This window comes from Cibotium barometz, chromosome 38, assembly GCF_041138505.1.
Source record: "Cibotium barometz isolate CiBa-2024 chromosome 38, ASM4113850v1, whole genome shotgun sequence".
Taxonomy (NCBI): domain Eukaryota; kingdom Viridiplantae; phylum Streptophyta; class Polypodiopsida; order Cyatheales; family Cibotiaceae; genus Cibotium; species Cibotium barometz.
In genome coordinates, this window is record NC_141083.1 from 21,841,865 (window position 1) to 21,913,953 (window position 72,089).

At 42.4% G+C, this 72,089-nt stretch overlaps 1 protein-coding gene across 1 annotated transcript; it reads right to left on the minus strand.

Moving 5' to 3' along the window:
• Positions 1-14,062: 14,062 nt before the first annotated feature.
• LOC147616480 (zinc finger CCCH domain-containing protein 6-like) lies at positions 14,063-51,280 on the minus strand. Its single transcript, XM_086777545.1, has 5 exons — positions 50,089-51,280; positions 16,565-16,774; positions 16,182-16,306; positions 15,982-16,094; positions 14,063-15,870 (listed from the first exon to the last, which is right to left on the minus strand). Exons 1-5 carry the CDS (start codon positions 50,224-50,226, stop codon positions 14,711-14,713), a joined length of 1,746 nt encoding a protein of 581 aa, XP_086633671.1. The 5' UTR covers positions 50,227-51,280; the 3' UTR covers positions 14,063-14,710.
• Between the last annotated feature and the right edge of the window lie 20,809 nt (positions 51,281-72,089).

Genomic DNA, 72,089 nt, shown 5'->3' on the forward strand with positions numbered 1-72,089 from the left:
TTGAGACCTCCTCTTCCATCTGGGAAGCTACTAGCATGCACCTTTTTCGAAAAAGTATCTTTAAGAGATCGTTCACGTGCATGTAGCGCCTAAGCTAATTAGGGCAAACAGACACTCATTTGACCCAACAAAGAGTATGCTAGGCCTCCTGAGGCTGTAACGGGCTGTGAGAAAATCTAAAAAGAAAAGAAAACACATGTGCTTGCTCATTAAGGAGCAATTGACAGTGTGTCAGACATGGCAACGATACAGGGACTACGTGGGCCGACACTCTCACTAAACCCAATGGCGAACATCTTCAAGCCATTGAGATCCATGCCATAAATGCACCTCTCAATACCATTCGCCATGCAAACAACAAGAGTTTCATTGATTTTTTCACCCCTTGTCACTTCAATCCCACCCCGGACTTTGATCCTTTACCTAACATTCCACAAATCCTATAGGTACCAACCCTTTCCAACCCATGGATGCACACACCTTGGACATATTGACTAGTCTAGGAAGGGGGGTTGCCCAAGGACTAAGTGAGTCCCTACCCACAGGAGCACTCACATACGGCCTTAGTGGCTCATACAAAAACACGGGCTGTACAAATTTCAAAAATCATGGGCAAATATGACAGAACAATTGATATTGTTCAATTCATTTAAATGTTTGAACAGAAATGTGAAGCGTTTGGAAATCCAAACTGCCCCACCAAGGTACATGCGTTGAATCTATGCTTAGTGGGAAAGGCTAGTTGATGGTTCATCACATTGATGTCGATGATCAAGACAAACTTCAGAACCTTGAAGTTAGCCTTTATCCATGGCTTTTCAAGACAAGGTGATTGGTGGAGTGTAGCAAAAGAACTTTATTCAATTGAGTGTAGACCAAACGAAACCATTAGAGACTTTATCCTTTGGATAAAACTCTTAGACTCATGATGTGAGTCATGGGAAAAATTAAACGATTCTTTTCATGATGGGCTTAAGAAAAATAGCTTACCTAATTTGATCATTGTATCCAATCCAGAAACATTTAATCAATGTTGTAAAGAATCAATACGTTTAGATGACAACATGATGGAAGATGATCATGGTACAAGATGTTCCTCATCTAAACCAAGTGAAGCAATGGCTAAAGAACGATCGATCTCGGAATTCTCATTCTCCGAATTCTATGCAGCCTTGCTTAAAAGCTTTCAATCGACATCTCTAAAAAGAGAGGATGAGATCCTTCAAAACTAAATATCCTTAATGTCTCTCCGAGTGATGAGTGAAATGCCTTGTGTTAAGTACAAACACTACGACCATCCCAATCCCCATTGTGCGTACAAGGCACTTGTTTTTATGTACTGTATATATTGCAAAACCTTAGGTCATAATAGTACCCAGTGTCCCAATTCATCAATAATTATCTCAAAACCTCCATCTCCCATGCACCAAACAGAAACAGTCCAAAGGGTAAAAACTACTCAAGAAGCAGTTAATCAAACACTTCAATGTTTTTATTGTCATGGACCACACAAGGTGGTAGATTGCACAGTTTGGAATACTTTCGTGCCCACAATCACTGACACTTTGCAACCCCTGTGTGGTGGACACTATGGCGTCGATCGACCACATGTTCCAAGATTGCCTAAGGTGAGTCACTTCATTGCAACCTGTCTCACAAAATACAACTCTAAACATCTTAAGTGGGCAAAAATGGGCAATTGTCCATGGTACCCTTGAATGTGCTTACACGATTGCAAGCCAAGGCACGAGAAATGATAAAAAATAATGCAAAAGACAATACTTCGAAATGGGTAGAAGAACATGCTTTAAAGAAAAAACCAAAAGAGAAAGCAAAACCTTCTAAACCCAAGAAAAATAAGGGACAACAAACTATCGAAACCAAAGTTGAAATAAAGGACATGAATGAAGAGCCTTTGGAAAACATAACCCCAAAAGATCCAAAAGCTACACATGATGCAGAAGCATCCACCTCAAAGACTACCACACAAACCACAACACCCATATGTGCGACACAGAATACAAAAGCCCAAAAGAAAATTCAGTCATTGCAATATAATGAAAACCTGATGATCCAAAGAAAGTCAGCAGATGAAACAAGTTCTAGTATGTCAATTAGTGAGAAAGAAACAAGTTCTAATTCGTCACTCAGTGCACTTAATAGACCAATCAAAAAATTAGAACCTACCCAACCACCCCAAATTGAAAATCATGATCATATGACATCTGCAGAACATAAAAAGCATGCTTAGCATTGTTAAGTATTATATAGGATCACTGATTGTGATTGAACCTAATAATACCAATCCTAAAAAAACAACCACAAAATACAAGAACCAAAGGAGTATCGCTTCCCCTTTCAAGAGGAAGACATACTCTCTATAGAAGAGTCAATAGAGGCAGATTGCACGAATTATGCGGTTGAAAATGCACATGAGGAATTCGATAAATCCCTTATGAAATTAAAGCAATCTCTCAAAACCTCATTTGGAGGAATGCTCTTCTGTCATGGTGAAGCCAGCATAGTATCAACACTTGCACCTTTAAAGGCTAAACATGAGTTATACCAAGACATAAGGAGCTCCATAGAATAGGATTGTGAGGATTCACAAGTTTCCAAACAAATCTTAGTTAGAATTGTCAGAGGATTGAGTGTACAATTGTACACATTGGGAACTCTTGAAAAAGCTGAGAGCCAAAACGAGAATGGAAGTGAATGTGAATATGAAACCAAAATGGGATCTGAAGCTGAAATAAAAGCTGAAACATCCATGGTTCCTCTTGAAGATTCTATCATGATATGGTTAGATTTCCCTACAGGAAATGATGTTAAGTACAAACGCGCGATGATTAGTCCTCGAGCTAGTCATAACTTAATGCAATAGACACTTGGGTGTCATTGGGGTAACCTAAACTTATCCCTAAAGACAATGGTCTTGCAAGACGAGCCAATGGACAAACATTGAAGTTTCAGGTTACTTTAGCTATGCTACTCAAACAATTGATGGAGATGTGAAATTTAGATTCCATGTTACAACAGATCCCCTTGAGTATGATGTCATCCTTGGTGGAACTTGGATATGTGACTCGTTGTATTCACTTGATGAATCTATGCAAACAGTTACCTTGAACACTTCCGCAGGCATTGTGCAATTGCTATTATGGGAGGAAGAGACCTTGGAGGAACTGAAACTTTCAACATACCTTAGAATTATGGTTGGATTGGAAATTTTCAAAATGAAATCACCACAATCCAAGCACAGCTTTATCCAACTCGAGAACACAATCTTATGACCCTCGAGTTATGGGATTTGTTAGGTCAACCAACACTTATTGCTCATTCTCAAAGAATTCCATTTACACAAGACTTGAACATGCCATGTTTGGGGTACTTTGAACATATAATGTCTATTGAAACTAGCCCCCTTACTTTCAAGTTTTTTGTGGTTGAGTATGTGTTGGAAGTAGATTTCATCTTAGGGCATAAATGGACAATTGTTATCCAAGCACCATTGTGCTTTGAATATATAAGATATATTGAAACTAACCCCCTTACTCGTAAGTTTTTTGTGGTTGAGTATGTGTTGGAAGAAGATTTGATCTTGGGGCATAAATGGACTATTGTTGTCCAAGCACCACTGTTCTTTGCTAGCAATAGGGTCATCATGACGGTCAACGACACAGAGTTGACAATACCATACTGTATCATACTGCACAGAAGAGGACCTAACCCTAATAGATTTCTATGATGCTGAATACTTTAATTGACCTAAGCCCTAGTGTGAACAATGTTCCAACACAAAGGGATTCTAACTACTTTAATTGACCTAAGCCCTAGTGTGAGCAATGTTCCAACACAAGGGATTCTAGCTACTTTAATTGATCTAAACCCTAGTGTGAACAATGTCCAAACACAAGGGATTCTAACTACTTAGACTCACTAACCCTAGTGTAAACTATGTTGAAACACAAGGGTCTCAATCTACCTAAATTGCCTAATTTAATAGTTCTAACTAAATTAGATTTTTTTTCTTACCACAAGTGGCAAGAGGCAAATTCCTTTTGCAAGAACCCGAGGAATTGTACAATGACAATGGGGCCCATAAGCAAGCTTATATAGCTAATAGTAATTGTTTCGATATAATTGAATTCAAACGAAAGGCATACGATAGAATATCTTTCGATCCTATGACATTCGATCAAATACCATATGATCGATTTACTGGGACTAAAACGTTAAGTCGACTAATGTTCGACGTGGCATGGAATAATACGATCGTATTTTAAGTGTATTTGACTAAATATGCCCTTATTTGTGTATAACGTATAACTCATATAACATATAATGCAACTTAGGTATCTACCTTTGACTGCTTGATGTAAGATAATGGTGGTAGCTCTTGCTAACTCTAGGAATGGGTTAACATTTCCCCCTTCCTGATGGCGATTGTGTCCTCGTGATCGTGTTGTGAAGATCTTTGTGTGGGGAGAATTGACATGCTTGTAGATGGCTTTGATGTTGATTGACGTTCAATGGTATGTTGTTCCTCCACCAGAAAGGAATAAGAAAGGTTAGTAAATGAAAAGGTTAGTGGTTTTTTGGGAATTCCTAATGGGTGGGTGGGTGGGTGGAGTTTTTTTGTGAATGATTGCATTTTTATATTTGTGTGCGCATTTTCTTTTGCTCACTTTATTTTTGACAATCATAAGCAAGGTTACATGTGATTTATGTTAGTGGGGACACTAAGAGATGTTAATGATGGGAGAGAAGCGGGAAGGATCCGGAGGAACGTAGACATAATCATCAGAATGAGATGATGATTGTCAATTCCTCATTTGATTCATTGAAGTGACATTCATCATTTGAAGAAAATTGCCTTCGATGATGTCCCTTTGTGTGACAAGATTCTTGGCAAATGTTGTTGAGTAGGACCTATTCCTGCTTACTTCTTCCCATGTGCTTTTTATACTTTTATGTATATTTAAGTGCTCCAATGAAGCAAATATTCATGAAGTACAAGAATTGAGTCATACAGACTTGTATTGAACTACTCTGTGTTGAAGTAGCCACGTGTTGGCGAGGATTGAAAGAATAACATCGACTTCTGAGGCTAATATAGATATCTTTACTAAGGATTGGAGATTATTGATTTGTGAAGATGGTAGCGTCATTTGGAGAGGTTTGCAATTTGAAAGAAAGTTCCAGGTGATGGGTTGTACCATTGACCAAACTTTCATCCACCATGGCTGCCCCATCCAGAGATGTACCTGTAAGCTGTCAGTGGTGGTGAGGCTTTGGTGCAAATGTCCCTCCAGTGCATGAGTCTGGATATGTACTCATGGAGCAGCCGACGACATTAACATAGCCACAAGAATAGTAAGCTATAAGGTTGAGAAAATATAATGGCTATTGAAGATCTTTGGGAGTTTCCATATGTGTTACTCCCTTGTTTTTGTGTTTTTTTTTTGCGACCACCTTGCGAGAGTAATAGGTTCTTATGGCTACGTTCCTTTTTGAGAGAATAGGTTCTTATGTCTGGTCGCGTAGCTTCTGCACTTACACTTCACATCCAGAGGGGTATGAAAAGAGCATTGTGAGTGTTTTTGATACGCTCATAAGTTTTCGTAGATGTGGGAATTGATTTTTGAATTTTTGGCTCAAATGTTGTCAAGGAGGCAGTAGGTAAGACTGTTGGTTGGTTACCATTGGGGTTGCTTGAACACATAAGCTCTTGTGTAGATGCTGAATGCATGAGAGTGGTTGAGTGACTTTCTTGGTGTTGCTTGGGCCTCCATTCTTGTCAAACTTTAGGTGAAGTTGTTGGGGTTAAAGTCAATAGCAAGACTGTCTTCATTTTGTTTGATTTCGAGACCATATGATGGGATTACCATCATAGTATTTTTTGATGTTGAAGCACGTGCACAGGCACCCATCTTTGATGAACATTATAAATTGGTGTGGCTGATGTCTTTGGTGCTGAGATTTGTTTCTTTGAACATGCTTAGGGGACTTTTTGATGCACTTGGGAATCCAAGCTTTGGTATTACTTTTGGTAGTACCCTTGTGCTTGCAGTAATTTTTTTGGTACCCACACTTGTTGACTTGGTGGAGTTCTTTGAGGAACTCACATAGGCTTTTGTGGACTATGTTGTGGAGTACTTTTATTTTTCCTTGGCCTCTGAGTGCTATGTTGAGTAAGAGGATTTGATGATCGAGGCACCCAAATTGGATTGGTGCCTTCGTAGTAGCCTTGGGCTACAAGTAGCTTCTTCTCCACCCACCTTTTGATACCATTAAGATACCTAGATTTTGGTTGTCTTGGTGGATTTTTCTTTCTAATTGAAGTGGAAGGTTTGGGACCCTCCATCACATTGGTTTACACTGAGGTTACATGTTTGAGACTCATGGGTGTTGTTGTTGGCGGCGACGATGAGGCTAGAGTTTCTTGTGGAGTGGCTTTCAATGATGAGACTTTTGAGCATATTGCCATCACTTTTGGTGAGGTTTGTCGATGAATAGGCATTGGTTTTGGGGCTTTCCCTTTGAGTTCCTTGTTAAAGATAGATGGTTGTGCATGGGGAACTTTTTCAGGAATAGCTATAGATTGCGAGGTTTTGGCATCAAACTTTGTTGGTGAGGATGGAGTTGAAGGAGTAGATGCTTTGTTGATGCAGATGGTAGGTCATTGTTGTGAGGAGGAGGGGCTTCTCTGGAAGAGGCTTGTATCCCTTGTGTTGGAACACGGTTCACACTAGAGTTTAGGTTAACTAAAGGAGCTAGAATCCCCTGTGTTGGAACATCGTTCACATTAGGGTTTAGGTAACTTAAAGGAGCTATAATCCCCTGTGCTGGAACATAGTTCACACTGGGGTATAGGTTATTAAATTGCAAAAGCTAGAATCCCTTGTGTTCGAACATAGTTCACACTCGGGTCTAAGGGGTGGGACATTGTTGATAGACAGTGTTAGAAGCTAGCTTCATAAATGGCATTGGGGTAGTAGGATTCAATAAGCGTGGATATTTGTTGGTATTTGTATTTGCTTCTTTGTTTGTGTATAAAATTATTTTTCAATATGAATTCAAAATTAGAAATAGAAATTTTAAAGTATAGAATGCATAATGGTAGATGTGTAGGTTATTTTATGGCATCAATGATCATTTATTGATGTAAAGTTGCTCATGAGTCATTTTGTGCTTTAAACAGCTTAAGATTACGATGGGTGGATCCTGAGGGCTTGAGTGGGACTATGTAGAAGAGTTGAAGCATGGTAGATACACATCTCATGTTAAGTGTAAGTCTTGTGGCCACGAATTTCATGGTAGTGCAACAAGGGTTAAGAACCATCTATTCAGAGTCGGTGTTAATGTTGCAGCTTGTTCTAATTCGTCACCTAATGTTAGCACTAAGTTATATAAGTATGCTACAAAACTTAAAACCAGGGCAGTATATCCATGGCAACCAAAGGTAACAAATATCGCCACATATTACAGGAATCATGCTCTCAAGGATGCATTGGTTAGATTGAGGATACGGTATGTCCACAAGTGAATGCATCAGTAGCATCAGAGAATGCATCAGTTCAGCAAGAGAATGCGTCAGCTTAGCAAGAGAATGCTCCTTCGCAAATTGGGAACCCTCTAACATGCACTCGATGCCTCCTATGTGCACTTCTGCCTCAAGATGAAGTAATGGTGTGAGCAAACAGTCTAGTCCACTATATTCTGCCTTTGATCAAACTATAACATTGGAGATGCATTTGAAGTGGACACAAGCGTTTGTTGCTTGTGGGATATCATTTAATGTCATGTGTAACCCTGTATTCTAAGATGCGTTGTTTTGCAGCACAGCAAAAGCAGGATCAAAATTTACTATTCCACCTTACAATAAAATGCGCACAGAGTACTTGGATAAAGTAAAGCATACAATGGAGCAAAGCCTTGCATATGTACAATGCTTGATTTTGTGCTAAGCTTTAGATGTACTATTGCGCTGGATGGATGGATAAGTTGTAAAAAAAAACCATTAATTAACATTATGTGTATATGTCCAAGGGGCACAGTTTTCCTAGACGTAATTGATACTTCACTTAAAGAGAAGGCAAGCTTTATCTTGCTAAAATGTATGAAAGGGCTATTGCCCGTGTGGATGGTCCAAAATATGTAACTGCAATACGCACTGATAATGCGTCAAACTTCAAAAATGCCGACCATTTGATTCAGGAGAAATATCCTAAGATTACATGGGTGCCATGTGCTCCGCATACATTGAATTTGTTGTTAAAAGATATTGGAAAGATGAGTTTTGTTTAGCCAACTCTTGTAGAAGCTAACCATATTGTGAAATTCATTCGCGAACATCAGTTTACTTATGCACTCTTTCATACTAAGAGTGCTTGCAAATATTCTGTGCCATAAGATTCGTGAGACAAGCTATTATGTGTTAGAAAGGCTTCTATTGGTTCGAGTTGCTCTACATGAAACTGTGGCAGATCGACGTTTTTAGGCGTGGACAAGCAAGCATGCCACCCATACTGTGGCTGCCACAAGATGTGTCAACTTAGCGACCTCGACTTCTTTTTGGAGTAAGGTACAAAAATTTTAAAGTGTGGCTAAACCATTTGTGGAGTTGCTACGCATTGTTGACACCGATAAATTTGTCATGAGCAAGGTGTACTGGCTGATGTCTCAAGCTATCAAAACTATTGAATCTCATGAAAAAATTACAAAACAAGAGAGTGAAAGGAGATTTCTTTTTGCGCTACAGAGAGATGGACTATGATGCATACTCCACTTCATGGTTGTACGAAAACTCCAATTGACAAGGGACAAACGTCACGAACTTATAATGGCAATTGGGAATGTTTTGAGTGTTAAACCTGAAGCGGAGATAGATCGGCTCCTCCAGACAACTGACTACAATCTGCAAGAGATTTCTGGTATGGTGGCGGCGGCATGGAAGGCCTTGATAGAGTATGATCCCTCCCTTAAGCTACACGTGCATTTACTTAAAGATGGGGAAATTAGGAAGGAATGCTTAAGGTGCATAGGAGAAATCTCTCGCTACATTGGTCACTTTCCTGCTCAGAAAAGATCAAATCCGACCTTTCAAAGCAAAGCTATAGTATATAGAGGCCATATGGAGAAATAGAAGCATAGCAAAACGGGCAAGAGAAAGCAACACGAAACTCCAACTCCAAGTCAAGGGTCACAGCCGCTACCACAGGTACCGCGACTCCAAGCGTAGAGATCATTTCATGGAGCTGCAATGTCCGGAACTCCTACAGTATTTATCTTCCGAGACGAAATCAAATAGAGTTTGATGTCCTTTCACCACCACGACTGGGGGAGGGAACCTTTGTGTACGCTACCAAATGCAAGGTTCATGACAATAACTTTCCCGAACAATGGTATGTTTGCAAGGTAATCAAGATTGATGAAGTGAATGTAGGAAGAGATCATGCAGCAGCAATTGTCGAGGCCACTGTAGTGGACGTCATTCATCGAGGCAAAGTTAATCCTCTTGGACTATGCCTCGATGAAAAAGAACCCATGATCATTTTCAAGCACTGGAATGGCAGTAACCTCCGCAAAATTGGATGTGGGTATGCACCGTAGATGGCAAAAGAGATCCCCCCAAGAATTTTGCGAGTTTAGCCAGGGATCCCAATGACAAGCCGCGCTTCCAAACCCTTAGGCAGTTGCTCTGGCACTTGCTCTGACGCTTGCACAAACGCTTGCGTAGGTGCTTGCTCTGGTTGGCGCTTGCACAAGCGCTTGCGTAGGTGCTTGCTCTGGCTCTGAAAAGCTCATGGTGGCTGAATCCAGGTATACCTATAATCCTATCGAGATGAAAATGGACAATTTATAACAATACATAGATGGAGACATTCACATTAGTGCGTACGTGTGTGCATTAATATTTATGCGATAATGCTTATATAACCAATTTGACTACAATAACAAACAAAAGATAAACATTAATACATGTGTGTGTGTGTGTGTGTGTGTGCATTAGTGCTTAGATATTTCGGTTCTGTGTTTTGTTTTACCTTTGTGACGGGGTGAAATGTTTCATACCAAAACTCTGCGTTTTGACATGAAACGTTTCACGGGGGTGACGCTGGTGTATCCACATTAATACATGAAGACAATAACACACAAAGGACAAACATTAATACATGTGTGTATGTGTGTGCATTAGTACTTAGACATAAGCATGTATATGTGCTAATATATGTGTATACGCATAACCAAGACAAGACTCAAGAGATGAAGTAAAATGGGTAGAATAGTCAATGGATATGTGCTATAGATAGTCAATGGGTGGAATGCTGATTCCACCATGGATATACCTAAGCTATATAGTCATGAGATAAAGAAAACTATGGATATGCCTAGTTTCAAAGCTATAAACCTAAATCTAAAGCATGATATAATCATGAATGTTGATTTCACCATTGCATGACTATGCAAAAGCTTATCATAATGAATGGAGTGAAAGAGAGTATCAAGCTAGCTAAACTTCGATATACCACCCGTAAACAGTGGCATTGACGTTCTCGACTATCTCAACACTGCCTCCCCCTACCATTCCTCGGGAACATAAGTGCTCAAAGTGCCACCCGAATCAGTGGCATTGAGTACAAATGCTTGGAGTGTTCTAGAAACTAATCTATATTCTAGAACCTACGATATGGAAACCTGGAAGTACAACAATGCCACTCGAACCAATGACAAAGTTATACACAGGTGGTGCCTAAAGAGAAGAAGGAAAGACCTAGAAGTGATACATTGCCACCCGAAAACAGTGACAGAGTACTCACACGTGTGAATACAAACAAAAACTTGGAAGTGCACAATGCCACCCGAAACAGTGGCACAATGCACACAGGTAGTAAACAAACAAACCTACAATCACCACCCATCGCATCACTTAGCAGTGGTGAAGTAGGCTGCAGTAATCACAACAACGTCCGATTCAACATTGCAGTGACATTGCAATGCAAATGAAGATAATTTTTTTAAAATTTATGCTTTACACACAAATTGTTGTCCCACAGCGGTATTCGTAACAATAGTGAGGTGGGACAACATATGCAATACAAATGAGAACAATGCATTTAAAAAAAATTTAAAACAAAATCTAATTTGAAAACACTTTTAAAAATTCTAATTAAAAAAATATAAATTTAAATTTTTACACGTAAATTGTTGTCCCACAGCGGTATTTGTAACAATAGCCAAGTGGGACAACATATGCAATACAAATGAGAACAATGCATTTTTAAAAAGTTTAAAACAAGTTCTAATTTAAAAATTCTAATTAAAAAAATCTAAAATTTAAATTTTTTTTGCTTTTTTTACCTATGCAAATGGTGTGTGTGTGAGAGAGAGAGAGAGAGAGAGAGAGAGAGAGAGAGAGAGAGAGAGAGAGAATGGTGAAAATGGGGGGTGATTTCGCGTTTTTTATTTCGGCGCTTTTTATTCGATCGAATGGCTTTCATTCGAATATCTTTTGATCGAATCAAATGCTTTAAAAAAACGTTAATCCATACATTTATTCATGTATTTCCTCGTATTTTTCGATACAATATCATTATGAGACGTATAATGCAACTTAGATACACCAAAAGGTCACCACACATTCAAGATATGAAGCAAGGGTGTCCAAATCTACAACTTGGATAGGCACCCGTAATGGTGTGATGAAATACTTAGGCGATTCCCACTTCAAGAGCGTATGGTAGCAAGTTAAGATGAAGTCCCAAGCGATATATCATGAGAGTAGTCATTGTAATAGCATTAAGCCTCTTATGAGCCTAAAGTGTCCAACCAACCACAATTTAAGTGAGTGTGAACACTTATGGCCATGTATATAAGTAAATATCTCTCATAATATAAGATACTCTCCTATTGTGCAATTGAGTCTTGCTCTTGCTAATCTCTCTTTCTAATGCATACTAATGTATGTGTGAGTAATGTGAGGTGAGAGGAGGGACGAGTACTCGTAGTGCAACGCGACGACGGTGACAACGCTCGTATAAGAGACGTAGTGGAATTGCTTCTCAAGGAGTTATAGAGCTTGGAGACCTCAAGGTTACGAGCTCCACCATTGAAAAGATCTTCACGACAATTACGGTTCACCAGATAATCTCTTGTTGGATGTGTTTCAAGGGAGGTTAGGATGAGCCATAACAATTTGTAACATGTCAATATATGACATTAAGCTTAAGCATTTTGTTCAAGGATGTTAAAACAAATAATATACACTTTCCTTATTTTGTACTTTTAGCCTGAAATCATTTTATATAATGTTTAAGTTAAATGTATTACAAGATCTTCTTTGTTTTATATATAGGTCATCCTATTGTCTTCAACCTTATTACCATGGTCAAACCAATCCTTAAATTGGACATGTACTTTTACATATATTTAACCCAATGAAAGACAAATATATGACTATCATCTCTCTCTCTCTCTCTCTCTCTCTCTCTCTCTCTCTCTCTCTCTCTCTCTTATAGCTACACCGCCACAAAGATCAGCTATGCTAAGAGGCGCTGAGAGAAACCCCAAATACCTTACAACCCACCATCAGAAGTTTCTTTCATATAAACCTAAGATGGAGACCCTCGTTGATGACCATAAGATAGCCTTGATCCAAATGACCCCACTTGCGCACCACACAACACACTGACAATAGCACATGCACCACCTTGCCTCATGAGTATTTCCTTAGATAAAGTGATCAAGTTGCCAACAATCAAGACCCGCTAGTCCAAGGAGATGCTCCTCCCAATACCTTTAGATCCGAGCAATTCTCCAAAGACACAAGAGTGCTCTTCCAGAGGTAGTGGAGGCAGATAGTGTCTATAGTCATAGATGGTGAGGACCTAATTCGATCCCTTCACATCGTATCATTGTGGCATTGTATTACTGTGATTTTTCTTTCAACCCTAGTTGGGTTTTTTATTATGTTTTTTTCATGATTATGTCACTTCATGCACACATCATAACACTTTCTCATCGACCCTTTGGTCTTTTATCATTCATGGACACATTGTAGCACTTCTAGTCTCATAGACCCTTAAAATCTTTTGTAGACATTAATAGAACTCTCTCTCTCTCTCTCTCTCTCTCTCTCTAGGTGAGCCGACATGGCGACAAGTCCCACAATACCTGGACTCCCTAACTAGAGTAGATTGTCACTGTCACGCCTAGAGAAATTTACGATACTAGGCCTCCAGCTCATAGAATCACACACACACATACACATATACACACACACAATTTAAGCATACAAATGATAGTGTGGTACAATTGTTATCGACATTCTTGACTTTCTCTTTTCAAATCTTAGTGGCAATTTGATCAATTGTTGAGAGATGGTGCACCATAGCATCTCTCACTTGTCATCTTTAAGGAAAGAAAACTACAAACTATATGCACAATGATTCAAGTCTAATGTAACACTTCAAAAAATATATTCACCAGATCCTCACAAATCGATTACACTTGGTAAAAAGACATTAAACCAAATGTTTGTGATCATCTATTTAGGATCCTTCCCAAGTAGATGTAAAAAAGAGCCTTGGTAACACATGGCATACACGAAAGAATGCAAATGATTTGAAATAGAAGTGAAAGAACCATTCATGGCTTTTATTATTCTCCTGATACACAACATAATCCACAACACATTCAACATGTGCTATATAACTCAATGAACATGACATGACATGTGACACCATATAACATTGATTTTTTAAATTCTATTAGAGAAAGAACACAACTTCCACCCATGATCTGTGTCTTGTTAGACATCCTATTTTATATATCCATACTGGTTGGCAATTGTGCGACTACATGACATTGCAACCTACACCACATCCAATGCTCTCTATATATCACGCAAAACATATGACATCACTCTTTAGAGTAACTCTTGCCCACTTTCGAGGGATTAATCTAATAATTCATTTATCTTTATGGTTCATAAAAACATATACCTTGTAGCACATGGCATATGGCATGTAATCACACCCAAAAAAAAAAAAAGAGAGGATTTAATGGTTCAAGCTAGGTATCCATTGTTCATTGATTCAAAGCTCGCTTTCTGTTACCATGCAATTTGATATCATTTCTAGATACACATTGTAGGTTTTGATCCTAACTTTCTTAATTTGACTTAGTAAAGGGCTTGGTTTTGTTTTATGATTGAGAGCTCCATATCAAAGTCTCTTCCAAATTCATGTTGTTTCCTTGAACCAAGAAAATTGACACATCCATCCAAATATTGGTATGATGGCCTAAAAAACTCTAAGCTTCGGTCTAACAGCCAATCCACGTCACTTTATGCAGCACACTCTCACCACAAAGTTGGTGATCCGTTTGATATAGTTGCCACTTCCGACTCTTAACACTTTACACCTTGTCACCATCTTAACACTTTACACCTTGTCACCAGAGCTTTTAGTTGCTTATGAAACAACTTTACAGGGAAAGAGAAAGGGAGGGAGCAAGGATCCTTAAGATCATCGCCAGCATATTAGACCACATATGATCGCAGTAAAGTGAATGGATAGGAGTAAAACCCAGTATCTCTAGGTTAGGAGCCCTCTACATAAACGAGAGAGAGAGAGAGAGAGAGAGAGAGATTCTAATTTTCAAGTGCTCATCCCACTGACAAAAAACTCGAGAAAAGAACCCCTTACTATGTGTTGACAGTGTCTATTTTTTTCTTTTTCACCTGTTGGGGCTGAGAAATGTCCATTTTTGTTCTCTTAGACGTCTTTTCAGAAGCAGTCTCATGCATGAAGTAGCAGTTCAAGCCATTGCGGCAGCCCCTTGGTGTATTGAAATAGAGGCATGGCTTTCTAGATTTTGTGCGTGGTACTTCCACATCAATCCTCTCATGCAAAGAAGCGTCATTCCTCGGGTAAACAGCTGGGGCAGTCTGATTATTTCCCATCCACGATTGCCCCCGTGATCCCGGACCAAATCCTCCATACCTATCTACATCAACACCTAGTTTCCCACCACCAAAAGCAGCTGGCATATTATGCCTTTGCTGTGCTGCACCCTCATCACTCTTTTCAGTGCCATGTCGTTGAATCAATTCTTTCAAAACATCCTCCCGAGGAGGAAACAATGGACTCGGGTTGACAGGCACCCCAAAAGTTCCCTGCCCTGAAATTCCTATCATCCCATTATTAGACTGCTCTTGAGATGCAGAGACAAGAAAATGCCTACCCTGAGGAGCAATCCCGGAACCACCACCTGCATCCCAAGCCTGCGTTCTTGAAGCACCTTGTAGCCCTTGGTTGACCTTGGCTTCAAATGGTTTTTTCCTTACTTGCATGTCTGGCAAGGTAACCAATTGAGATCCCAGATTGCCTTCAGTATTATTTGAAACTTTCCCCGGTAAACCATCAGCTATGTTGAAACCGGTCTCACCACTTGCCTCCCAGTTTACAGCCATGTTTGGCAAATCTCCATAGTAAGTTTTCTTTTTGGCATCAGAGGCCTTCAAACTTTCCATCAAACCAGGATTGTTCAAAATTTTGATGAGGAGTTCATGATCTATCAAGCCACTCTCCTTAGCTTTCAAGACTGCGTATGCTGCAGCAGCTGCAGCAGCCACATTTGCATCTGAAGTTTTGGAATTTGAGGTACTTAGCCCAGAATTGGGCTCGGCCGCCTTGGGAATCAGGTTTGATGCCACTGCAGAACCCGACAATAAGCCTCCCGGTTTCCCACCAGACGATGAATTCTGCACACAGGCAGTCATCTCAAGGAACTGATTTGGAGAGAGAACCACCCCTGATTTGATGGTGGTGGGCACGGTGTTGACATGCTCAATGGCCTCGGCACCTGCCAATTTACAAGAACACTTTCAGGGCATGCAAATAGCAGCACACTCAGATCATCTTTGTATTTAACTACAAGGTATACAGTTCAAAGACAACCATAGCTACACTTCACCTAGTGAACCCTCCTCCTCCATCCCTTGGTCTTCATCTTCAAAAGGTATCAAAGGTATTTTAGGAATCAGATCATCCTTCACATCTGCATACGATTCTTGTGCCTCTGCTGGACTGGAAAAAAAAAACATCCTTAATAAGTAAATTTTGAAGACTTTCTCCCACATGAAGATACTTTCTGGTACCAACACACAAGCAAACCTAGGTGGAATTGCGGAGGGGCGAGGATAGATGGCCTCGAGCATCCTCACTTCTCGCTGCTGCTGTGCAGACACTTCCAAACTATCTGTTCCCGCAGCAACTTGCCATGTCAGGTCATATATAACCTAATAAACAAATTCCTTAAAAGTCAGTAAAGATCCCTGCACAATGTTGTCCCTACATAATTCAGGCTGGGTGCAGAAAAATTCTCCCAGGGCCCCACATTCGCTGCCTGTCAAGGATGGGTTGTCCCCAGCCTGAGAAAGATTTCTTTGAATACATCAAAATGCTTCACAGTACAAATTACAACCTAAAATATAGATTACTCTTGCTTATGAATCCATGATACTGTAACTAAGCTTGTAATGCTCGCCCAAATTTACCTTTTTGGGACATTGCCAAGCTACTTGTGCAACCATTGCTTGAATATCTTTTGAATCAAGTTGGGTGCCGTTAGCCTCGAATCCCAGAGGCAATTCATTATCAGAGACGGGAATTAGTGCATGCATGAAGCCGCTTCTCTTTGCCTGTAAGAGATCCTGAAGGACTGTTCCCGATAAAGATGGAGCATCGTCCGCCGCAAATAATCGAACCTAGACCCAAGAACCATCAACATTGAGTAAACAAAGCATTTATTTCATATTATAAACCTCAAGAGTTAGTGCTCCAAGTGCAGAGAAATTCAAATCTTTAGTCTTAACCTAAAGTTCTCAATTTTCACTTTCTCGTGATGTTATGAGACCAAATACAAAATTTGATCCAACATCAGCAAACTTGACAACTAATTCTTCTGATGCATTTGGCTCATCCTTGTTTTTTAAAGGGGTAATGCAGGAGAAAGCACCACAATTTATCCCATGCCACTACCCCACCATGTGCTTCCTTATGAGGGTTAAACAGCTGTACCTGACCTGGAATGCTTACAATTGGATCAAAGACAAGAAATTCAAGGTGGCTTGGGATGAGTTTAAAAGAGTTCGTTGACACTTCATGCTAATCATGTGCCAAAGTTGATGAAGCGCCACTGCAACAATTGCTGAATGTACACATTGGTAGGGGCATTGATTTGTACACGGGCTGATTGATGACCATCAAATTGGAACTGAAAAGAGAAAATTAATATTTTTTCAAGATGTTTTGGTGAACTAGTTGGAGGCATAGTCACAAAAAATTGTGTTTTCGTCGTTTCGAAACCTCTGAAGAAACCATTCGAAAAGAATTAAAACCTCAAAACTTCTTGGCCAGTGACGTTTCATTTTGATTTTTTTAATAAAAATATCCTAGGACACACGAAGGAGGTAAGACCTTCCTTTTTTCATTTTGTTTCCTTGAGTAGATCCTTATGTAGTAGCAACTTGAGTGCCCATGGGACCTCTCCTTCTCCTCCTCTTCCTCTCCTTTCTTTTGCAAGAGAAGATCCTTCCATTAGCTCGATGACAAAACCAGCCGAGAGGCTGCATACAACCCTGTTGAGGAGTCAAAAGTACGAATGATGGGAGAGCTCCCACCATGGCTGGCCACTCTCAGAGGGAGGCTACATTGGGCCGCGGGGGGGGGGGGGGGGGGGGGGGGGGGGGGGTGTTTGTTGTGCTGTAATGTGCCATGCAACACCACCTCCCTTCCTCGAAAGAGAGGATCTGGGGGTCCAGGCACTCCATGCACAAGAGATGAAGAGCCGGCTCAGAATCTTTGCAATGGGCTGCCTTCAGTCAATTTCGTCATGGGCTGAGTACAAGGGACATAAGGCATGCCAAATGGCCTATGTATGGCATGTTCTGGGGCTATATGGCCTGCTACAGGCTCTGTGCAGCCTGCTCATCACCTGTACAAACCCCTGCCATGCAAGACCTCTGCTGAGGATGCACTCTGTGCATCACCTGTCTGCTGCTGTCGGTGCCCTAGTTCAAAGCAAATCCAGCCCTAGATAGTCGCCTGCTGCATACTCCATGGAACCTGCATATGCTTGCTCTGAACTAGGGCTGGATGTGCCCTAGTTCAGGGCACATCCAGCCCTAGACAGCCGCCTGCTGCATACTCCATGGAACCTGCATATGATTGCTTTTCTACACACGCCTGGCTGCAGCCCATTCATAAGTACTTGCCCCATGCTAAGACAACTCTTGTAGAGAGCAAAACGCAACTGTAGCCACAGCCTCTCCCCAAAGTGATCTTCCTCCGTTTGTAGATACCGTTCTCCACTCCGCCTTCCCATACAACCTGGCCTGTTTCTCTATTTTGTAGAGCAACAGAATGCACCTCAAACTCCTCCTAGTCATCCAAGAACAAGTTGGAATCCCGTCATCAAGTTTAGAAGAGGGGGATGTCATGTGCATGCTTGCCCATGGACATTTCCTGGAGCTAGTCCAGAAGGGGCAGCCAGGAAAAGATCAATAGAACCAAGATTTGGAGCATAGAGTGTGCAGATATGGCAGTAGTGGACTAGGAGAAGGACATGAAGAGGATGCTGTCGTGCATGAAGGAAATAAACATGTCCTGTTGGCTGTACCAAAGGGGCTGTCGGCTGCCCACAGGAGGTTCGGTTGTACCAGGGATGCTATCGGCTGCAAGAGCATCAATATTTACGATTTAATGTCCAATCAACTGGCCAACCAGCAGTCGGCCAGTTCTCCTTGTGTCCAAAGGGGCCTATACAAAGGCATGAAAGCTCATTGTTAGGATCATTCAACTCCTTATGAGTTGGGTCCTTAGAGTAGGACAGATTTTGATGTGTTACACCTTTTTTTTACAAGGCAACCTAGGGCTGTAGATTGAGTACCTTTTTGTACCATATAAATATACTGAATTTCCAGCATCTCTCTGTTGGGTGTTGGACTCGCACACTCACACACACAAACCTGCACATTAGGGTTAGGTGCAGGGTAGAAAAGCTCACACACAGAAATGAGAGAGAGAGAGAGAGGAAGAGCCAAAAGTGTGGTATCCACAAAATGCAAGTCAACCCTTGCATGTGTGCCACATCCATATAATATAGAAGTACAAAATATTATATGTTAAAGAGTGTCCTTTCACACTTGATGTCCAAGGGGAAAAACCACATGGGAAAAAGCACCCTTGGTTAAGCCCTGTTCACACATAGCACTACCATAAGTGAGCATATGCCTACAAATCCCCCCCTGTAGTGGAAGCGTGAACCTGTACAAGGTAGCAGATCACTCTCTGTATGAGAGTAAGCCCAAAGCTTTGCGGAAAGCTTCAAACTTTTCTCGAGGTAAAGCCTTTGTGAATAGATCTGCAACATTATCCTGTGTAGGGCAGTGAGATAAACTGATCTCCCCTGCATGTAGCCTCTCTCTGACATAGTGATAATGAATCTCAATGTGCTTGGTACGTGCATGAAATACTGGATTTCGTGCCACGGCCATAGCACTCTGGCTATCAGTGAGAATGGTGGTGGGTGTCTGCTGACACTCACGAAGATCAGCCAATAGTCTCCTCAACCATACACAATCTACTGTAGCTGTAAAGACTGCCCTGTACTCAGCCTCACAAGTAGATGTGGCAATAGTGGGTTGCTTTTTACTCAACCAAGATATGCATGAACTACCAAGAAAAAAACAATTCCCACTGGTGGATTGCTTGGTATCATAATCACCAGCCCAATCTGAATCACTGTATGCATAAAGCTGCAAGCTGCCCCCCCGGGATAGAACAAACCAAGATCCAGGGTACCCTTAAGATAACGAAAAATGCGTTTGACTGCTTGCCAATGCTTTGTGCCTGGGCTGTGCATGAATTTGCTCAACAAAGACACCCCAAAAGATATGTCTGGCCTCGTGTTACACAAGTAAATGAGACATCCCACTGCCTAGCTGTAAATGCCGGCCTCAAAAGGCTCTCCAATATCATGCATAGTAAGCCGTACACCTGGTTCTACCGAAGTAGAAATGGGCTTACATTCATCCATGTGAAACCTTTTTAGCAAACTTTTTATGTACTTAGTTTGCTGCATAACAATGCCATCATCTGTATGCATAAACTGTATGCCAAGATAGTAGCGTAAAGGCCCCAAATCTGACATATCAAATTTAGCTTTCAAATCAGCTTTGAAATCTGAAATTTGTGCTTTGCTAGTACCTGTAATGAGCATGTCATCTATATACAAGATGACTATGAGAATATCGGCATCGGTTTTTTTCACATACAATGTGCTTTCAGTTGGATTATTCACATAACCTTGGCTGGTTAGATGAGCATGTATCTTATCATACCAAGCTCTTGGAGCTTGCTTTAACCCATACAATGCTTTGTGTAACCTGCATACTTTATGTTTCTCACCAGGAACTACAAAACCAATGGGCTGATTTACATATACTTCCTCCTGTAAATCCCCATTTAAGAATGCAGTTTTGATGTCCAATTGATGCACTTTCCATCCTTTATGTGCAGCCAATGCAATCACTGATCTTATTGTGGTCATTCTCGAAGTAGGAGCAAAAGTCTCTTCATAATCTATTCCCTTTTTCTGGGAGTAGCCTTTAGCCACAAGTCTTGCTTTGTACCTATCAATAGTACCATCAGACTTTCTTTTGACTTTGTACACCCACTTTGTTCCAATGACATGCTTGCCTTTAGGCAATTCCACAAGATCCCATGCATTGTTCTTCAAGATAGAAGAAATTTCAGCTTGCATAGCTTGCAACCAATGCTCATGAGAATGTGCTTCTTCATAAGAAGAAGGCTCTTCTGAATCAAAGAGACCACCCATTGCTAATGCAGACTCCCCACGATGCATATTCAAAGCATGGCTGGAACTAGCCCTTGTTCTACCTGTGAGTGGAGCTGCAAGTTTGCTTTCTTGCAAAGTTTTCAGCAACCATCTTGGCACTGACTTGGCTGTGTCTATGGCTGTTTGCTCTTCCCTGACAAGATCTTCCACTTCTTCCATAGAAGGGGGCTGAATGGTTGGCTGTTCCACATGTTCTACATGAGGATTTTCTTGTGTTAGGGCTCGCTGATCTGAATCCCCCCTAATTGCAATGGGTAAAAGTCCATCAAACATGTCCTGTATGCCTGTATCATTGCTTTTATACAAGCTGTACATGGGCTGTTCTGAATTTTCAGCAAATACCACATCTCTACTGACAAAAATCCTTCGTGTAGTTGGATTATAAAGACGGTATCCTTTGCTTTCATTGCTGTAGTCCACAAAAATGCATTTAATTGCTTTGTCATCTAGCTTTGTTCGGAGTTGTTCTGGCACATGTGCATATGCCAAACACCCAAATGTACGCATATAATCCACTGTTGGCTTTCGGCTATACCAAGCCTCAAATGGTGTTATGGTTTTCAAAGCTTTTGTTGGACACCTGTTCAACACATGAGTTGCACACATTATAGCTTCCATCCAAAATTTGTGAGGCAACTTTTGTGCTTTCACCATGCATCTTGCCATCTCCATGAGAGATCTATTTTTCCTTTCAGCTACACCATTCTGCTGCGGTGTATAAGGCACAGTACATTGGTGTTTGATGCCCTTTTGAAGCATATAATCCTTGAATGCATTTGACATGTATTCTCCACCTCTATCTGAGTGGAGTGTTTGGACTTTACATCCACACATATTTTCAGCCATTGCTACAAAGTGTCGAAAGCATGTAAACACATCTGCTTTCGCTTTCAAAGGGTAAGCCCAAGCAAACCTGGAGTAGTCATCAATGAATGTGACGAAGTAAAGATGCCCCCCTATGGATGGTGTCCGCATTGGACCACATACATCACTATGTACGACCTGTAATTTACTTTCAGCTCTAACAGCTCCATCTTTGGGGAATGGTTTTCGTTGCATCTTTCCCAAAATACACCCCTCACATACATGTCTTGGTGGAGACTCAAGAGGCGGCATATTATCAACCATATGATGCTTCTGCAAAAGCATCAAACTCTGAAAATTTACATGCCCAAAACGAGCATATTGTCAATTCCCTTTATTGGATATGTGGTATGATCTGCACATGATACGGTGCGGCCATTTGAAGCATAAACCAAGTGCTGAAATACATCTTTGCATGAAGTGATGTGGCTCGAAGCACCACTATCAAAATACCATGATGCATTCTGTCTGTCAGATGCAATGCAAGACATATCAGTGTCTGAAGCACTTGGTGTGCCACTAGTGCATGTGACCAAAAAAGTGTACTCTTCCTGGATTACATTAGCTGATTGCTGTGCTTTGTCATCTGAAGAGTCTGCTACTGCATTGCCTGCTTCTTTCCTTTTCTCTTTTGCAATCCGCTTCCTACATTCACTGATGTAGTGTCCAGGCTTATGGCAGTAGTGACATTTGCCCTTCTTTTTGGGCTTGTTTGCATCCCCTTTGTCAGACTTTTCACCACCAGAAGAGGGCTGTCCATGACCAGCCTTGCTAGACTGTTGTCCCCTATGCCTAAAGTTCTTTGCTTTACCCTTATCCTTGGCTGTAAATGCCTTGTCTCCACCACGGTTGCTCGATAAGTTTGCTCTTGTTTGCTCTTCCTGCAAGAGTAAACCCACGAGCTCTTCAAAAGTGACGGGATCACCACCTCCTCTCATTGAGAGGTTGAGAGAGGTGTGAAAGCCCAAGTAGGAAGGCGGTAAAGAATGAAGAGTGTTGGTGACCATCTGTCTGTCTGGGATAACCTCATCAATGTTGAGCAATTGTTCCTGCAAATCTTTCACTTTGGTGAGATGATCTGCCATGGAGTCACCCTCATCCATAGAAAGAAGATCCAATTGCCTCTTCAAGCGACTCGCTGGGCTCTAGAAGCGCCAATGCGGCTAGGCGGTGGCGATGAGCAGAGGACCTGAACCGGCGGAGCTAGGCGGCGGCGGCGGCGAAAACCAGTGAACGCCCCAAAGCTCAGAAATGGACGGATTTTCGCCGGGTTCACTGCAGATTATCGACAAGCAGAATTCCAGGGCCAGCTCCCAGCTCTGATACCGATTGTTGGGTGTTGGACTCACACACTCACACACACAAACCTGCACATTATGGTTAGGTGCAGGGTAGAAAAGCTCACACACAGAAATGAGAGAGAGAGAGGGAGAGCCAAAAGTGTGGTATCCACAAAATGCAAGTCAACCCTTGCATGTGTGCCACATCCATATAATATAGAAGTACAAAATATTATATGTTAGCGTGTCCTTTCACACTTGATGTCCAAGGGGAAAAACCACATGGGAAAAAGTGCCCTTGGTTAAGCCCTGTTCACACATAGCACTACCATAAGTGAGCATACTCCTACACTCTCTCTCTCTCTCTCTCTCTCTACTCTCCCTTCTATCTGCGTTCTCAGATCAGCATGCATGCTTGCCCATGGACATTTCCTGGAGCTAGTCCAGAAGGGGCAGCCAGAAAAAGATCAATATAACCAAGATTTGGAGCATAGAGTGCAGATATGGCAGTAGTGGACTAGGAGAAGGACATGAAGAGGATGCTGTCGTGCATGAAGGGGATAAAGATGCCTGTCAGCTGTACCAAAGGGGCTGTCGGCTACCCACAGGAGGTTTGGTTGTACCAAGGATGCTATCGGCTGCAAGCGCATCAATATTTACGATTTAATGTCTAGTCAACTGGCCGACCAGCAGTCGGCCAGTTCTCCTTGTGTCCAAAGGGGCCTATATAGAGGCATGAAAGCTCATTGTTAGGATCATTCAACTCCTTATAAGTTGGGTCCTTAGAATAGGACAGATTTTGGTGTGTTACACCTTTTTTTTACAAGGCAACCTAGGGCTGTAGACTGAGTACCTTTTTGTACCATATGAATATGCTGAATTTCCAGCCATCTCTCTCTCTCTCTCTACTCTCCCTTCTGTCTGCGTTTTTGCATCAGCATGCATGCTTGCCCATGGACATTTCCTGGAGCTAGTCCAGAGGGGGCAGCCAGAAAAAGATCATTAGAACCAGGATTTGGAGCATAGAGTGCAGATATGGCAGTAGTGGACTAGGAGAAGGACATGAAGAGGATGTTGTCGTGCATGAAGGGGATAAAGATGTCCTATCGGCTGTACCAAAGGGGCTGTTGCCTGCCCACAGTAGGTTCCGTTGTACCAGGGATGCTATCGGCTGCAAGCGCATCAATATTTACGATTTACTGGCCAACTGCTTAACTGGCCAACCAGCAGTTGGCCAGCTCTCCTTGTGTCCAAAGGGGCCTATATAAAGGCATGAAAGCTCAACTCCTTATGAGTTGGGTCCTTAGAGTAGGACAGATTTTGGTGTGTTACACTTTTTTTTTACAACGCACCCTAGGGCTGTAGATTGAGTACCTTTTTGTACCGTATGAATATATGGAATTTCCAGCCATATCTCTCTCTCTCTCTACTCTCCCTTCTGTCTGCGTTTTTGCATCAGCATGTTCTCAATAGTGTTTAGGGCTGAAAGAAGACTCCCAAAGCTTCCGCGTGTTACATTGGTATCAAAGCATCACGCTCAGCAAAGCTAAACATTGATTCAGTCCCATATGATGGTGTACAGGTCCAAGGTACAAGAAAGTACACGGGTACGAAGCCCAAGGCAAGGAACACACGAACAGAAAGAAGACTCCCAGAGCTTCCGCGTGTTTCAGTTACACTAGCTTCTCTCTCTCTTTCATCTGTGTATTGCTCTCTACAACAATTGTCTTCATTTCCGCTGTGCATTCTGACATAGTACCAGAGCCCCAGGTGGCTTGAAGCTTGGAGACAGTGGGACATCAAGGGTTTGTTGATTTAGGTACTAATTGGAGATTGTTTTGGGCTGTACGGGACTTGGAGATCGGATAGAAGGAGGCCATCACCGTTGGACAGCCACCTTGCATTCTATTTGCAGCCTCTTCTTCTTCTTTTTCCCACCCACCCTCCCTTCACAAGACCTTGTGAACCCTTGAGATGGTTGAAAAGCACGTGAAGATCCCAACACTCCCCACGTTCTTGTGGCCTGCTAGTTGGACGGGAACAACTACAGCATATGGAAGGTAATGATGGAATCTGTTTTGGAGTCCTCATTGTTGTTGGGATTCCACGGCCGGAGTTGGAAGAAGGGGAATTACCCTCTATTCGGAAGGAACGAGAGGCATAGGCACAATTATGGGATCGTGTTAATGCCCAAGTCTGTTCTTTCATCTTCCTCAATTGCACACTACAAGTGATCAATCACATATAAAGCATATGACGTTGACCAAAGGGATTTGGCAGCATTTGGCTTCTCTCTACAACAGGGTATCACCCATGAAGAGAATCTCCTTGGAAGTTCAGATGTGGGTGATGAATCCTACAAAGTCGTCGACAATGCGGGAGCACATCAACAAGCTGTAGGTTCTTCGGCAAGAAGTTCTCCAGGCCGGAAAAGAGATATCGTCAAAGGATATGGCCATAACGTTGTTTTCACATTTGCCCTCTTAGTACTCCGCTTTTTACTCCTCTTTGATCACCAGTGGCAGGCTCAGCACCATCACATAGGAGAAGCTTGTGCCCATGGTCTTGGACAAGGACGAGCAATTCACGAAACCCTCCACAGGGCGGAGGTTCTGAGGCCTTGACTGGCCAACGGTCGAAAGGTCATAACAACAACAACGGCAAAGGTAAGTCTTCATTGGAGAAGTGTTTTGAGAAGAAGCCCGATTCAGACCAAGAGAAACTGAAGGCCGAGAGGACCTGCAATGATTGTGGCGAGAAAGGCCACTATTGGACGAAGTGTCCCAAGTGGACTGGGAAGAGTGCTGATTCTTCAGCTTCAGCTGCAAAGACTCCCGCCTTTGTGCACTTGGAGATATTGGACACCGATGCTTCATCTTCTTCGAGCGAGGAGGCAGTTGGCTTCACTGCCAAGGATACTCGGGAATGGATTCTTGAGTGGTGCTTCGAGGCACATGACTCCTTCCCGTGACTTCTTTCAGGATCTAAAACGGCAGGCAGGTCGCATTTTCATTGGTGACAACTCCACCATACCGATTCACAGTGCATCATTCCCAATGGCAAAGGGAGGAAGCATTTCTCTCGTGTTCTTTACGTCCTTGCACTTGGTTTTCATCTGTTGTCAGTGCATGAGGTGTGCAAGACTGGCTTCCAGGTGGTGTTTGAGGAGCATTTTGTTGCTCTACGGGACCACAGAACTAGCCAGGTTGTTTGGGAAGGCGGCGTGGAGAATGGTATATACAAACTCTCCGCACTCTCCTCTTTGACAGGTTCTTAGATTGGTGATCTGTGGCACTTTCGGTTTGGCCACTTGAATGTGGATGCATTGCGGCGAGCTTTCCAGGACTAGATGGTGATTGGCGTGAGATGTTGGCAGCAAGCAAGGACACTGTAGTTCTTGCATTCGTGGTAAGCAGCACATGAAATCTTTTCCGAAGCAAGCTTCCACGTGGGCTTCGAATCCTTTGGAGTTGGTACACACTGACCTGTGTGGACTTATGCAAACAGCATCCTTGGGAGGTTCTTTGTATTTTATGCTGCTTGTTGATGATTGTAGCACATTCACATGGGTTTATTTCCTTTCATAGAAGGACCAAGCTTTTTCTCGGTTCAAGGAGTGGCATGTGATGGTGGAGAAAGAGTCTGGCTTGCAAATAATGACTCTTAGGGCTGAGAAAGGAGGAGAATTTTCTTCCAATGCTTTCGTGCGGTTTTGTGCGGAACATGGCATCAAGCGGGAGCTAGCCAATACAAGTTCACCGTCAGAGAATGGAGTAGTTGAGACTCGAGAGTAAGAACAAGACTCTGGTGGAGATGGTGAGGACGATGCTGGAGCATCGTGATCTTCCTCGTCCACTTTGGGGAGAGGCTATGGCTACGGTTGTCCATATACTCAACGTTCTCCGACGACTTCAGTACCGAACATAACTCCCTTTGAGGCGTATTGTAACACGCGGAAGCTCTGGGGGTCCTCTTTCAGCCCTAAACACCACTGGCAACATGCTGATGCAAAATGCAAACATGAAGAGAGAGTAGAGAGAGAGAGAGATATGCTGGAAATTCAGTATATTAATATAGTACAAAAAGGTACTCCTAATCTACAACCCTTGGCTGCCCTCTTGGAAAAGGTGAACATCACCAAAATCTGTCCCTAACTGGGACCCTAAGGATCCACTCCATAAAGGGGTGAATGAATCTACACAATGAGCACCTTGGCCTTTTATACCCTCTTGGACTTCTTGGAGTGCTAGCCGACTAGCAGTTGAACAGCCTATTGGACAAAAATAATCATAAAATCTATAAACATAGATATGCCTGCAGCCGCCGACAGCTCTTGGAGTCTTATCTAGATCAGCCGACAGCTCTGCTATGCATCCTTGTCCTTCTCCCAATCCATACTAGCTAATCTGCACTCTGTGCTCCATAAATCCTGGTTCTATCTGGTTCTCATACTCTTTATCTGGCTGCCTCTTCTGGACCAGCATCCGAGAATGTCCATGGCATCTTTCATGCACATGACATCCCCCTCTGCTAAACTTGATGACGGTATTCCAACCTATTCTTGGATAACTGTCGTCATCCCAATCTTTTCCCGAAGTCCCTCTATCATCCATCCATCCCTGGCAACCCTTTTCTCTGAAAGCCCGGCCCGGTCTCCAAAACCACTCTATCTCATATTAAGATCTATGCATATGTTTCCATCTAGTCTACAATCCATTCCTGCCTTGACTCTGAACATTGTCTTGGTCTTCATTCCTGAGAAATGAGTCTGGCACTCTCACATCATCCCTTGGAGGATAATCCTCCCTTGGGACCGTTGCCCGAGAACCTATCTGGCTCACAGGACTGCCATCCCCTCTGGCTTTCTGGAATACCACCAACAAACCTCCTGGGAGCTCTTCCCGATTTTGTGTTCCTTGCCTTGGGCTTCGCATCCGTGTACTTTCCTGTACCTTGGACCTGTACACCGTCATATGGGACTGAATCAGTGTTTAGCTTTGCTGAGCCTAATGCTCTGATGCCAATGTAACACGCGAAAGCTCTGGGGGTCTTCTTTCAGCCCTAAACACCACTGGCAACATGCTGATGCAAAACGCAAACATGAAGAGAGAGAGAGAGAGAGAGAGAGAGAGAGAGAGAGAAAGAAAGAAAGAAAGAAAGAAAGATTTTATTAACGTCTTCCAAAAGACCGAACTCGGCCTATGAGACAAATCGGAGTACATGTATGGGGTATCCTCTGTCATCCCAACAAAATGAAAAAGTACTGAATAAAAAAGCTGAATTTGGGTGTGTAGGGGATGGAGCTCTATTACTAGGAGAATGCAAAGCTATATGCATGGAGTATACAATCATGATATGCAACCTAGCTAGCTCCATCCTGTACCATACTGGGGGTATAAAATGGTATACATCAGTGAAGGGGGTGTCCACAGCTCCCTGAAGAACATGCCTGGGTGTGCTCTGAAGCGAGCCAGTCGCTCCTCACCCTCTCTGTGAAACTGAGCTCTGATCTCTGTCATCTCTCTCTGGTATAGGCGTGGTGTCCGAAAGCCAGGTGTCCTCTGTCTCCTGCGGGCTCTAAGTGTCTCTGCTCTCTGGAGAGTAATTCCCTGCCGTGTAGGGGCTGGGAGGGGTATGGATCTCTGAAAAAATGTAGTAATCTGTGTCTGTCGCCCCCCCTCTGGAGCTGTCTGAGCCTGTAATAATGTCTCTCTGTGGCGCTGTATGTCTAGAATGTATCTCCCCAGTATGCGCTGGTCTGCTGCCTCAAAGATCTGGCGTAGGGAATGTGGCTCTCTGAATAAAATGGGATATCTCTCTCTGATGGCTGTATATGCTCTGCATCTGCATACATAATGCTCCTCACTCTCCACCTCCTCTCTGCACAATCTGCATACCCTCTCCTCTCGGGGGATCCGTGCTGCTCTGCCAGTCTCAATCTCCAATCGGTGTGATGAAACTCTGAGCTGACCAATAGCCACTCGGGAGCCGTGTGGTAAAAAGTCCTCCATGTATCTAGGCCTCTCTATAAATCCATCATCAGTGATACTCATGAAGTGATCTCTGTAGTATAGCATCTTCGGTGGAAGAGGCTGTGTAGGCGATATCCATGTCTCTCGTGTATAGAGCTGCCATAGATCCTGTCTCAATACTCTGTTCCTCTCACTATGAGAGAGACGGATATGTGGTGCATCCCTGTCATACTGGAATGGTGGTAGATGATCCATGTCTAGGCCATGCTGTGAGAACCAATGTGTGGCCTGTGCATACCATGATCCTCTGTCTCCTGCCTCAGCCAACTGTCTAGATGCCTGAAAAGCTCTGTATGATAATCTGTCCTGTGGCATCTCTCTGAATCTGTCTAGCAGGCATATAGTCTGAAATATGGCCTCTACCATCATAGGAGGCGCAGCAAACTCTGCTCGGATAATGTCATGAGGTACTGACGGTTTGCTGCGTATCATGCGTGCCATCATGAGGGCCTGTGGTCTCTCTATCTGTGTCCACCAATGGGTGGTAGCAAGGCCTGGCGCCCATACTGCTGCTCCATACATCAATGCCGGTGTGACTAATGTGTCAAATAGCCACCCCTTCGTCCGGGGCTCCTGAAAATGCGCCTGGTGGCACTGTCTCTCTAGCATAGCCAATGCTGCATATCCCCGTGTCAATCTAGCTCTGGCTGCTGAACCCATGGTAAAGCGTGTGGCTGCTGCAGAGAAGGTAACCCCTAGGTACACGTATGATGTCACCACCTCCACCTGGCATCCTGCGAGAGTGAATGTCAGCTGACTCCTGCCCTGTCTCGATGTATGAAAGACCATAACCTTGGTTTTCCCAAGGTTCATAGTAAGACCCCTCTGTGTGCAGAAATCATGGAGTGCATGTAGATGCTGCTGTAGACCACCGGGGGACTCAGACACTAATACAATATCATCAGCATAGAGCATAATATGTACTGAGGTACCTGCTAAATCAACTCCATCTCCGCCTCCCCGTGTAATGAAGTCAGCCACCTCATCAATGTATAACCCAAATAGCGTGGGGGAAAGTGGGCATCCTTGCTTCACACCAATGGTGCTAGCAATAGTCTCGGACATACCTCCTGGACATCTGACTCGCCCAAAAACCTGCTCATATAATGCATAGATGCCCCATGTCATATCTGCTGGTATGCCAAGAGACTGCAGGCGTTGAAAGAGCCTCTCTCGTGGTACTGTGTCAAATGCCTTGCGGAAATCCACAAAGCAGCAATAGAGCTTTCTCTTCCTCACTCTGGCCTGATCAATCATACATCTCAAAGTGAATACATGGTTAGTGGTAGAGAAAGCTCTCCTGAAGCCTGCCTGCCCTGATGAGCGTAAACCTGCTCGCTCAGCATATAAGCTAAGCTCCTGCTCCAGCACTGCACCATAGAGTTTGGCCAGCACGTGGCCAACCATAACCGTCCTGTAGTTGCTCGGATCGAGCATATCCCCTGTTTTGTGAATCGGCACAATGGTGTGCATCGTCCACTCCGCAGGCAAACCCTCTGCTAGTGCCCTGTTAAACAGGTGTGCAAGAAAAGGAGCTAAAGAATCTACTGCATATATGAGATGCTCACCCTGCAGGCCCATATGGTCGGCGGCCCGTCCATGCTGTAGGCGGCGGATAGCTTCCTGTACTATCGAGTGGGTAAAGAAGCTAGCTGTGGTAGGTCGAGGCTCTTGTGGCTGAGGTATAGGTGGCTGCTGTGGGGCATGGTATAGACCCTCTGCATATGTGTGCCATGTCTGTGGGTCTGCAATAGGTGTCGGGGTCCGGGGCTCTCTGAAGTGCCGCCATGAGACAGGGCTATCTCTACTCATGAAGAAATGAAAGATCTCTAGCTCCTGTATCTCTGCGAAGGCCCGCCTTTTGCGGCGAGTAAGTCTCCTCATCTCTCTCCTCGACTCCTGCTCTGTGATGGCTCCCAAGGCTCTCTGTATGCGGAGTCGTGAGTATAGGGCTCTGCACTCGTCATCATACCATCTGTTCTGGGGCATAGTCCCAGGTCTCGCAGGCTCTCCTGAGTGTACATGATGTGGGAAGCTCTGTAATGCAGCCGTGTGTAGGAGTGATGCGAGCTGGGCTGTAATGGTATCCATAGATGCCAGGGGATCCATGAGTAGGAGCCCATCCTCTACTCTGCCAGTGTATATGTCTGCCATGTCATGTGTGAAGTAGATGGTAGTGTGTGGCGTCGGTATGTGGGGGGCTGGTGATACTGGTGATCCGGCTAGTGAAAATGCCAAGTATGTATGATCTGCCCCAATAGGACGAGGTGGAATGGAGAATGAGGTGACAAGCTGTGATGCCTCCAAAGACCCCATAATGTAGTCTACCACCGTGCCTCCGGTCCGTGTATGACCCCCATGTGGGAAGCATGTCAGCCCTCCTGATCCCGGCCACCGTAGCATCCCGTTATAAATAACGAGACGATGCCTGGCTCCCAACTCTAGTAAGTGGTCCCCATAATGTCCTCTGTCTGGTCCAGTGTCCTCTGATGCCCGACTAGCCCCTATCTCCTCTGGATCCACAGGGTGGAGGATCTCCATGTCATCATAGTCATACACCTCACACTGTCTGCTCTGTGTGTGGGCATTGAAGTCGCCCGTAAGAAATACTTCCCCTAGTGTAGAATAATGCATAATCTCCTCTGACAGACAAGTGTATGGCGAGGCTCCTATCTCCTCCTCCTGTGGCATGTCCTCTGTAATGACATAGGAGGATCCTGATGGAGAAAAGTAACATAGAGCTATGTATATAACCCTGTCCTGTGAGAGCTGTAAGCTGATCCACATGTATCTGGCCTCTGGATCCTGTGCTACCACTCTCAGTCTCCCCTGTAGCTCTCGTCTGAATAGGACTGCTACTCCCCCCGACCCTCTCGAGGTACCCTGGCGTGTGGTCCTCCTGTATGCTGACTCCCACTGGAATCCCTCTACTCGAGGTAGCCCTCTCTCTGGGCTCTGATGTGTCTCTGTCAGAAGTATGATGTCTCTCCCCACCATAACATGCTCCAGTCGTCCAGGCTGCACCCATAGTGAACCATTACAGTTCCATACTGCTATGTGTATCTCTGTCAGTGGCCTGGTCTGTGTCCCATAGGCCCCAAACCGCTAATCCATGGGCCGGCCATCAATGATGACCCGACCATCTCGATAGAAGGCCTTCTTGCCTTCTCTCCTCGCGTGTAAGACTCGTGGCATGCAAGTTCTCCTATGCTCAAGCTGCATCCTCGTGAGATCATCATCCAAGAAAATAGGAGCTCCCTCTAAACCCCGTAGTATAACCCTCTTCCTCATGAAGGTGACCCTCTCCGTCTCTCCTGCAAACTGTAGGATGAGGGCTCGCTTGCGTGTTGAGTCTTTCCCGGCTCTCCATGCTTTGGTGAAGGGGAGAGGGTGCTCTTCCTTGTAGCCGAGCTTCATGCATAGAAGCTGTCCATCTTTCTCGGGAGTGGAGTCGGGTGTCTCGGCTATACCTGTGACTCGAATGTTGAGGCGGCGGGCATGCCTCATCTTCTCCTCCTCAATGGTGGTGTGAATGATTTGGTTTTCTTCCCTTTGAGTTTCCTCTCTCACTTCTTTACGGATGTTCTTCTTCACCACCTCGACCCATCCTGACTGCTTGGCTTCGAGCTTTCCCTCCATGTCCTTTGTGATCTCCTTGGAGATCTCTTCTTTGATGGCCGTGAGAGTGTTGTCATTGATCTCCCCTTCTTCCTTCTCAGCATTCTTGATGGCTACCATTTCCACTTTCAATGCACTCACCTCCTCCTTGAGTGCCGTGTTCTCTTGTTCGAGGTTCGTGACCCGTGCTTCGAGAGCTATGATGTGCTTGTGTAGTTTGTTTTCCACCTCATTGAGGTTGGAATCGGATGTCTTCTTGTTCTCCTTGATTAATGCCTTCATTGCCATCTCGAGGGCCTCGAGTTTCTCTTGGAGAGAGAGAGAGAGAGATGCTAGAAATTCAATATATTAATATAGTACAAAAAGATACTCCTAATCTGCAGCCCTTGGCTGCCCTCTTGGAAAAGGTGAATATCACCAAAATCTGTCCCTAACTGGGACCCTAAGGATCAATTCCATAAAGGGGTGAATGAATCTACACAATGAGCACCTTGACCTTTTATACCTTTGGCCATAAGCTACTTGAAAAGGTGTCATTCCAATAGCTGAATGATAAGAATTATTATAAGCAAATTCCACCAAAGGTAAATACTCTTCCCATGAAGCTAATCGAGATTGAACATAATGACACAGCATTTCTTCCAGAATCTGATTAACTCGTTCCGTTTGTCCATCTGTTTGTGGATGATAAGCAGAGCTAAAGAGTAAATTCGTACCAAGAGACTTGAATATCGAAGTCCAAAAATGTCCTGTAAACTTTGAATCTCGATCAAAAACTATAATGTATGAACAGTATTGCAATATCCGAAGCCTGAGCTGCTTTCTTGCACGGAATGAAATGTGCCATATTAGAAAATCTGTCAACCACCACAAGAATCTGTGTATTGCCTTTAGAAGAACATGGCAATGAAGTGATAAAATCTAGACTAATACTTTCCCAACGTTCATTGGGAACTGGAAGTGGTTGAAGAAGACCAGCTCGAACTTGTCTGCTAGCTTTCATACGTTGGCACGAAAGACATGCTGTGACAAACTTAATACATCTTGCTTCATTTGAGGCCAATAGTATGTAGCCGTCAAAAGACGATACGTCTTGTTGATGCCTGGGTGTGCAGCATAAGTGACCTCGTGATGTTCTTTCACCAAGACTCTTCGAGCATGAGTATCATGAGGTACACAAATACGACCCTGATAATATAGTAAACCATCCACTAATGTATATGCTGCATAAATCTTCAATTCGGAAGGAGTTGTATTCTCAGAATTGAGAATTCGAAATGCATTTCCAAAATCACGATCCTTTGAATAAGGATCCTTGAAACTTTGAGTATATCCATTTCAATTATAGAAATAGCCAAGACCGAAGCTGGCAGCATACAACTGAGAGCATCCGCAACCACATTGTTAAAACCAGAAACATACTCAATTGTCATATGAAAATTGGCTAAGAATTCGACCCAACGCGCTTGCCTAGCATTCATAACTGGCTGCGTGAAGATGTATTTCAAAGAATGATGATCTGTTTTCACCACTAAATCCGCACCAAGGAGATAATGTTTCCATGCATGATAGGCATGAATAATAGCCAAAAATTCCTTGTCATATACTAGGTATCTTACTTGAATTGCAAAGTGCTTATGACTGTCAAATGCAATAGCATATCCTTGTTGCGTCAAGCCGGCACCAATGGCCATATCGGAAGCATCTGTATAAACATCAAAAGGGAGAGTAGGTTCAAGAATAGCCATAACAAGAGTTGTGGTCAAAGCTGTCTTTAAACTTTCAAAAGCTTGAGTTGCGGCTTCAGTCCACTTGAATGCAGGAGCGGACTTTAAAAGTTCTGTGAGAGGAGCAGTTATTTCTAAAAATCGATGAACCTTTGTGTGATAGAAGTTGGCAAGTCCCAAGAAAGAACAAACATCATGGATGTTTGTGGGAGTTGGCCAATTGACAATAACCTGTATTTTCTTCGGATCCACAGAAATACCATCTACTAAAACAACATGTCCAAGGTACTCCAAGGATGTCTTGAAGAATTCACTTTTGCCTGGATTAATGTAAAGAGCATTGTCACGAAGCACCTGGAAAACGATCTTAAGATGTGCCTTGTGTTCTTCCATATTACAACTAAACACCAAGATGTCATCAAGATAGATAATAACAAACTTGTCTAAAAAAAGACGAAAAAGATCATTCATCAGACTCATAAATGTTGCAGGGGCATTGGTTAACCCAAATGGCATGACCAGATACTCATAATGACTATATTTTGTGCAAAAAGCTGTCTCATATTCATCACCTTCGTAAATGCGAATCTGATGATATCCAGACTTAGATCAATTTTGGAGAAGACCTTTGCATGGAGCAATTGATCAAACAATTCATCAATGCACGGAAGAGAAACTTATTCTTGATAGTCAACTTATTAAGGACACGATAGTCGATGCAAAGGCGCATAGACTTATCTTTCTTTTTTACCAAAAGTACTGGAGCTCCAAAAGGGCTTTTGCTTGGTCGAATATGTCCTTTCTCCAAAAGTTCAGTAAGTTGTCATTGTATCTCCTGAGATTCCGTAAAAGAAACTCAATATGGAGCACGAGTAGGGGGAGCACTGCCAGGAAGGAGATCAATAGCATGGTCAGTTGGTCGTCGAGGTGGGAGAACTGCGGGAAGCTCCTGAGAAAAAAGATCCAAGTATGGAACAAAGAAAGGTTGCTTGAGGTACATCATCTTCGTATCCATGTCCTCGGGAGGATCTTTGGCCGAATAGACCATTAAAAGTGCTGAGGAACAACCACTCTTGTGGACCCACCGTTTTGCTTAAAGAGCTGAAAGGGTTGGTGTAGAGGGTTGGTCTCTGATGCCTTCGAGTGCCACAAGCTTATCATTTTGAGCAAATTGTATGGAATGGTTCTGGAAACTGATGAGGGGATCATATTGGTACAACCATTCTTGACCAAGAATCATATCATAATGTGCCAAAGACATGACTTGGAAATCCAATTTGTCACAATAGTGCTGAATTCGAAAGGAGAGGCGTTTGGCAACGGTGTTACACAAGGATGTGGAACCATCGGCAAGCTCTACTTTATAAATAACAGCACTTTGAGAAGTCCGAATCTTCAATCTCTGGGTCAAGGTGGTTCCCACAAAGTTATGAGAACACCCACTGTCTATGAGCACATGAATGGGGTGATTGGAAATAGAACCTTGAAGAACCAAAACCTGAGTAGACCGCTGGGGTAATGATGAAGAGGCAGATTGAGCTGTGGCGGTAGCGGTGATCACCGAAGCATGTGCAACAACATGGTGATTAACCACACGCTTTCTTTTGTCAGCAACTCAGGGTTTCTCCTCGGAAGTGGAGGGTTCAGCATTAGAATTCTATTGATGGGTTGGTCTTTTGGGACACTTAAACCAACGATGAGGTCCATTGCAAATTGTGCACAATCCTGTTTTTTGTTGATCCCATACAGAAGAAACAATGGAAGAACAAGGATTGCAAGATTGGTCACGTCCTTGGTCCCGTCCATGATCCGAATTGCATGGTTAGAAGGACTGAGGACGTTGGGACTGAAAAGTGGACGATCCTTCTGGTCGACAAGGTTGTTGAGAATTATTCCATTGGGAATTAGGCCGGAAGGTAGAAGTGCCAAAAGATTCTCTTTCACTATCTCGGTTCATACGAGACCCATTGGCTTTTTGAAAGGCATTAGCTCGACCAAAAGAGGCCGAATTTCGAGAATTAATGTCTGCAAAGCGCTTGGCGTAACGTATGGCATCAGCAAGATCGACAAGATTATATTTCTGAACATCGGCACGCAATGTGATCATTTAGCAGTTAATCAATTTATTCATCAATTTACTGCTCATTTTCCATTAGCTAGGATTACAGATCCTCGAGACAGAGTCCACGTAGCGGCTCCCCACCTTACGGGTGAGTTTCTCCCGGGGCAGATGAGTTTTATAGAGTCGAACAGGATGGGTCACTAGTGCTTCAGTTTTCAGAAAAGGTAATAACTTTAGCACAACAGTTAGGGTTATCTGAGCAAGCCAAGATAGATCAATTCATTCGTGGATTAGATCCCAACATCTGGTTCACAATTCGCAACTTTGAACCCAATACATATGACTAGGCTTTGACTCTTGCTCAAAATGAAGAAATGAAGATGAACGGAGGCAAGCCCAAGCAGTCGTCACAATCCAGTACCAAACCGCAACAGCAGCAAACTGCTGCACAACCAGGTAAAGGTAATGCATCTTCTAAAGATGCTACAAAGGACGACAGTAATAGCTCTAATTTAGGGGGTAAGAAGAATAAGGAATCCAATCCTAAGAAAACCCCTGAGGAAAAGGCTAAAGCAAGCATCACTGGAGCCTGGAGGTTATCTTCCTCCAAAGGAGCAAAGGAAATACCAGTCAGAAAACAGATGCTTTTTCTGTCATACCATAGGGCATGGTAAGAAGGATTGCCACAAATGGCAAGTGGAGCAAGCCTCCAAAGCTCCTTCTGCCACAGTTGCCACAGCATCTCCAACTCCTCCAGCCCCGCCTACTACCACAAATGCAGTTTAGCTTTTACCTTCTATACATCCTATGCCATCCGTGGTATTTGATGCTAAGTAGGAGGGTGAGAGCAATGCTGCGCAAAAAAGCCTCATCCGAGCTTATGGCTGTCAAATCCCCATAGGATCTCCTCGTGGAACGCTCCTGGTACGAGACTCGAAACCTGCAAACAAACAAACAACAAGGGGGTGCAGGCCTGACTCACCTCCCAACCATGACAGCCGTGGGCAAGCCCACAGTCTTGGCTGTCCCCACCGAGCTACGAGCTGAGCTAACTAGGTTGACGTACCGTCCAATCTCCTCCTCGCGACGTCCCATACCACCATGAAGCTACCCTCGCGGGCCTCGAGATTGTTGCCGGCCTCGGCTGCGTAAAGCAGGTGCACGTCTGCACTAGATCCAGGCTCCAAACCATAAAGCTCTCACAAATCACGCGAGACTCTATATGACTAATGACTAACCTTGGCCACCCTTTTATAGGCTCTTGGCCGGCCATTGCGCGTCCATACTTGGACGCCCGCCCATCCATACTTGGGTGCCCGCCCGTTAGTCTATCCCTAACTCAGCTCGCCAATCAGCCTGCCTAGCTCCAAGCTTCCCCAAACCTTGAAGCTAGTCTTGCATGCGTGTAGCACACGGTAGATACACACTGTGCACATGACATACTCCCCTTCCTCTAAGAGCTCACTAAAAAGCCAAGGTAATCTCTCTGAAGAGTAGTCAATGTCTCCCATGTAGCATCCTCCTCAACACGATCCTTCCACTTGATCTTGTATTCCGTGATAAGCGTATTACGCAATATTCTTTCACGAAATCCAAGAATCTTTTCAGATTCGTGCAGAACAAATGTCATGTCCTCGACATCTATAATTTCTTGAAGAGTAACTAACTGGTCTGTTCCACCCAGTACTTCCTTAAGTCTACTGACATGAAATACAGGATGAACTTTCACATGAGAAGGCAAATCCAATTCATATGCAACTGAACTAATCCTTCGTGTAATACGAAATGGTCCACAATATCTAGGGGATAATTTCGGAGATCGACATGTCCGTAAAGTCTCGGAATCTTTCGGAACTCGCAAATATACCATCATTCCTTTAGAGAACTCTCTGGGTAAACGATGTCTATTAGAATAAAATCTGTCTCGGTCTTGAGCACTTCTAATAGATTCCTTCGCAACTTGTAACATTTCCTGCATATGTTGCAAAAAATTACGTGCTACATCATGCTGAAGTCCTGAGAATCCTACTGTAACAGGTGATCTAGGTTGAAAACCATACATAAGCATGAAAGGACTAAAACCTGTACTCGTATGCTTAGTACTGTTATATGCAAATTCTAACATAGGAAAATAATCCTCCCATGAACTCTCGCTTTTGGATACATATGCTCGAAGCATATCCTCCAAAATCTGATTCACTCTTTCAGTCTGACCATCAGATTGAGGATGATCTGAGGAACTCAAATTCAAAGTTGTTTCCAACTTCTCAAAAACAAGTTTCCAAAAATCACTCGTAAACTTAAGAGTCCCTATCACTGACTATGTCCTGCGGTAACCCGTATAGTCTTAAACAATTGCTCGATAAACTGCCGTGCTAATTGCGTAGCTGTAATCGTCTTCCGGATCGGTAAAAATCTAGCCATTTTTGTCAAGCGATCTACCACAACCCAAATAGAATCGTGGCCTTGATGTGTTCTTGGCAATCCGATAATAAAATCCATGGAAATACTTTCCCATTTATTACCTGGGATTTGCAAAGAATGCAACAACCTAGCCTGTCTAAAGCGTTCAGCTTTATTTGCCTGACAAATTTGACACTTGAGAACATAATCTTTTACATACCCTTTCATCTTTGGTCAATAAAAAGTGTGTTTCACTAACGATAGTGTCCTGTGTATCCCAGGGTGTCCAGCAAAAGGGGCGTCGTGACACTCTTTAAGAATCTTGGACCTAATGTCCGGGATCTATGGTACACAAATTTTGTCATTACAGAATAGTAAACCATTCCGAATCATCCACTGGCCTCCTGCAGCCTGAATGGTAGACTGCTCAATCATTGAGTCTTGGTCAATCAATGAGCTCCCGTCCTGGATCTTCTGCCAAAATGGACCAAAATAACTATCAGTCCTGCAAAGCCCTATCAATGACTGAAATAAGTCAGTAGAAATCTCGGTGAACGACAAAGTATTCACCTCTCTAATTCGACTAAGCGCATCTGCAACACTATTCATGGACCCTTTCCGATAATGGATCTCAAAATCAAAATCTTGCATTAACTCAGCCCAACGAGCTTTCCTTCCTCTCAAAATCATCCGCATCACACACATACTTGATTGACTGATGATCAGTCAATACCACAAACTTGGAGCCATATAAATAATGTCTCCAAACCTTGAGAGCATGAATCACAGCATAAAGCTCCTTCTCAAGGGTTGGCCACCGAGATGGAGTGTCGTCTAGCTTTTTACTTTCAAAAGCAACCGGTCTACCATCTTGAAATAGAGCAGCCCCGATGGCATAGTCACTGGCATCAGTTTCAAGAACATAAGGCCGACTAGGATCGAGTAATGCTAAGATAGGTGCTTCCTTGACTTTATCTTTCAAAAGTCTGAAGGCCACATCCAAATCGTTATTCCAAGTGATAGGCTGATTTAACTTACATCCACGACCTTTCAATAAGTCGGTCATCCGTAGTGTGAGCTGAGAGTACTCCCGCACAGATTTCCGAAGAAAAACAACAAAACCGAGAAAAGAACGAAGTTGTTTCACTATTCGCGGTATAGGCCAGTCCAGAACCTTCTGAACTCGGTCATAGTCAATGCTCAATCCATCTCTAGTGATCTTGTGTCCCAAGTAAATGATGTATGTCATAAAAAACTCACATTTACTTAACTTAGCATATAGTCGATTCTGTCTTAAAATAGATAAGACAATCGTGAGGTGTCTAACATGATCCTCAAGAGTACGACTATATATCAAAATATCATCCAGGAATACCACCACAAATTTCCCCAAATGTTCACGAAAAAGATCGTTCATCATTTGCTGGAAAGTGGCTGGAGCATTGGTTAACCCAAAAGGTAATACGAGAAACTCATAATGGCCATACCTAGTCCGAAAGGCGGTTCTTTCGATATGCCTTTCATAAATACGTATCTGGTGATAACCAGTACGTAAATCGATCGTCGTAAAATATTTCGCTCCTGCTAACCGGTCAATCAGGTCATCTGATCTAGGGAGAGGATAACCGTTCTTAATTGTCAACTTGTTCAATCTCTTGTAATCTATACACATTCTCTAGGTGTTGTCCTTCTTTCTCCTAAGCAACACAGGTGCACCCCAAGGTGATTTACTTGGACGGATCTGACCCATCCTCAAATAATCTTCGAGTTATTTAGCCAACTCATCTTCCTCAGCTTGGCTCATCCTGTAAGGTTAAATACTCACAGGATGGGCACCAAGAATCAAGTCAATACGATGATCTACTATCCTTTTAGGTGGTAAACCTAATGACAATTCCTTAGGAAATACATCTTGAAACGAATCAAGTATCTTCTGTAATTCTTTGCTTTCAAACACACTTAATTCATTTACATCCATGAAAGGAATGAGAAAGGAAGAAAGTGGAATCAATACACAATGGAAAGCGGTATACAAAGAAGAATCCATTATATTTCCAAAATCAACTGTATTTACAAGAGGTCCCTGAGAGGGATGAATACAATCACCTAAAATACTATACTGGATGTCTCTATGCTGAAAAGAAAAAATATGACTAGACCAATCTATCTGGACTTGAAGAGTCTTAAACCACTCAATCCCTAATAACAAGTCTACATTTTCTAGGTGCATAACATAGCATTCCAGAGTATCTTTGTAGTCTTGAATCTGGATTGGAAGCATCTCCACCTTTCGATCCCATACTTGCCTTCCCGCAGGTAGGCGTACCTCATAGGTATCATCGCTGGGTGTCGTATCAAGACTCAATTTCTGCACAAGTTTGTAGTTAACAAAGTTGTGTGAGCTGCCAGGGTCTAGAAGAATGTGAATTTTATGGCCATTCACTTCTCCATAAACTCGGAGAAGATCATGCAAGCCAAATACTTTAGAGTTGAACAGACGATCAGAACATGCACTAGAGCAAGAAAGTACAATAACTGACGTACCTGTCAAAGACAACTGATTAGCTGTCTTTGGCTTGGGTCCTACGTTGGTCTTTCCATCCATTTGCTTTGGGCACTTGTTATGCATGTGTCAAATCCCCACCAGATCTCCTCGTGGAACGCTCCTGGTACGAGACTCGAAACCTGCAAACAAACAAACAACAAGGGAGTGCAGGCCTGACTCACCTCCCAACCATGACAGCCGTAGGCAAGCCCATAGTCTTGGCTGTCCCCACCGAGCCACGAGCTGAGCTAACTAGGTTGACGTACCATCCAATCTCCTTCTCGCGACGCCCCATACCGCCACAAAGCTACCCTCGTGGGTCTCGAGATTGCTGCCAGCCTCAGCTGCGTAAAGCAGGTGCACGTCTGCACTAGATCCAGGCTCCAGACCATAGAGCTCTCACAAATCACGCGAGACTCTATATGACTAATGACTAACCTTGGCCACCCTTTTATAGGCTCTTGGCCGATCATCGGGCGTCCATACTTGGGCGCCCGCCCGCTCGTCCATACTTGGGTGCCCGCCCGTTAGTCTATCCCTAACTCAGCTCGCCAATCAGCCTGCCTAGCTCCAAGCTTCCCCAAACCTCGAAGCTAGTCTTGCGTGCGTGTAGCACACAGTAGATACACACTGTGCACATGACAATGGCTCTGCCAAGGGCTGGCAATTTGTAGTCCTGTTTCACATGGGAAGTTCTGAGGATGCCATCTCTCCCAGTTGGCTAACAAGATGAGCTCCACATTAGTGCCGTATCATTTGGATGTGGACGGGTTCACACCTGGTCTCCGCACCCACATATCTCAAAAGGCACAGCAGTTTACCTTTGAAGTTCAAAAGGCCTCATTCCAATGATATTTCATTGTCTCGCCTCTTCTGGGGTGTGACATGATCTTAGAAATCCAGTGGTTTCGTCAATATGAGCCTATTCTTGATTGGGGACAGGACACTTTTACTATCTGTAAAGATTTTCCTGAGCCCGTCATGATTCGTGGGGATAGAAGCATTCTTGGCATCCCATTGATTTCGCCCTCCAAGCCCGACGAGCTATCCGCAAGGGAGTGGAAGGGGCACTACTTTATGTACGTGCTCGGAGAGCCTCTACCTCATCGGTAGCACCTATCTCATCTTCAGTCCCACAGTTAGTAGACCTCCTGTCCAGACATCAGGACATTATGCTTAGGGACGATCTTCCGCCCAGTCTCCCTCCATCACGTCCTGAGGACCACCATATCGATTTGGTCCCTGGATCAGAACCTCCTAGCAGGTTCTCCTATCGTCTTTTCCAGACTTTAGAGGACGAGCCAGAAAGATAGTTATCTGAGCTCCTCCGAGCCGGATTCGTTCGGCCTTCTTCCTCACCATTTGTTTCACCCATCCTATTTATCCAAAAGAAGAACAATGCCCTATTTGTAGACTACAAGGCATTGAATAAACTCACCATTTCCTATGCCAAGGATTGAGTACATTTTGGAGCGTTTAGACGGTGCAAAATTTTTCACTAAGATCGACGTCGAGAGTGGTTACCATCAAGTCCGCATTTTTGAAGCTGACATTCCAAAAACAGCTTTCTCGACAGAGCGTGGTCATTACGAGTTCGTAGTCATGCCTTTTGGGCTTACAAATGCACCCGCAACCTTCAATAAAATGATGTCCAAGATTTTCGCAGTCCTCATTGGTAAGTGTGTCTTCATCTTTCTTGATGACATACTTATATTCTCAGCCATTGCGGAGCAGCATGAGAAAGATGTGGAGAAAGTCTTGCAACTTTTGCGAGATAATGGGCTCTACATAAACGCCAAAAAGTCTATCTTCGGCGTTAAAGAGGTTCAATACTTGAGCTATATCATCGGTTCCGATGGGATTCGATTGGGCCCCTCAAAGGTTCAAGAGATCTTGGATTGGGACATCCCTCAACCACCCAAGAGATCCGTTCTTTCGTAGGTCTTTGTCAAGCCTAAAACACCCATGTTCACCAATTTTCCAACCTTACAGCACCTCTCACCGGCTTGCTCAAGGGGGTGAAGACTCGTAGACAAAAAGTCTCAGTCACAGGCAAGGCGCCTGATGCATTCCGTGCACTCCAGAAAGCTGCCTCAGAAGCGCCTGTTTTGAAGTTACCATCTTGGGATGAACCTTTTGAGGTCATTACTGATGCAAGTAATGTAGCCATAGGTGCAGTTCTCCAGCAGGACAATAGACCCGTGGCCTACTACAATTGAAAGTTGGATGTCGCCGAAAAGAATTATTCGGTTTATCACAAAGAGCTTTTGGGTGTGATCACAACGCTCAAACATTGAAAGCCTTTCCTTTATAGACAGATTTTCACAGTCAAAACAGACCACCAAGCACTTAAGTGGCTTCAAACCATGACAAGTGCCTCGTGGAGTGATCGGCAAGCCAGATGGAGTCTAACTCTTCCAACAATTTGGAGGAATGATGAAGTACATCCCTGGTAAGCCTTCCATTGGTCCAAGTCATCTTGAACGATACTCATTCATCGAGTGTCGGACGGACTCCGTATGAAGTAGCTTTGGTCGCCGTTTCTCTTCTCTTTTCACGAGATTGGTGTCTCCATCTCTTGAGGCTAATAAAACTACGAAAGTATTTTTCGAAATCATTGAGTCAATTAAGGACCACTTAACCAAAGCACAGAAAGCTTATAGCAGACAAGCAAATAAGTCAACGCTACAGAGCACCTAGCGTTTTCAGCATTCATACAGTTTTCAGCATCCTTGTTTGCATCGTTTTGCTACAGCCACTTAGTGAAGGTAAAACTCAGCATTCATATTCATTTTCAGCATTCATACATAGCCTAGAACAGTCCCAATCAGCTCCTTCTCTCAACCTCAAATTTGTAGCCTTCCTACATCCATTGGGAAGAGTGCATAAGCTCGAGATTGGTCATCATTGGTGCTTCTATAGCCATGTTCAGTTCAGCCCGACTCTTGGTCCTCAGAGATCTTGCGTTTGTCTTATCGTCAGTCCACCGTCAGTCTCTTCAAAGCAATAAGAGCAAATACTATTCCGGTAACGGGATAGGGGGGCCCTTCAGTGGGTAGTTCGGGACCCCATACGGTGTTCAGTTTCTATCTCTCTCTCTCTCTCTCTCAAATCTCTTAAAGTTTGAAGTCATAAAGTGGATTGCTAAACTCGCGAAACTGAGGATACAGAAGACGGTGTGAGCATTTGTGTGACAGGATCCTCAATTATGAATACTTCCGCTCCATGTAACAGTGTAAGCACGACACCCAAAGACACGGAGATGGAAAACAATTTCTTTTTTGACCATAAAATGCCTCAAACGGGGTCCTGTGAGGGACGACGACTGTGGGACAACGGTTCAAAAGTTACACCATAGTGTTGCTTGATTCTGACCAAAGGCCTTTAGGCAGCTTAGATGCAAAGAGCATGGAGTGTGCCATATCCATAACGGTTCGGTTCTTGTGAGGGGGAGTTGGTGGAGGCGAGCTAGCATTGAATGCCCTCCTCTTGCAAGAACTCGGTAAATTGATGGGAGATAAACTCACCACCATTGTCATTACAAGCAATCCCAATTGAGACACCCATTTGGTTAGTGACTAATCAAACCCACGTGGTAAAGTATTGGAAGGCATCTGATTTATGCTTCATGAAATACACCCACGTGTACCTTGAATAGTCATGTACAATCAACATGTAGTAGAGAGACCCATTCAAGGAGGGGGTTGGGGATTGCCCACTCAAGTCGAAGTAAATCAACTTGAGGATACCTTGAGCACGATGAGTAGCATCATGTGGGAACAGTGTACGATGCTCCTTACCCATTTGACATGGCTGGCAGACATCCTTTGTCAGTTTGAGGTGGAGTGTGCCTTCAACCAACTGGTCTCTAGACAACTCATAGAGTGTGTCATAGGGCAGACGACCATAGCAATAGTGTCATAGTCGTTCAATGTCCGAAGGAGCTCTGTCACATAGACACGAACCCAATGAAACTCAGAATCCTTGGAGGATGGCTGAGATAAAAAAAGTAGAGATCCCATATAAAGCCATCCTTCTGTGCTTAACCTTCGGGCAACAAGACCGGTAGTCTCATCAATCACCTCGACAACTCTCTTGTTGAAGTAAACTCCACAATCGAGTTGGGTCAGCCGGGATACAGAAAGTAAGTTGAGGCCCTAGTCAAGAACAAGATAGACATTGTCCAAGGTTGCCGGGTTGGGACCTATGTTTGTGTCAAATAAGACAGTGCCAACAGATTTGATGGGCATCAATGTGTTGTTGCCTCATCGAACTTTACTCTTAGCAAGACGCTGAGAGATGAAAATGTCGGCATTGCGTGCCATATATTGTGTAGCCCCATTGTCAACTATCCAAGTGACCGGATGGCCACAAGGACGAGTTGGATGGGCTTCGATGATGGACATTGAAGGATCATCAAGTAACTGTTAGATCTGAACAAGGGCAAAAGCTTCCACACGCTAACTACCTCATCTAGGCCGTTGTTTCTTCTGCCTTTCGAAAGAGTGGCCAGAGTCAACCTCAGATGTGACTTGAGCGACATTGGCCGAGGAGTCGGGATGTGGTGTAAGTGATGACCAATCAGACATCTCTTCTAAGGTGGCAAAGGAAACTGACTGGGGAGTGGACCTTGAGCGACCTAACCAGTGGTTCGCCACTGGTGTTGGTTCCCTAGTGGGGAACCCTGCAAAGTAGGTGTTGGATTATTACCCTCTCTCGACCGCCAATTTGGGGCATTGCTGCCACCTTTGTTGTTTGGCGATTCGAGGTGTTGGTGTTGGGGTGGTTACCTCGATTTTCCCTGGCTTTAATGCCACACTCATCATCATGTCCAGACATTTGGCAATGAGTGCAGAATCTATTCTTTTTGGGAATATTGTGCCAGTAGGGAGTGGGTGTCAAGGCGGGGTTTTTGGGATTACTGTTGTTCCCTTGGGGTTTGCCTTGATTACCTGAGTTGTTGTTCTCCTTCCCTTGCTGCCCTTTTTGAGAAGAGGTGGTATTGGACACAAGGACCCCCTCTTGAGTAGAGGAGGAAGAAGATGACTTCTTGGGGTGAAACTGGTGATGCGGCTGAGCGAAGTGCAAGAGTTGGCACTCACACTCATATAGGTTAGGCATAGGTTCTAAACTAATGGTCTGTGTGACAAAAGTAAAGAAACTAGGTGGCAACTTGTTTAGTAATGTGATGACTTGGTCTTCCTGAGACTTGGCGGAGCCAATGGTGGCGTACTGCACGTTAAGGCGCCGGTACTCAACAACCTTGACGTTCAAGTCATCCCCCTCTTTGATAGAGAATATTTGGATTTGATGCTTGAGATCAATGCGATGCGTGCGATCACGTGCTACATCTCTCTCTGCAAGGTGTGCCCATCTGTCAAAGACATAGGGGAACTGCTGAAGTTGTGAATGAAACTCTGGCAACAAACCTTGCATGAGCTCCACCATGGGAGTGGCATTTCTAGCTTCCCAATAGCGGATGACTTCATGAGGTGCTAGTGAGGGGTGGGGTTTCGGTACAAATTCCTTCACCAAGTTCCAAGAACCTTGAGAAGTGAAAACCTATTCCATAAGGTTAGCCCAAGTGGTGTAATTAGACTCATTGAAACGAGTCTTTTTTGTGAAAACATTTTTGAAAATAGAGACATGAAAGGAAGGAGGTGGTGGGGTCTAGGATGGCTGGTACCCATATCTGGAGTGTAAGGATTAGGTGAAACTCCAAAATATCCACTAATACCTGACATAGGTGTAGGACCTCGCGAGGGTACTCCATAAGATGGGATATAAGGCTGGGTACTCGTCACAGTTGGAATACTTGGCTAAGGCACAAATCCTTGACTAGGCACATAAGCTGGAACTGGGGTAGTGCCTGAGATGGGTTGGTAAACTACTTAATACCCCGGAATGCTGGGTGGCGACACAGTACCAAGAGACAAAGTGCCGAGAGATCCCCATGTTGGATATGCACATCCTTGTGGTGGTGCGGACGATAATGGCTGCATGCCAACTCCAACAGGAAGAAACATGGGTTGGCTGGGAGGGGTTTGTGCTTGTGGTTGTGCAATATTCCAAAACACACATTAGGAGCAGAAATAGAAGGTGAACCAGAAGAGAAAACAATGTTACCTCCTTGTACACCAGTACTTTGGGAGCGTACTCTGCTCCTAGACCCTCCTCTATTCAGGTTCACATTACTCCAAGGATCGAGGGTAGTAGTTGGTACCATATATTGATCCTTTGCTATAGAAGAAAACACCTAGGTAGTGTTAGGCACATAAGCACTCAAAGGTACATACGAACCTGACACGGTCTCCGGCTGAGTTGATGATAATGGATCTCTGGACGACTATGGTGGTACCTGCCCTCCCTAAGAGAGAACCAAACAGAAGTCCAGGCTGTTGGCTAGATTGTGCAGCAAGACTCTCCAAATGAGGCTGGATACTAGGTCCAGTACTGGCACACTGGCTAAAGGCATGTATCCCCCTCTGGAAGCAAAGTCTAATAAGCTCAGAGAGAAAGGACGAGATGCCAAAGGTGTAGAGGATGAGTAGGTGTAGATATGCCGGTCGTCTCCCAATGTAATACCTCAAACAGGGCCCTCCAATGAGTAAGAAGTCCCATCCTCTTGTGTGGTCCAGATCTAAGTAAGGAGAATCAACATCTCGTGACAAAGGTTGGTCCTCCGGAATCATGAGTAGACGATCCATGCTATGTACTCTCGAGGTCTTCAATCCCTTTGCTCACGATAGCTCTGATACCATGTGAGGGCAAAAGGACGAATGGACCAGTTGTGCGAGAGATCAAAGCAAATCAACACAGCATGAAATGGATGAATGAGTGAATGTATAATGGTGAATGAAATCCAGTTCAAGAGGCCCTCTGAAGTGAGGTGACTATGGATAGTAGACCATCATAGAAGCAAAGATGAGGTCAGAGCTGAAGCATGGTCGATGACGAAGGCTCGCGTCGAGGTGAGGCGAAGGCTCTCCGAAGGTGAGGTGATGCAGACAAACGCAAATCTACAGATGAGTGGACTGCAGGAGAAACGCAGATATGAGGAGTAGAGAGGGCTGCTGTCCTGGGCAGATGGTGTGCTGCCATCACGAGGTAGGTGTCAGATGAGGTGAGCAAAGATGGGCTGCTGTAGATGTCATCAAAGTGATGAGCAGAGAATGGGCTGTTGTCCCAAATAGGTGGCTGTCAGACTGAGCAGACAGGGCTGCTGTCCCGAGGTATGAGGCTGACAGGTACAGGTCTGCAGGTACAGCAGATCTGGGTGCTGCAGGGACAGGTGAGGTATGGACGCTGCAGATCAGGTCACAGGGCGCTGCAGGTACACAGACCAGGGTGCTGCTGCAGGGAGATGGAGCGCCGCCATACAGGATCAAACAGGGTGCTGTGGTATACTGAGGGCGCTGCCTGAAGATGAAGCCGCCCACGGGTCCTGCCGCTGAAGAAAGATGATGATGATTCAGTTTGTTGCGGAGGAAGCACCGGCAGCAGAAGTCGACTTGTATTGATTATATGTTGTGTGTGTTGCTGTATTGTTGAAGCGATGCTTATATATTTGATTGGGCTGCTGGTCAGCCCAGAGAGGGCTGTCGGCCAGCAGCAAGACAAATAATACCAAAAAAAAAAACCATTTTTGGGCTAGGTAAAATACCATGTTTGGGCATATTTTCACGCAGGCGATGCTAATAGCTTGAGTGCCTATGATGTACTTCAGCACCCGCATCCCAGTTTTACATGGTTGTTTAGGGGCTTGTTAGAGAACTTGTTGAGGGCCAAAATAGAATCTGAGGTGTTTGAAAAAAGGATGAGATGCCATCGCTTGCGCAGGGGGAGATTTGAACCCAACACCTAGGGACTCTCAAACTCCTTTCTTACCACTGCACTAACTCACAATGGCATTTAGTGTGTGTGTGAGTAGTGTACTTTCAAATTTCAAGCCAAGCCCCTTCTATTTTTTTTTAAAAAAAATCTTTAATGATGAGACTCCCCATTTCAGTATATCGCCAAACAGCCCCAAGTCCACCTTCACTCACGTGTAAAACTATCAAAAACCCAAGGAAGGAAACCTTTGCTTTTTTCAGGTCACACAATAAACTTTGTGCACTGTTTTTAGTGTCAAGCTAACCATACTCATGAGACACTAACCATACCATAACCATAAACTGTCCCAAAGCCAAGCTAATCATACCCATGTAAACCATGCCTCATAAGGTCATGTTTATCCAAGGGTGGTCACTTCATGAGCTCCAGATAAATTTTGATAGCCATCCTACATTGACCTACCTACATCTAGCTTTTAAAATTCAAAAACCACCAGCACATCGTTAAATATCTTGAATTTTTCTATATATTCTTAACAGACCAAGATGTCATCAGCTGGTATGGCTTCCATGCGAGGTACATTCCATAAATTATCATGGTAGGTGCAAAAGTACATCGACGTAAAGTATGATATTTGCATTTCTTTAGGTATGATAAGGTTTGAATTGCATAGGATGTGAAATAGGTTAACTTAAAACATCATGAACAACACTTTCCTTCAAGACCCAATAAAATATATATTTAAAAAAACGTCCCCTGCATTGCAAAATACTAATATGGAAGGGGTTAGACCAACCTGACATAGCTTATCTTCTGTTGCCCAAGTCACATTTTTCAGTTTGGTCTTGAATTGCCGCTTTTCTGCTGCACTTTGATGGTGGGTGACCTGAGCCAGGGGAGAGATGGTACTCGGGATCGCTGCCATGGTAGCCATTACGGTGGCGGGATCTTATCTTATAAGAAGCTCTCACACTGCTAACTGCTACCCTTAATGCTTTTGTTAATGACCCCAAAGTAAGCGCCCAAAACTCATTGCTGTATCTTCTTGTGACTCAGTTCTTGCTGCATTTGTATTGTAGACACTGTCTTAAAGAGGCCAACACTGTGATGCTGTGAAAGGATTGGTGGGTTTTAAGGCTAACAACTGCGAAACATTAATGATCTTGACATGGGTTGACATGGGTTATTATAGCTTTGACATCTTGATATGGGTCCTTCTGGCTTTGATCTTGGGTTCTTATGATGCTGGTGTGGCTTAGACAAGGGTTCTTACGATTCAGTCATAGGTTCCATGTTTAAACATCAAAAAACATCCGTCATCGATCCGCAGAGCCTCTGACCTGCTTGAGCAGAAGCATAACTACCATTCCTTGTTGGGCTTTCTACATGACTTCTATTCCTTTTTGAGCTGCTACGCATGGCTTCCTTCTTTTAGTGTTAGAATGGAATTTCATTTAGGTTCTGAATGCAAAAGTGATGAAATGACCCTTGTGGTTTAAAAAAGATTAACAGCCAAGGCCAAGGGTCTCGGAGGATATTGCAAAGCTCAAATTAGGGCTTCTAAGCCTCCAACATCTCCAAGGTTTCCACTACTTGAGCAGATCTTTACTGACTCAAAAAGCCCACATCAGGATTTGCTTTGCTCTTGTTGAACTGTTATTTTCTGTGGGTGCAGGACTCCATGGCATGTGAAGGGCACAGCTTAAAAACACACCTTTAGAGCTTTAAAAAAAGGCGAAAAAGCAAAGAAACAAAGGGTAAGGACGAAGGAAAAGCACATAAGAACCTGGGCGAGAAGCAAAAGGATAATGAAAAGCTGAGCCACAAGGCCCCTTGGCAGATGATCATAGGCCTCACAAAGATTCTCTCACGCTCAGCAGCAGAGGGTTGATCCAAAAACCAAGCAACCCACTACACTGACACAAGGGTTTTTAAAAATAGCATATAAGAAGGCATGCAAAAACCGATTGAACCCTCACTTTACAAAAGAGTTTTAATTTTTTACTTCAATAGGAAGGAGTGCCACGTGCCCTTTGCTTTTATGATGGAGCACACCCCCCACCTGTCACCGGCTCCCTTTTTGATAATTTAGGCCTTCATAATTCTTTTTTTTATAGTTTTTCTTTTGTACATTCGAGGAGAGGTTTTTTTTTTCCCTTTATAGATTTTACAAATTTTGGTTTTTTTTAATTGTAAGAGGTTCGTCTCTTTATCGCACACATGATGGTGCGAGGGCAGGGGCGGGGGGGGTTTGTGTTCAACGCTCTATCACTGTGTAAAACCAATTGGTGTGTATATATTGACCCCCCTATACGCGCCCCTTGCCAACTCCCTCTAGACCCTTCCTGGATAGGTGTTCCTGGATAGGTGGTGCACGTAGCCCCCCCCCAACCCCTCACAAGTTGCTCTGAGTGTTGGATTATAATTTTGTGGCCTCCGTCAAAGGTTTTTCCCTTAAATTACTATGAATATATCCTTCTTCTTACACTACATGTTTCTTTATATACTTTTAAGAAAATGGAGGGATGGGACATGGTGGAGCATGTCATCTCTGCATGTCCTTCCTATTGGATATTGGGAGAAGTGTGTGAAAAGGAAAGGTGGGGTTGGGATTTGGAAAGTGAGATCCATACATTACTTGAAATATTCTCTTTGTGTAAAGGAATAAGTGAGTTTAAACGTTGAATGTATAAGAAAGGTTGCAAGCCAAAGTTCACAAGTTTTTTTGGGGACAAATCAAAAAGGTGACATTTTTTATAAAGGGGACAAAAATATATAATAGATATTAAATTGAAACCTAAAATAGCATATTGTTAAAAGAGATGTTATCAAATTTGGTATAACTTTACAAGATTTCAAGATTTGTAAAGGTTATTGCTCATTTGTACTTTCTCCTTTATACTTACTGAGAGCTTCATCTCTCTCCCCTTTGAGCTAGCCATTCTCTCTCACACTCTACACCTTGTGTACTTCTCATCCAGCATTGTGTGTGTGAGTTCAGCTCCATTGTGAGCTAATAGTGGTATCAGAGTAAGATTCCATCTCCAACACATAGGTTTTCTTGTGTAGCAATGGTGTTTCTTACTTCCTGCTCTGGAGCTCTTTGGTTGTTGGTAGTCCACTACTTCCTTTTAAAGCCAAAAAGGAAAGCAAAACAAGCTAGCTTCTATAATTTTGAGGCAGTTCAGGTCCACTTCGATTAGCGATTGAATCTAGCTAGATTCACAATCATGCGATTCACATTCAGTTCGATTCACGTCCAATTCGACTCAGTTCGATTTGGTGTTCCAACTTTTATGTAATCACTCGATTCTTGCATAAATCATGGGATTCAATATGATTAATCCCAGCAATCTAACTTTTATAATCTCCTGGTTCCTGCATAAATCGTGAAATTTAGTATGATTAATCATGCGATTCAAAACCAATTCAAGTGACAATCCAACTTTTACAATTGCTCGATTCCTACATTGGGATTCAACACGATTTAATCATTATGCAGTTCATTCATCTTTATCAATCGACCAATTGATCTTCTTGATCATTTGATTCAATCTTTCGATTGACAATTCAACTTTTTCGATTGATACGATTGGATCGATGATTTAACTTCTTTGATTAGTTTCGACTAATCACCTGATTCTATTGCAGTAGTTCGATCACTTGATTCTACTTCAATAATTGTCTGATCTAGGACTTAAATCATTCGATTCTATTGCAGTGTTTGATCGCTCGATTCTGCTTCAACAATCGTCTGATCTATGACTTCAAATATCCAATTCTATTATAGTTTGATCGCTCGATTCTATTTCACCAAATCGCCTGAATTCAAGACTTCAAGCGCCCAATTCTATTGCAGTTTGATCGCTCGATTCTACTTCAATAATCGTCTAATCAAGAACTTCAATCATGTCTGATTTAATTGCAGATTTCAATCGTTTGATTCAATCGTTTGATTCAATTGAAGATTTTTAGCAAACTACTGATAGATCGATCTCATCAGCATCTAGTGACTTCATTTCAAGCTATTTTCAGCATCTCTCTTTCTCACATTCAATAGTAGTCAGGTATTGCCACCAACACATCCAATGATATATTTGGTATTCTTTTAAAAGAAGATAAGTTACGCGAGTCAAAATACTCTCTCTAGGGTTTCATGGTCAGAAATGTCCTTCTTGCCAAGGGTTTATAGGGTCTTATTTTAGTGATGAACCATGCCCTAGCACAATTACACTTGCCACTCCTCAACGAGGTCAAGGCCAATAGACCTAGACATATACCCCTTGAATTACTGCTGATCAAAGAAGATGGGATTGAGTCTTTTGAAGAGGCTGAAGAGGATCCAAATCCGGTGCTAAAATCATCTCTTCTACAAATATTGCTAAGTTTTCATTCCTTAGTTCTCTATATGATGTAGATTTCAAAATGTTCGAGATATGCAGGAATGTTCAAAAGAGCAAGTAGTTTGTGGAAAAGAAGGAGGATCTGGATATTCCTTTTTTAAAATGTTTGAGATAAGGAGGAATGTTCAAAACAGAAAGCAGCTATGGAAAAGAAGGAGGATCCAAATATTCCTTTGGGAGGAAAAGTGTAGGCTGGTAGCATGGCTAGAGAAAATTGGTTTAAAAATGTTCATAGAGCTACCATGGCAGGAGCTATTTGATGATCTATTTGCAGAAAGCCACATTCACGCAATTAAGCGGTTCCATCACCAACATTGCTACTAGCCACCGACAGGATGAGATCATACCAGAGATATTGACTAAAGTTTTTTTAATAGTTAAGACTATCTGACAATGACCATCCACGCGCCGAAAATCCAACCATCCAAATCTCCAACGGAATGACCATTTGGCTGACGACCATCCAACTTTTCCAATGCAATAAGAGAGACAAGTAAATGCATGAAAGGAGATAGACAAGCTAGTATAAGCCTATATTCCTATTCCACATACAAAAAAGAAATCTCTCAATAGCTCCAACAAGCCAACTAATAAAAATAGGGCAAACTCTATCTTAAGGACACATGGATAGCCAAGCAAATCTCCAACTAGGAGGATTGTAGGATGACATTCTAGCCTCTAGCAAAGAAGTAAAACAACAGTCAATAAATCATGTTGTTCACTAAGTTAGTAAAGGAAGTGGATCAACAATCCAACACCCCATAGAAGCCTAAAAGAGCATGTGAAACAAAGAGAAAAAGAGTAGACAACAACATGATTAATCAACTACAACATTGAAACCAACAAGAAGTGTTAATAGAACCAACACAACAAACCATAGGGATACTGACAAACATATGATGCCCTTGCTCATCAATGCTCCATCTGACAAGGTCAAATTATAGTTGAAAAAAAAAGCAGTGAGTGTCGTCACATAGAGAGCTACCAATGACCAAACAACAAGTCCAAGGGCTACCCCAGTGATTAAGCAACAAGTCCACAACTGCGCAAAGCAAGCTAATGTAGCAGGAGCATTACAAAACCCAAAAGGCATAACACTGTAAGCCAATGTCCTCCACTCAGTGGGGTGGTAAAATGTAATCTTAGGTTAATCTTCATGATAATTTAACATTTGATTATATTCACTAAAACCATCCATGAAAGAATAAAGCTCATGGCCTACTACTTTATCTAGGAACGGCAAGGGAAAACGGTCTTTCTTTGTTTTATTATTTAATTATCGATAATCCACATAGATATGAATTTTCTTATTCTTCTTAGGTACCATTAGAATGGGTGATACCCACTCACTATAAGACACTGGATAGATAAACCCCGCATCTAGTAATTTAGTAATTTCTACTTTAACAAGCTCTGCATAAACTAGGTTCATCTGATGTTATCATTTTGACAGATGGGACATGCATATGGATCTAGGTCAATATATAATGTTGTATAATTCTAGCTTAATCCCCTTTAAGTCCTTATAAGGCCATGCAAGTGGAGCTAGGTGTTTAACTAAGATATTTTGGAGATTCTCCAAATGATATCCCACTAACAAAGACCCAATCACCAAAGACTTTCCTTTCAATACTTCAATTTTTTTCAATTTTGTACCAGACTCACCTACATAAGTAGATTGAGGTTTCTTAGCAGATACTTCAGGAACCTCTCAAGAGATATGCATTGGTACTTCCTCTAGAAGGCCATGCAAATTTGACTTGATTGTTCCCCTCATCTAGCATCACATTGGTTACTGGCGTAAAAGGAACAATAGCACGACACCTGGCACAAAAGGAACAATAGCATGACACTCATTAACTTCCTCCTCTTTTGTCTCCACTAACTCAACCATTAAAAAACTAAGTGTGATTTCATTCTCTTCCCCTTTGTACTCAAACTGGCCTGACACATCACCATAGCACTTTTTTTCACTCCTTGAATCTATCTCTCTTATCTTTGGTCTTTTTTGATTGGGGATTTTCTCGTTTGCTTACTTAAGTAAGCTTATCTCCCATATGTCTCCTTTTTGTTTCTAAAATTCCAGTTTCTTTTTTAATGTTCGAATATCATCCTCATTAAGTGCTACTCTAAAATGCGCATAATGATTCTTATTTTTCTCTCTTGAGCTATTGAGTGACTATATATTCCTTATCCTCCCTAAGTTGGCATATAAGTAATTCACACTCTTCTATGATCAAAATTTTCTCTTCTAATGTGGTATGTGATGATGCAATTTCTCCCTATGATAAACATTAGATATACTTATTAGGTCTTCACTTTGACATACCTTCCGCAAAGCCTATGCCTTATCTATTTCTAGACACACGAGTACTACCCTTGTTTCCCTTAATGAAACTTCAACTGTGTTAACTTCTCTTGTTCTAGCTCATTACAAAACTCCCTCAACTTGTTTACATTATATCTCTCGATTTAGAGCTCATTACACAACTCTGTCAGCTCGTTTACATTAGAGCTCTCAAATTTTCCATTTTCTATTCCATCAACAACACTCCCTATTTCTTCTATGACTTCGACTCTTTGATTTTGGTCATTTGTGTACCATGTTATAGGGCTTTCACTACATTCTCTCTTCACTACAAACTCATGGGTTTGACTTTTAAAGTTTCACTATGCTCACCATAACTGTCAAATGGACTCCTAACATCGTTTGTACATATTAACACTTGCTTCTCTTCTCCTTTACATTCTCTAACTAACTCTCCTTTACATTCTCTAACTAACTCTCTTTCACCAAATCCTAAATCTTCCATGTCACTATTCCCATCTACACTTTTTATCAAAATATAATCAATTGTCCATTGTTCCAATGTGGATAGCCAAACAGTGATATCACTATTCAAGTCATTCCTTGAAGAATAATGCACTTCATATTCACCCAAGCCCCTTTGTTTCCCATATATTTGTTGGTGAACCGTGTTAACTTCCAGTTTGTCTTCCAAAGGAGATACACTCCATTGCAAGGCTCTAATTGCTTACATTCAGAGATCCTACCCTCGCTTGCACTTACTGTCTCTCCCTTAGAGACATCCTCTCCATAATTTGTAGCATCCTTCGTAATGATCTCCTTGAGCCATTCCTTAGACACTACCCTTATCTTAACTTAATCATCTCGAGGATAAATTGTAATCAACCCCTTATGCCAACTTTGGTCACATGTGAAAGCCATGGTTGTCCTAATAAAATAGGATATGACATGACATGAGAAGTAGGACACACCACTAAAAATTGATTTTGAAGTCCAACCTTGCAATAATGGTATTTATGGCCCATAAAACCCCCTAGAGGTTTGTCTTTATGTTGGTCAACTAGTCCTAAATTATTTGGCTCTAAATCTTTTAATCCTAATTCTTCCATGGTGTTTTGTCCATTAGATTCACAGTCACTCTACTATCCAACTATGTCCTAGGAATTGAGGTTTCAATTCATCAGCACGACACTATTAACTCTACGTGCTCTTCTTCTCACTAAGTTTTGGTAAAGTTGCCTCCTATAACTAGTCACAACCTCTAATAATTATCTTGAGTTTATGGACAAAGGAATATTCTCTAGTTCAGTCCATAAATCAAACATTCTATTCTCTTTGGGTCTACTAACTTCTTTCTTTGTCTTCGTTTCTGCTTGTACTAGTCGTTTAGGACATGGTGGTATTCTCACCTTAACTTGTGTTTTTTCTAATGGGATAGGTAAAATGGGATGGTTCAAAGATTGTCCTTGGGATTTTGACTCAGTAGGTTTGACATTATGACTCACATTCTCCCCCACACTTACTATCTTAGCTTTAGGTATCCCTTTCCTAGCTAACTGAGGTGGATCCACTTCTACTCCCTCTCGTTTTAGTTGTGATTGAGTCACCACACCAATCGTAGGTTCCTTCACAAAGGAAACTTTTTGAGACAAAAGTTGACTTGATGGTTTGCTTGGGGTCCTCACTTTCTATCTCTATAAGATTTGCTGAAGAACTAGGCCTTTTTAGTCACTTGTTTATACATATCATCAACTTTTAAAGACTTGGTTTTCTATGGATAATCTTGTTTGTAATGCCCCTCCCTACCACAATTCCTACATAAGGGAGTGTACTCTTGATGCTTCATTTCATTGGGACAATAAGCTGCTATGTGCTTGCTTTCAACAAACAATAGCATATAGCCGGGCCCATTGGCCTAAAATGATTGCCACCCATCCCACTATTTCTAGGGTTCCCAAAATTTCGTCTAAAAGGAGATCCACATGCATATTCCCATTATTCCTAAGAAGTTTGTTCTTGGCATTGGAGGTCAGAGCCTTGTGTAGGTAAACCTCATTGCATAAACAGTTGGGGTGGTAGCATGAGTTGCTTTGATCTATCCATGAAATTATAATTAGTTTGCAATCCTTGAGCTTATTGTTGCACTTATATAGCATTGATCTATCATATGATTATTTCTCAGACAATAGGCACAAAACAAAGTTCATGGTTGGTTTGGAACAATCCTAGATGTTATGGGACATTTAGTTGTGCCAAATGGCCTAACCTTGACATTTTCCGATTAGGGGGCATTTGAGCATAAAAAGGGCCCTGTAAGAATCCCTAATTTTAAGGAACTAAGACTAATTTTTTTGAGGTTTAAGGAGACAAAGTCATAATGCAGCCTACTTTTGGTCCTAAAAGTAGGGGATCTCTCTAGTTTTCCCTCTCTAGGATTCTCTTTCTAGCCACTAAAACTCTCAAAACATCATCAATCTCGTCCATATAGGGGCCCCAAAAATATTTTTTCTTACAATTCAAAATAATTGTCTCAAAATAACTTTCAATCACATTTAATGCACTTTCATTGCGTTTTTGAAGTTTCCTCTAAATTCCATATCAACAGTCATTAAAAGACAATCTTGTTTAATACACTTTCATTGCGTTTTTTAAATTCCCACAAATTCTAAATTAACAGTCATTAAAAGACAAGGAAAACTTACATTTTTTTATTTTTTCACTTTTAAATGCATAAACCATAAAAAGTTTAATTTAAATTTAAATTTTCGGATAGGCTAGCAATTTAAAATTTATATTTTATAGCAAACCCACCTAAAAACCGTTTTCTTCATTGATTACTATCACATCTTCTCTCTGTTCGACTCAACAACTAAAAGATTCTCTCTCTCTCTCTCTCTCTCTCTCTCTCTCTCTCTCTCTCTCTCTCTCTCTCTCTCTCCCCCCCCCAAGCCCTTCTCTCATTGCAGTAGGTCTCTCTTTCAAGCTTCTCTTTGGAATCCAAGCTACCTACCATCTTCCATTGTGTCTACTACGGCACTCACAGAAATAACAAACACCTCAAATTTATCATGAGTGAGGAGGGTAGACTTGTATATTTGCATCTTGAATGAATATGCACCTATCAGAAAAGAACGTCTAAACGCACAGGAGAAGCAAGAAAGAAGACAACAGGGTCATTGTAATGTGGATCTTTGGGTTGATGGGTATTTATATCCTAATGATCCTTCTTCAAATTTCTCTCCACCTTTCACAGACCTACCCTCATTCATTCATTTTGTTGGAGAGGGTGAGAATGGGCTCCTTGGATATTGCAAATGCTTAAGTATATGTGACGCATGGAAGGTTCAATTTCTAAATTCACAAATTCATAGCTTGAAAGTCACTTTGAGTAGTGTGCAACAAGCTCTCAAAATTGCACAGAATAATATTTTACAACTACAGAGAGAGGGCAAAGAGAAAGAGGACCAAATCCTAAAGTTACAGGATACAATCTCGCGTATGAAGAGCACACCCATGGGAGCTAGGGGGTGAAAGAGGACAATGAACAATATTCAGACACTTACAATTGGTGGTGGTGCTCTCAAGCGAATAATTCATGCAGCAAGGTTTGTTTTCTATTCATCTTTTTGGTTATAAGTTATTCTTATTAGAGTGTATCTATTGTTTGATTTTTTTCATTAAATGTTAATTCATTATATAATATTGCTGCTATAAGTAATCTTTGTTAGTTCATTATAGGACCTTTCTTAAAGATGCGTGTGGTGATAATGGTCCTCAAGATATTGGAGATATGTTACGTAGTTGCGTGAGAAAACATGATATTCTTTCCATAGTTCGAGATCCACACTATAAGAAGGTACGATAGATACTTTTGCAAATGAGATAATGAAAGATATAACTAACATTTTAGGCATTGAGGAAGTTCAAAATGCATGGGATGAAGTGGGCATAAGCACAAAAGGATACCAAGCTCTCCATCCTGCAAGATACACTTCGCAAACAAGGCATCACATGAAATATTTTTCCAGCCCAAGAAGATTAAGATTAGCAAAGAGGACATGCAATGAAGATGTGTAAGATTGGAGAGTACTACTGCGTCAATGATGTGTTGACCATTAGAGCTTGTGGGAAAAAGCGAGGCAACAATGGTAATATTGTGGTTCCTTACAACGAGTTCAACAATATATTTGTTGATCTACAACGTCTTTAGAAAGTTATGATCTTATTCTATGGATTACCTAATGATTTTAAGTAACTTTTATATCTCTTGCAAACTAGTTGAAAAAGGCTATGAAAAATCAAAGCTTATTTAATTTTGTTTGTCATGCAAGGTGACAAAGTTAGCTTTGTGTTGAAAATGGATGAGTGTCAGATTGTGAAAGAAAAGAGGATAGAGCGAATGAGTATCACACTCATGAATGAGGCTATGGCATATGCAAAAAGTTCAAAGTTATCGTCTTTTCTCAGTGAAGACACATTTGAGGGGAATACTGAGATCAACCAAACTCCTGATAGGGAGAGGATTTGCAAGCTAGACTTTCCCTCATATAGTGTCCAATCTGAGAAAGAGATATGGTGGCTTGGGACATTTGAAGTACCAAAAGAGACACATGAAGTTCTCATTTGGATGTTTGATAGGATATCCTGGATTACCACTGTCATCAAAGCAAAGATTCAGGGATAAAAACTTGAGGTAGAGGGAAAGGGTACTTATGCAGTAGATTGGCATTTGGGGGGTGACTTGAAGACAATAGAGTGCTTGCTTGGGTGTTCAGAAGGTGCTAACACCCCAAATCCTTGTCCGTGTGGTGATGCATGAGAATGGTGAGGGAAAACAAACAAAAGTCGGGAAAGAAGAGGATACTTGAGAATCAAGATATTGAGCATGACCCCATGGACGATGATGATGCTGCAATTGGGTTGGAGGTGTCTTGTTTGCCAACATGCTAGCTGTGCCAAACATGCAAATGTACAACATTTGACTGCACCAATTCAAGCCTTGTAATTCTACGTGAGAAGGTTTGGTCAGACTTCATAAGATGGTGAAACCTTTGACCAAAAGCAGGACAACCACAGAGGAGTGACAATTAAGGGTGACAAGGAGGAGGGAGGAAGGGGGAGAGAGATGGAGACAAGAGACAACCACCATACGAGAGAGAGAGAGAGAGAGAGAGAGAGAGAGAGAGAGAGAGAGAGAAGAGAGACAAAGAATATGAGATATTGAGATGGTAGTTGAGAGATATGAGGGTGGAAGAGGGCAAGGGAAAGAGGTGGTTGGAGAGAGTAGAGAGAGAGAGAGAGGAGAGGGAGAGAAGAGAGTGTGCTAGAGGAGAAAGAGGGAAGAGATGTGAGATAGTTGGAGAGTGAGAGGAGAGGGAGAGAAGAGAGTGTGCTAGAAGAGAGAGAAAAATATGGTAGGGGAGAGAGAGAGAGAGAGAGAGAGAGAGAGAGAGAGAGGGAGGGAGGAGCAAGTTTGGAGGGGAGGAGCTGGGTTGGGTTGGGTTGGGAGGTGGTGGGAGGATATGGTGGTGGGGAGAGTTAGAGAGAATATTCAAAGTAGAGAGAGAGGGTAGCCAAGAAAATCTCCCTCAATGACATCCCCCGTCGGGTTCAAGAGGATGAACTTTTCGAATGAACCTGGGAGATGAACAAAATCCTCAGATGGTTCATGTAAGTGCTAAACTTACAAATGAATGGAGGTAGAAATTGTAGGAATTATTTTCTGCATATAAGGATGTATTTGCTTGGACCTATACAGATATGAAGGGCATTAATCCAAGTTTTTAACAATACAAGATCAATCTCAAGGAGGGTGCAATACCAATAAGGTAACATAGATAGTACTAGAAAATTTTGAATTATGCCCAACAAGTCAATTGACAAGCTGTTTAAAAGTGGGTTTCATCTACCCAATTGACATAGCTAATTGGATCTCACCAATTGTGATAGACCCCAAGAATAAAGGAAAGTCGAGGATGTGTGTGGACTATAGAAATTAAATGCAGGCACAATTATAGATCCACTTCCACTACCTTTCATAGATTCCCTCAGGATGCTGTTGGTGGTTTGGCCATGACATGTATTTGTTTCTAGATGGCTTCAATGGTTATAACCAGGCGTGGATGGCTCCTGAAGACATATTTTGTCACATAATAGGGGGTGTTTGCCTCCAATGTTATGACATTTGGATTAAATAATGCTTCGACTGCTTCTAAAGAATGGTTTATAAATCTTTTGTGATTATCTCACAAAAGAATGGTTTAATAGATCTTTTGTGAATGTTGTGATTATCTCACAACATTCATGAGGGTGTTTGTGGATGATTTCAATGTGTTTGGAAAGCACTCTAAGCATATTCAACACTTGATACTGTGACTAGAAAAGTGATGGAAAACTAGATTGGGTCTAAATCCGACAAAGTGTGCCTTTACAATGAGCAGTGGGGTGTTGCTTAGTCACATAGTCTAAGAGGAAGAACTAGCAGTGGATCCCCATGCTGGAAGGTGATCACCTTAGTGTGGCTTCAAGATCTGTGTTTCTTGGTCACATCATTTAAGAGGAAAGACTAGCAATGGATCTGTGGAAGGTGATCATCATAGTGTAGCTTCAATCTTTGTGTAACATTAAAGAATTGGGTAGGTTCCTTGGGAAAATCAAGCGACACACAAGGTTCCTCTATTATTTGGCAGTGTAGCATGCCCATTGAATATGCTCACAAAAAAAGATCCTCAATATATGGAAATAATAAATGTGAGAAAGCATTCTGGCATCTAAAGTTAATAGTAGCAACACCAAAATGCAACCTTTGGATTGGACAAAGTTATTTCATGTTTTTGTGGACACTTCAGATGTTGCAATTGGAAGTGCAGTGATGCAAGCAGCTAGAGGAGGTTGGTACCGTCCAATTTATTATGTAAGATGAAAGTTATTTTCTTAGAAAATAATTATTCTCCATAATAGAAAGAGAGCTCTGGGTATGGTTTATTCAGTGAAGGCATTACCTTTGGGCAATCATTTTATCTTTGTTAAAGCATTGGTTATTTAAGCCCAGCCTGATAGGAAAGCTGGCTAGATGCAAGTGTTCGATTTCTTCATATAGCATAGGCCTAGAAGTGAACATGTAGTTACATATATTTTTTTATATCTTGGATAGATTCTAGAGAACCACTAGATGGTGTACCACATCAATTTTTGATGTAGAATTATTTACTCTACCAATGATGTGATATGATGAGATACTGATGTTCCTGACAAATGGAGTATTTTTAAAAGGAATTTCCATAACTCATTAGAATTGGCTAGCACTTTGTTAGCAGAACTTTCACGATTTTATTAGATCAGTTGTACAAAATTAGAATAGATCACATCTTACAATGTGTCCCAAAGCATGAGAAAGCGCTGCAGTAATTACAGAAGCACTCAAGGTGTGAGTGGAGGACACATCTTATAATGTTTCCAAAAGCATGAGAAAGCTCCAATAATTACAAAAGCACATCAAGGTGTGAGTGGGGGACACATCTTATGATGTGTCCCAAAGCATGAGAAAGCTACAATAATTACGGAAGCGCATCAAGGTGTGAGTGGAGGACACATCTTACGATGTGCCCCAAAGCATGAGAAAGATACAGTAATTACAAAAGCACATCAAGGTGTGAGTGGAGGACACTTATCTAGAGAAATTACAGGTTGAAAGATATTTCAAGAATGTTTATGGTGGCCCCATAGTATTAAAGATGCCTAGCAATTTTCAAAAGATGGTGATTTCTATGAACGATTAGGTCAGCCGAATGTTGCAGATAGAATGTCCCATAATATGATATTACCGTTAATTAGAACCATTCTAGACTGGGGGTTGGATTTTGTGGATCAAACCTCTAGCTCAAGAATTGACAATAAGCACATTTTGGTAGCTATTAATTATTTGTACAAAGTCCGTGGAGAGCCAAAGCTCTTAGAGATAACAAGGCTACCTCAGTAGAAAAATTTGAACCATTCCAGAAGTGGAGGTTGGATTTTATGGGTCATTTCAAATCTCCAGAGCTCAAAGTGGCTATAGTGATTACTATACAAAGTGGGTGGAAGCCAAAGTTCTCATAGGTAATAAGAGAATATAAGGCTACCTTTGTAGCAAAATGAGAATATAAGGCTACCTTTGTAGCTAATTTTTTGTATAACATAATAATGACGAAATTTGGTTGTCCAATTGAATTAGTTGGTGATCAAGGTGGACATTTCTTAAATGAGGTCATGTGGAGTTTAATAAAATATTACATCATAATCCATAAAAAATCCACAGTGCAAGTCACGTCTTTTTTATATGAGCTAGGCTCACGGTTTTGATTTGCTTTTAATAGGCCTACTTGGGCACATACTTTTATGAAATAGGCCTAATCATACTAAATGTCCCAATAATTGTAAAAGACAAGAACTTTCCTTGGAAATTATAGATGGTATAGATTGTATGACTTGAAAATCCTTATTAGGCATGGGTATTGTTACAAGTGTTTAAGGAAGTCTTCATCAAGTCAGTTTTATTCGCCTAGTATAATATTAGGTATACCTGTTGTTAGACTTATGCATCTAGACTCATGGCTCACTTGTTCAATATTAGGCATACCTACTGCAATATTAGGTATACCTACGGCTTGGTACAATATTAGGTATACCTACTGCTTAGTACAATATTAGATATACCTACTGCTAGATTTAGGCCTCTAGACTCATGGCTCACCTGTCTAGGGTCATGGATCCTATCTCTTCAGGCTCATGTGTGTTGACTCACATCTTTTTTTTATGGGACTATAGGCTCACGTCTCCCAACTTGAGAGATATTTGGCATGGTTTTTGGAGTTTTTTTGGACTTGATGAGGGTGATTAAGTTCTTAATCCCAATTATTAATGGTGTTTATATAAGTGATCAAGGTTCTTAATCATAGTTAGTGGCTTTTGTAAGTGATTAAGTTTTTTTAATTCTTTTTTGGTGATTTTGCATGCTTCTAAGCTATCGATTCCAACAATACACGAAAAAATATATGTATAAACAGAAATTGACTATGCCACTCTATTCTATACCTAATAGAGCTCAAAGCTTATGTTTTCAGAGTGGATTCCACTCCTAATCACAATTGCTAAACTATTCCTTGGATGAATGTAACAAGATAAAAGCCTTATGGGCTTTAAAATCATATAAAAGGCCAATTAAATCATGGCTTTTCCATTTTAAGATATGAAACTAGAATATAAAGTAAAAAACAACAATCACACCCAAATCTCTAAAACCGTATGTTTTTTGGAGTGTGACCTCCTAGTCAACACAAAGAGATCCCAATAGCTTGGAATGGATGAAAGCATGGAGCTAAGACGACCTAGGCTAGCCCTTGACAGCATAACACCAAAATCTATTCAAGTTGAGAACTTTACTCTACTTTGTTGAATCATGTGTCATTGGGTCTTTGCCTTTGAGCCACAATGTAACTCCCTAAATGCATAAACTAGCTCGTCTATTGTGCTCTCACTCCGTTTATGTTGAAACATCAGAATGCTCCTTACTAAGGGGGTGAAGGAAGAGCACTCTATGCCTAGATAGAGACAAGAAGATAATGGCCTTCATGGTGGTACTCTTACATAATAGGCAAATGAAGAAGAAGCTAATGAGAGGGAGAAACCTACAAGGAAACCTATTTATGCAAGCAATTCATCAAGAATCCAATAGCATACAAGAAAGAAAGATTAGAGAAGAGAAGAGGTCACAACTATTCTTTTGCAAGGTAATCAATGTGTTTGCTTATTGTCAAAATTGACTTATATACAAGTGACTAGTGTTCACACTAGGCTAGCCAAGACTTAAAAATGGTGCGATCACTATTACTCATCTTAAGCAAGTATGTAAATGAAGTCCTTAGCCTTAAGCAAGTATGTAAACAAAGTCCTTAGGCTTTCAGTTCATGGGAAGGCCGCTTTATATGTTCCAGCAGCGTCTTATAAAAGATAGGTGCCCGTCATCGAGTGGGTAAGATGGCAAATTGCCTTACGATAATGAAGTGGCTAATACCCATGTTTTTTGTAATTCTCTAAAGGTGGTGTGAATAGATTGTTGAGATATCGAGCTCATCTAGTGAGGCGGTGGACACTGATGACCGGCCTGGGGGATAGGCCCCACACTTACACCACTGGCATGGTTGGTGAGATCATGGGTGATATGCGGCCAGTGGGATGACAGGCTGTGTGACAACCATTCTAGAGATTGGCATAGTTATAGCGCCAGCTCATTTAGTTGGGTTCACACTATAGAGAACCCTAGTATGTATTTGGTTTAGTACCTTTTCATATGGTGTGTACTCTTATCTTTGTATATGGTGTGTTGAGTGTTGTGTGAAGAAGAAGAAGATTTTCAGCCTCTCACCTTGTGTGTTTTCTTTTAGGGCTTTGTGAGTGTGTGTGTGTGCTTGCAAGAGCTCAAGCTCTCTTCTCCCCTGCATCTTTTCATGGTATCAGAGCCTAGTTCATGCTAAGGACTGAGCTGCAAGCAAGAGAAGCACAGGAAGCGGTACGAGGGTAAGAGCTTCATCTACTCTTCCCTATTTGTGTTAGCGACTACACCCTTGTCGGGAGCTCTACGGGAGGCACCAACAAACGATCTCTAATTGAGGAGCTTTCTTCGCGGGAGTAAAGCTAGAGGGCAACTACACTGTCCTATCAAAAAGTATTTTCGGGCTGAAAACGCGTTTCGGGCACGTTAGGACCTCCGTTTTTTAGAAAGCAGGCAATTTCGAGCATTGCGGGTAAGTCATCGATTCTCTGTAGAACTCTGTTTTAAGAGCAGGAAGATAGATTGGTTGTGCAAACATTGTGTGTGCTGCAAGGAGGTCAACAGATTGCCATTGTGTGTATGTATGCACATTGAGGTCACTGGTTGTGACATTTGAGTGTAGTACAGTACCGCTCTGTAAAAAATATAGCAGTTTGTGCAGGATAAACCAGAGTGCTGTTTCTGGTAAATTTGTGTGTCTGGCAAGATGTCAAATGATGGCATAAACTAGATTGTTGCTGAGAAGCTTGATAAGAACAACTTCCATGCTTGGAGGTTGAGGTTGACAAATTTCCTAATGGGAAAGGGTTACTGGGACTACATAGAAGGTGAGCATGAAGAGGCACTGGAGATACCGGAGATCAATCCGACTGCTGTGCAGATGTGAAAGAGTTCAAGGATTGGAACCAAGGAGCCAAAAAAGTTATGTATTGGCTCTCTATCAGTATACAAGACACCATGATTGGACACATATAGGATGCCAAGTCCCCCAAGGAGGCGTGGGACACCTTGGTAAAACTCTATGAAAGGAATACCAAGGCATGAAAGATACAGTTGAAGAATGAACTTCATACTGTGGAGAAAAAGAGTATGTCTGTGAGGAATGACTATGCATTGAAGATCAAGGGTATTGTGGAATCCCTTGCATCTATTGGCATTTCAGTAGATGATGATGATAAGGTGGAAGTCTGTCTACGTGGTCTCAGGCTACAATACAAGGCGTTCAAGACGTCTATTCAGACTCGGGAAAATATTTCCAATTTCACAGATTTGGTGTCTATGTTGATTATAGAAGAGAAGAGCTTGGGTGAAGACCAACAGCCTTCATAAAACAAAAACAGTTCAGAGCAACAGGTCTTCTACACAAGTTCAAGAAGAGGACGAGGTAGAGGAGGCCGTTTGGACGTGGCCGAACAGGTAATCATAATTATGGCCAGTAATAGTAACAACAACAGTCCCAGAATTCACAATAACAACAATAACACGCAGGTGCAAGAGGCCAATTCAAAGGCAGGGGGAGTCAAAGAGGTCGTGGAAATTGGCAAAGGCAGTATAATGATACACGTGGATGCTTTTATTGTGGTAAGCCTGGACATGTGCAGAGGCAGATTGTTATAAGAAGCAGGCTGACATGCAAAATGGGAAATTGCAGCAAAACAACCATGCATCCTCGAGCAAAAACAATGAGGATAATTGAAGGTTGTTTATGTAGCATGTCGCTAATGCCATGTCTGAAAATGTTAAAGCAGCACATAAAGATGATGTATGGTACGTTGATTCAGGTGCTTCGAACCACATGACAAGTCATGGGGAGTGGTTCAAGGAGATGAAAAACCTTGAAAGACCAGGTTTTGTGGAAATAGGGAATGACACTGCTCATCCAATTGCCCATGTTAGAGATGTGCCATTGTCTATGCAGGATGGCAAAGTGAAGTACCTTGCAGATGTACTTCATGTTCCGAACATAACAAAGAATCTGGTTTCAGTTGGCCAGATGATTGAGCAGGGTTTGCAGGTTCGGTTTAACCCTGATGGTTGTTATGTTGAAGACTTTAAAGATAAGTGCAGGTTGGTTGCAAAAGGTAACAGAGTGGGCAGAATGTTTACATTGAATGTAAACATGCCTGAAGTGAGTGCTGCGATGTTTGCAAATGGTTTAGGAATTGTTGCAGACACATACATTTGGCATAAAAGAATCGGACATGTGAATGTGCAGAGAATTAAGTCTATGTAGACTAAAGGAATTGTCACAGGGCTGCCAAAGTTTAAAGCTGAAGGTATGCAGAAAATATGTGAAGCATGCCAATTTGGAAAGCAAACAAAGCATGTATTTCCACGTGACATAAATGTGAGCAGAAATTTACTAGATGTTGTGCATTCAGATGTATGGGGACCTATGAAGACCATGTCTATGGGAGGCTGCAGGTATTATGTGACATTTATTGATGACCACACAAGGAAAGTGTGGGTATACTTCATGAAGGAGAAGAGTGAGGTGTTCACTCATTTTTAGAATTTCAGAGTTATGGTTGAAAAGCAAACAGGGAAACATGTAAAGTGCCTAAGGTCAGATGGAGGGGGAGAGTACTTCTCCAATGAGTTCTCTGAATTTTTGAAGAAGAATGGTATTCAGAGACAGTTTACATGTAGATACACTCCGCAGCAAAATGGAGTTGCTGAGTGAAAAAACAGGCACATTGCTGAGATTGCGCGAGCATTGATGGGAGAGAAAAATATGCCGCATAGCTATTGGGCTGAGGCTGTTTTTATAGTAGTTCACATCATGAATAGGACTCCAACTACAGCCATACATGATGTAACTCCAGAGGAGAGGTTTATTGGCAGAAAACTTGATTTGTCTCATCTGAAAGTCTTTGGATGCATTGCATATGTACATGTGCCAGATGAGCTGAGAACTAAGCTGGATCCAAAAGCTGAAAAATGTGCACGTGAGTTGAGGGTAAGCAGGGATGTTGTTTTTGATGAGATGAGCAGCTGGTATGCTGCTGAAAAAGAAGCTGTTAGGGCTGATGTGAGTGGAAATGTGGTTGCACAGTATATAAGTCAACAATCACAGTCTTTGAGTGGACCAAGAGAGTCCTCATCTAGTGGTTCAGTTGATAGACCATGGAATGGCAGGCTACGTCATAATACCAGTCCTGCAAATGTGATTAGTACATCACATAAAGGCAAAGAGAAAGTGGTTGAGTCCCTTAGTATGCCTGACATTTCTGCAGGGCATTCTCATGATGGAGAGTCTAGTGGCTCAAAGATGAGCCTTGACGAGGAACTTGGGATACCAGCTATGAGAACACCTGGTGTAAAGAAGGCTATGGAAGCCATGAATGCAAAGCTGCAAAGATCTGGGAGAGTGAAGAATCATGTGCAGAGGTTTACCTATGATGGTTATGTGGCACATCACTATGCATACATGGCAAAAGTTGTACAGGTTGTAGAGCCCACATGCATTGATGAGGCTATTGGAAATGTGTGTTGGGAGAAAGCTATGGACGAGGAGATGGATTCACTATATGGAAATGAGACTTGGGATTTAGTGCAATCGCCTGAAGGCAAGAAAGCCATTGGATTTAGTGCAATCACCTGAAGGCAAGAAAGCCATTGTATTTAGTGCAATCGCTTGAAGGCAAGAAAGCCATTGGATGCAAGTGGGTGTACAAAGTAAAACATAACAGTGATGGAAGCATAAGCAAGTACAAGGCTAGATTGGTAGCCAAAGGATATGCGCAGACATATGGCATTGATTATGAGGAAACTTTTAGCCCAGTTGCCAAGATGGCAACAATAAGAGTTGTGATAGCAATGGCTGCATCAAAGCAATGGTCTTTATATCAGATGGATGTAAAGAATGCATTCTTGCATGGGGATTTGCAAGAAGAGGTGTATATGTTGCAGCCACCTGGTTATGAGGATGTGAGTCACCCCAAGCATGTTTGCAAGTTAAAGAAAGCCTTATATAGCTTAAAACAAGCACCAAGAGCATGGTCTGACAAGATTTCTGAATATCTTGTCACTATTGGCTTTCATGTAGCCAATGCAAATTTCTTGCTATATGTGAGACATAGTGATAGAGGGGTTGTGCTTGTTGTCATCTATGTAGATGACCTGATTATTACGGGGGACCATGATGCAGAGATCTTTGATGTAAAGATCTTGCTTAGATAGAAGTTTGAGATGAAGGATTTGGGAGAGCTTAGATATTTCTTGGGCATTGAGGTGATTAGGTCACCACATGGTATTGGATTACTGCAGAGACAGTATGGCTTGGACATGTTGTCCAAGTATGGTAGGACAGGCTGTGAGCCTATCTCAGTGCCATTGGATCAAAATGGCAAGTTGAGTGCAGATTTAGGAGAGATTTTGGAGGATCCTACTATGTATAGGCGCATAGTAGGAAGCTTGATCTACATAACAATCACCAGGCCAGATTTGAGCTATGTTGTTGGGTTGGTGAGTCAGTTTATGCAGGTTCCTCAAAAGCCACATTTGGATGCATTGAGACGCATACTGAGGTATGTGAGGTCTACTTTGCATTGTGGACTATTTTATGAAACTGGGATAGAGATATGTGTACATGGGTACACAAATATTGATTGGGCTAGTAGTATCTCAGATAGAAGATCTACTAGTGGCTTCATGTTTTCCTTGGGGAGTGTTGCTGTGACTTGGAGTAGCAAGAAGCAGCCTACGGTTGCTCTATCTAGTACAGAGGTGCTGCTATGGCAGTATGTGAGGTAGCTTAGTTGAGAAAGCTACTTGTAGATTTGGGTCTATCAGTGGATAGACAAGTTGTCATTTTTTGTGACAACATTAGCAGTATACAGTTGGCCAAGAACCCAGTTTTTCGTGCTCACACAAAGCATATAGAGGTCCACTACCATTTTGTCAGAGAGAAGGTTTTGGCAGGAGACATTGACCTTGTTTATGTCAGCACACAGGATCAGGTCACTGACATCTTCACCAAAGCATTGGGTACAAAGAAGCTCCGCAAATTCAGGGCTTCGCTTGGTGTACATGAGATGGAGTTGAGCTCCAGGGGGAGTATTGAGATATCGAGCTCATATAGTGAGGTGGTGGACACTGATGACCCGCCTGGGGGATAGGCCCCACACTTACACCACTGGCATGGTTGGTGAGATCATGGGTGATATGCGGCCAGTGGGATGATAGGCTATGTGTGACAGCCATTCTAGAGACTGGCATAGTTATAGCGCCAGCTCATTTAGTTGGGTTCACACTATAGAGAACCCTAATATGTATTTGGTTGAGTACCTTTTCATATGGTGTGTACTCTTATCTTTGTATATGGTGTGTTGAGTGTTGTGTGAAGAAGAAGAAGATTTTCAGCCTCACCTTGTGTGTTTCTCTTTTAGGGCTTTGTGAGTGTGTGTTTGCTTGCAAGAGCTCAAGCTCTCTTCTCCCCTGCATCTTTTCATAGATGAGTCCAAGTGGAACCTATTGCACTCTATTCTTTCTTAGGCTTAGGGGAATTAGCGTCTCCACTCCATCTTTGGTGTAGCATTTAATGTTGTGTAGAGGCTTGTAGCGTGGGTTTTCTTGACTTCACGACCCAAATGTAGGGGTTCCTTTTGTAGAAGCTTGACTTCACGACCCAAATGTAGGGGTTCCTTTTGTAGAAGCTTTAAGCTTCTAGTAGTTTAGTTAAGACTCACCAGAATGTCATTTCTCTTTAACTTTAAAGATTGGGGGTGTGAATTGTGAAGCCTTTGGGACCCAAACGGAAGGGTTTTTCTTATAGA

Excerpts from the sequence above, each read along its gene's own strand:
- LOC147616480 (XM_086777545.1), bottom strand. The coding sequence starts at position 50,226 with ATGGCTACCATGGCAGCGATCCCGAGTACCATCTCTCCCCTGGCTCAG. Across the intron at positions 16,307-16,564 it reads CTTGGCAATGTCCCAAAAAG|GTTATATATGACCTGACATG; the intron begins GTAAATTTGGGC and ends TTTGTTTATTAG. Across the intron at positions 15,871-15,981 it reads GGAGGAGGAGGGTTCACTAG|GTGCCGAGGCCATTGAGCAT; the intron begins GTGAAGTGTAGC and ends GTAAATTGGCAG.